The sequence below is a fragment of the Typha angustifolia genome, chromosome 11 (assembly GCF_048772165.1).
Source record: "Typha angustifolia cultivar Huaian chromosome 11, ASM4877216v1, whole genome shotgun sequence".
Taxonomy (NCBI): Eukaryota; Viridiplantae; Streptophyta; class Magnoliopsida; order Poales; family Typhaceae; genus Typha; species Typha angustifolia.
Genome location: NC_133249.1, coordinates 11,375,177 through 11,447,265, shown reverse-complemented (window position 1 = coordinate 11,447,265; position 72,089 = coordinate 11,375,177). Strand labels below are relative to the sequence as shown.

Genomic DNA, 72,089 nt, shown 5'->3' with positions numbered 1-72,089 from the left:
AAAGTTTTGGTTGTAGGTGTAAATGCTGTGGAGCCAGTCTTAACTCTTGGTTCGGAATTTAGGGTGCTGCTTGTTGCGGTTCAGGTGGCTGTAAATATGGGGGTCATTCTAGCTTCAATTAACGTCAATATTTTTGAGACAGGCTCTGTGATCTTGTCTCAATTTTTGACCAAAAGGATCTCATTCCCTAGGGTTTTTGGGACATAAGGATAGTATCATCTATAACTTGAATAGATTTAACAACACCAAAGTTAAGTACGATTTGTAGAAGGAAACTTATATTGAGAAAATTAGGAGAAACTTATTTATGGCCTTTTGGTTCTTATCACAACCGCTTATGTAAAATTTGTATCCTTTTGATGTTTCTGCTTCCCACTCTGGTCAATTTTATAATCTCAGCTCCCCATTCTGCACCAAGAACATTTCTATAGAACATAAGGAGAGTGTCCGGTTAGTTGAAAGTATGAGTAAAAAAATAGTCCCTTTTAAAAACTTTCTATAGTTTACTTGAAAATATTTTTTTTATTTTAAAATAGAACTAATTTTTATAGAATAACAACTAAATATTATAATAATTCTATTCAAAATACAAATATTATTTACAACTTATACCACACATTAACTAAGTTATTAATTTATATATAATATCTATCCCATCAATCTACTTCATATCAAATCAAATACTATTTATCATAATTTTATAAAAAATAAGAAGTATCTTTTTCTAAAAATAATTATTACATCTTTATAAGTGAACATATTAATAATATCAATAGTTATTTTTAGAATAGAGACCTTATTTTACAATAACAGATAGAAATACATATACTAAAATTGATCTTAAGTAAAATTATAGAAAATAAATTAAAGAAGTAACTTGGTACCTCTCCGATATAGAAAATTAATTATAGACCTTATTATTATTATTATTATTATTATAAAATGAAGAGAGAGTTTCCCATAGCTCTCTTCACTCCACGGCGATGCACATCATGCCATTTGTGGTCCTTAGATCATAACCTTTATCGGTCGGGCAGGTAGGTCAAATAGAACACCGTAGCTTTCTCTCGGATACAATCTGTACTTTCCCGAATTGGAAATCTGAGATAAATCCAGTGGCAGTTGCATCAAAAAGGCCCAAATCCAACAAAATTCCCGCCTGCACGAGGGCGCTGTAAAGCACGGGGGGATGACGTAGGTGCAGTAAATATGAAAGAAATAGTGGGTCGTGCCATCCACCAATCATATGCTGCCGTGGCGGCGCCACCACGAAGAAGCGGGTGGACGGCTACGATCGAGACGTCACATCAGTTTACCGTGGACTCGAACTTCGAGCCCAAACGGACGGCCGCGATGCTGTACATTTCGGCGACAAATTTACCGGTGGGCCCACACTACATTGATAGCTGCTCCGAGATTCGAGCCCACCATCCCCAACGACAACGCCTGACCCAGACCCACATGGATCTCCGCTGGGCCCGGGGTTACAAAGAGCCCCGCGATTTTCTGCAAACTACGAGAATGGCCCTACGGCGATTAGGCAACGTGTTCCGCACTCTTGTTTGTCCGTATCTACGGTCAAATGCGCATTCGCTGACTCGTTCCTCATTAGTGGCAGCAGCGTAGTAAAGGACAAAAAGGACATCTAACGGAGTGCAGGAGCGGAGCGGGGTTATTAGTTAAAAGACAGTTAGTTAATATAAGTAATCAGATTTAATCTATTTATCAATCCTCTCCAATCCTCCTCCATTTGTTTCCTTCCCCCTCCCTATGTATTTAAGTTTTGAATCTACAGCAATTTTTCGGTTTTTTTTTTCTTCTTGAAATCGAATAAACACTCTGATGAAAAATAATACGAAAATTTTTAATTATAGGACTCGTAGATACAGAAGGTGGGGAACGTGGCAGAGGGTATAGTTGGAAGGCATGGAGGAACAACGAGAGGACGGGGTCAAGGTCGAGGTGGGTCCCTATGCACGCTGTCTTGGTCGATACCAAACTCCGTCGTCATCCATTTGCCCTTCCTCTCCCTCATCCCCTCCTCCCACCCCCACCTTTGACCTGCTCTGCAACCCTAACACTTGCCCCAAAACGTGTACCTCCTTCCCAATCCCTCCACAAAGGTCCGAGAAAGGGAAGAAGAAGAAGCAAGAATGAGGAGATGGCAAGATTCAGCGGGCGGGGAGTGGGTGAGTTGAAGTTAGTAGTGCATCACGACCTGCCCATTTCTTCTGGCATAAGCGATTGAATTGAGATTGCCCTAACACTCCTATTTGAGGTTAGTAATTAACTTTAAAGGTGAATTAAGATGGATCCTTTAGCAGCGTCCTCTCATGGGCATCACTTCCCTTCTCCGTTCCACGCTCGAGACTTCCACTCCCTCCACCTCACGCCGCAATTCCAGCACCTCCAGCAATCCAAGCTGGAACAAGAGCCAAACTCTGGGAGGAAACGCGAGCTCGAGGACGACAGCAGCGGAGACAACAAGGATCTGCTCCCCGCTCAAGAAAACAACACCGGCGGTGAGAGCGAGGTCACGCGCCGGCCACGTGGCCGCCCTGCAGGGTCGAAGAACAGGCCCAAGCCACCCATCATCATCACGCAGGACAGCGCCAACGCGCTCCGGTCGCACGTGATGGAGGTGGCCACCGGGTGCGACATCGTCGACAGCGTCGCCTCCTTCGCCCACCGCCGCCAGCGCGGGATCTGCGTGCTCAGCGGCACTGGCGCCGTCAACAACGTCACAATCCGCCAGCCTGGCACGGCGAGCGGCGTGGTCAGCCTCCATGGCCGGTTCGAGATACTATCCCTCTCCGGATCCTTCCTTCCGCCTCCGGCGCCTCCCGCTGCCACCGGGCTTACGGTATATTTGGCCGGTGGGCAGGGGCAGGTGGTAGGAGGGAGCGTCGTCGGTCCCCTAATCGCTTCCGGCCCCGTGGTGATCATGGCGGCGTCGTTCGGGAACGCCGCATACGAGCGTCTCCCCGTCGAGGAAGAAGAGCCTCTTGCACCGATTCAGCATCAGCAGCAACAACTACTTCCTGAATCGAGTTCGCCACTTCTCCATGGGCTGTCTACTAATCTACTTAATAATAACGTTGCATTGCATGGAGAGCCCTACGGATGGGCAAGCAATGGAGGAAGACCGCCGTTTTGATTCTATGATTCTTTCACTTCGTTTGTTATCGTTCAAGGTAGATGAGAGACTACAGCAGTTGGAAGTATTTGTTCTCTTTAATCTTTATGTCCGTGTTGATTTAAGAAGCTTGTGTAGAGGAAGGATAGAAACCAAGAATTAATGATGAGAAAATGAGCATTTGTTTCTGTTGACCAGCCATGGAGATTGCTCGAGTACCACTTGAGATCTGGTACGATCTTATGTTGATTTGGATTAATTTCTTTGCTAATTTGGAGTTCAGGAAAGAGAAGGGGAAAAAAGGGAGTAGATAGCGGTAACTGTAAAGATAGGATTTAAACCTTGTGCTCTGAGCATTTCTTTCTTTCTTTCTTTCTATCTGTTACTTTGATTGCTCCGAAGCATGTAGCACTGTACCTGCATCAATGTCTGTACTGTTACTCCAGACCGACAACAGCTGCTCATTTTTTCTCTTTCTTTCTTCATTTTTAAACTACTTCTGGTAATATCTTTTATTTCTTCCTACCTGCTGAAAGTTTAGGGTTTCTTTCTGTCTTTTTCCTTCGAAGAAATTTAGCAGGATTTATAATATTAGTTTTTTTTATGTTTTCCCTATCTGTTCTACTGCAACAAATTATGCTACTGTTGTAAATTAAGTTAAATTGGTTGGGAATGAGTCAACAAACAGTAGAGGAGGTATTGGTAGCGTTTGTTTATAATTTATGGGCATTCTTAGTTGGAAGCCTGCGGCGTTAAAAGACTGTAACGCCATCAAAAGGTATGGGTTCTCCCTGAAAGGGGTGTGAATGACTACTCTCTAGAGTTCGCTTTGGACGAGCCCTTTCCAAGGAAAAGATTTCGAATATGCGTGCAGTGACAATTAGAAGAAGACACAATCGTTCAAGTTTGCTTTTCGCGAGCACAGGATAAGATAAAAGCATGCAGTAAAGGGCCACATGGTCGACTCCTGCGTTAGCTACTTCTCTTTTTTATCTTCTTCATCCACTCCTCAATGGACCTCGATCTCTGTGCAAATTATTTTAGGAGTATCTTCTTTATTGCGTAAGCTGGTGATCTGAGTGGAGATGATACATACATTCTTCCTTTTTAATTTTTTTATTATTAAGTTACTGTAGGTAATGATCATTGCAATTATTTTGTCATAGTAAGTTTGTAATAAAATTACTCGTACAAATTAGATTCATGCAGATCAAAACACACTGATTATAGATGATCAATTGTGCGAAGAAATCAAAGATTAGTGTGAAGAGAATTCAGATTCAATAGATGTATTAGACCCAATCCAAACAACACTATGCTGCATTCGAGCACCGGCGTATTAAAGACATACTTCACAAAAGAAAACTCAAATAACGTTCAAATGACACGCAACACTCATGGGATTCGAATGACACACGTAGAACCAGAAAAGGATAGTTCTTTCTTAAATTCAGACATGAATTTTACTTAAGGGATCACCTAACACGAATCAGAGATATCCTCACGCTCTATATAAGGATCCCAAAGATATTCACAAGGATACATTCAATCCAAGAAATCAAGGATCATTCAAGAAACAAAACTTACTACAAAATAAAATTATAGCGGCATTACTGAATGCTGCCTAATGAGTCATTTATGGTCACTAAATAATTTCCAGCATTTGTATTTATATGCCATCTATGCGTGCTTTGGCAATTCATTACCGATATTTAGACATAATGCTAGTAATATATTACTATTAGCGACAGTACGAAATGCGAACTAATGCCGATATTTATGATATCTACTAGAGGCATTTATTAATACTGGTGATTATGAAATCTTTCCTAACACTTATAAATGTTGTAAGCTAGGCACTTCTATTTACAATATTTCATGATTTTACAATCTGATTATTACAATGAAATACTATATAGAGGCCATAATACATATAGATACTACGTAGAGGTCACGTTACATATATATCAAACAAACAATGATAGATAAAAATAGCAATCTTTACATAATGATACAACTAGGAATTTAATTGGATTATTGATCACAAAAGTTGAACATCTAAGCTATAATTATTCATGGATCATCCCCTACATAGAGGCCATATATAGTGCATATCTAAGCTATTCTTATATCAAAATAAATGTAGTTTGCACATCGACAAAATCATTACAAAAATCGCTCTACAATTTTTTTCTAATGCTTGCTCTATCCTTTATAATTCTAACCATTGAGACCATACGAGCTAGTAATCATTCAGTATTGCCAACTTATATGATTAAAGTCCATGTTGGAGGAAATTTATTGGGGAGAGATAAAGAGTCCTAGACAGACTATGATATGAAAATAGAAATAGCAAATCAAAGTCAAAAGTTTATAAAACAAATTCAAATTGGTTCATGAAAAATGAATTCTATTAGGTTTAGAAAACTGATTAAGAATCAAACTTTGAATTACGGCAAACATAATAACAAATTTTTTTTTAAATGGAAATCTCTTAGAGCGTCAAGAGGAAAAAAAAAACCACGAATCTATTCAAACAGGAGCAATCTATATTGAAAAAAAAATAAACTTAGACATGCGTATGTATCTAAACTCTAAATAATGATATTAACCATTTGCTTAAATAAATACGGAATAAATATCAAAAAGTAAAGCAAAGATGAACACTAAGATTTTTATGTGGAAAAACTCAAATGGGAAAAACCCACAGATCCAAACTCAGATCAAAACCAATCACTAAACTTGTAACAGTTATAAAACTGACTCACAAAATAATTCATCGATCCCCATGACTTTGTTTTTCTCAGTATTGCTTGCTAGAACTCGTGATTCACCGCTTTCCGTGATTGATCTCTAATCTCAGTGGCCATCAAGATTGATCTTTCATCTAGATGAATCTTAAGACGAAAGCTTGGTGCATTATAGAAGAGATGGACCTTGTTGGTGGAAGAGCGTTGTAGCTCTAAGAAATTCTTTTCAAAAGCAATTATCCACCTCTCTAAAGTTATGGCATCCTGACCCTTACATAGGCTAATAAGATAAGGCTAAATCTAAGTCAAAACATAACTCTTGGAAATTCAAAAACTTACATGTTACGTGGGTACATTTGAACACAACTCGAGTGCGTTCGAACGACTAAAACACGTTCTCTATATGTGCAAACACTTAATTTTGTGTTCGAACGCAGTGTGAAAGACTACAAGGTACATTCAAATAGGACTAGAGTGCATTCGAATGGGACCATAGTGCGTTCGAATTGGACCATAGTGCGATCGAATGTTCTATTTGTTAGGTTTTTTATTTGTTGGCAATTTTGTACAAAATATTCTAAGTGTATTTTTTTCATGTATTTGAGCTTTACACAAGTCTAGAATATCACTGGTGTGAAGAATTTCAAGATCATTGGAGAAAAGCCATCGCGTTCTCACCGCGTTCACAAACGCGTTCGAACGCGAAATCTGCGTTCACACAGACAGAGAGCCACGTTCACAAGCGCGTTCGAACGCGGGCACTGCGTTCACACAGACAGAGAGCCGCGTTCATAAGCGCGTTCGAACGCAGGCACTGCGTTCACACAGACAGAGAGCCGCGTTCACAAGCGCGTTCGAACGTGGGCACTGCGTTCACACAGACAGAGAGCCGCGTTCACAAGCGCGTTCGAACGCGGGCACTGCGTTCACACAGACCGAGAGCAGCGTTCACAAACGCGTTCGAACGTAACCCGAAGAATTCAAGCTGCGCGTTTGAACGCACTTGGGCCCGTTCGAACGCACGTGAGATTAAGTTAGGTCGTTCGAACGCACTCGGGCCGCGTTCGAACGCACCTATGAAGTTTGCAATTTATTGGATTTTCGTGAGTACGAATATGACTTGGATTTGTCTCTATCTTGAAGATCATATATAAGGATAGTGTTGCCCTAACCTAGGGCAGTTGAAGAAATATTATTGAAGGAGACTTCTTGAGGCTACATCGATTCTTCAACTAACAATGTTCCACTCATCTACAAAAATTTAATTTTTCGTCTTAAGGGCGATCTAGACGAAAGATCAATCTCGAGGGCTACTGAGATTGGACTTCAATCACAAGAAGCAGTGAATCGTGGGTTCTAGCGATCAAGACTGAGAGAAACAAAGTCGTTTGGATCGACGGGGTGTTTTGTGAGTCAGTCTTGTAACTGCTACTATTATAGTGATTGGTTTTGATCCGAGTTTGGATCCGTGGTTTTTTCCCGTTTTGGGTTTTTCCACGTTAAAATCTTGGCGTTCATCTCTACTTTCGTTCTTAATATTTCTTCGGACTTTTACTTAAGCGAACGAGCGATATCATTGCCTAGTGTTTAGATACATACGTGTGTCTAGGGATATTTTTTTTTTCACTATTCAAACAGCAGACTAGACAGTTGAATGCAGAGTGCCTGTTTCTATGTCTTTAAAAAAAATTTCATACTTTTTCAACAATCATGACACCATTTATTTACTTCAATAATAATTCTAAAATTATTTCAAATACTTTGACTTTGAAATTAATCTTTTAATTTTATATTCTTCATCAAATATTTCATAGCTTGTCATAACTTATGCATATGCTCATACATAAAATCTAGATACATTACACAAATAAAATTATATTTTGAAACATAATTTGCTAATTATATTAGTGTAAATAAAATCTAACATATATCATGTTGTTCATAGAAATAAGAAGTACTTACAATCCCCTTAATTATTTGTCGAGTGTTTAAGTCAGCATCTCTTGGTCAATATCCATCTTAATTAACTACTTAATTATTAGATTGTCTCCGCATCTGGTTCCGGTACTCCGCTATGGATCGCTTCTAAAACTCTTCAATGGTAGGTGGTGATAGAATGTCAGATTGCCTAAAAAAGGTGATCGTGTTAAAAGATGGTCGTTCCAACTTAGCCTCAAATATGTGAACAAAATCTAATGGAAGATGACTTTGAAAATGTGGACCTGAACAAGCAGCCAGAGGGTCTATTGGAATCTTTTCACTCTCTTTAGTGCCCTTCATATTTATTACTGGTAGAACAAGTCATACATGTGCAAGGATAATATATAAACATCAATCATGAAAATATTAAAGAACTTTATAAAGAAAACCAACAAAAAATGTATTCCCCAAGAGAAGTATAAATGCAGAATGATTTTTCAATCAAGTCCGTAATAATGACATAGAAAGCATAGGAATACTCTCAACCTGAAAAATATCTTATATAGCTGGCTAGAGAACATCACAACCTAAACATTGAGAAATAAAGTATTTTTTTCAGAATAATGATAACAAGAACCATGTATCATCATCATGCAATATTTTTCAAAACAGTAATAATAAAAACCATGTTATTTATAATATTAATAACAAGAACTATGTTATTCAAAAACAGTAACAACAAGAACCATATTTTCTAGAACAGTAATAATAAGAACAAAATTTCTAATATTGTCAACAGTTAAATAATATCAAACAATGGGCATAATGTTATTGACGCGACATCTCGAGATTCAAAATTCTCTTCATGGTATGTTTTAGCAACTTGGGTATGTAGTAAAGGCATATCAATTGTTGTCCGACGCATACCACTTCTTATCCAATCTAAACTATTATTTTCATGTTTTTCTCGACTGTCCAACAAATCCTTATGAGAAGAAAAATCTAGCATACTGACAAACTTCCTCTTGCATGTAAAATAGGTCCCTTGATTTAGTGTTGACAACAATAAGCCAATCTTTATCAATAGGATCTTGTGCATGACCTGCATTGCTTGAGCAGTGAATATAAATGATTCAACAAACAATTGCTGCCAGTTAAAAAGAAAGCACTTGAAATATACTAGAGTGAAGCTTAAGTCATCCTTTTTAATTCCCCTACCCTGTGAATGAACATCTGCCGGTCATACTTGAACAATACAATTTTGAGGTGTTCATTACAGTCTAACTCAATAATTTCCTTCAAAATCCCATATTAAGTAACATCACCTGCAACTAGGTTAGCATCTCTGACACTTGAAAAGTTCGATGTTTTTGCAGTGACAAGAACTCTACTATTTCATGTATCTCATTTTACTTCAGAAGATTTAGCATGAAACTTAAAGCCATTAATGATAAACCCTTTGTACCTACTTGCTACCCTTAGAGGGCCACGAGCAAGTAAAATGATCTCCTCTAAGTATATGCTTATTTTATTTCTCAAGCAAGTTGTAAACCTATTTTAATAAGGTTACTAGGTTAGCTCTATAGTTTAATATGTCTATCAAAGTAATGCATTATCTTAGTATGCTTGATAAAAATCTTGATACGTACTCAAATGAGCTCTAAACCAATCAGGAAAACTTTCATTATGCATGTGTTCTACTTCCATTTGTCTTGTGCGACAGTTTCTCCTCTTAAATATACTAATATGTTTCTTGTGATGTTTTAGTAAAAGTAAATAACCTTAAATAAATTGAAATAATTTAAATTTGGGTCAACACTTTTATAAATTATATCTTACTCGAGATATGGAGCAATAACATCATAATTGAATAAAACATAATGATGAGATTGCACCTAGGAAATATTATCTAATTCAAACCCATCTGGCTCTATGCTGCCTCGACCTCTTTCTAAGAATATGAATTGCCCAATTTGTTGGTTGCTAACATCATCTTTGTAATTCTGAGTTGGCCCAATTGAGCTTTGTCTCAACAACGCCCAAGTAACATGAGCATCGAAATACACTTTTGCAATTGAACAACTCTTCGGGTGGCTTCGATTATTTATGCGTATGATTTTAGTGTTCGCAAATACCTTCTTAGCCTATAGTTTTAATGATTTACTATTTAATTTTAACAATTAATAATAAGAAAATGAATTAGTTATATTATTTTAATGATAGCAAATAAGTCATAATAAAAATTTGCAACTTATACTTTTCTTTTAATACAAAGAGCGAAATATTTTTGACGATAGTATTTTGAACATAACCTTAGTACCAATATGAATCTTTTTGATTTGGGAGGAACAATCATTTCTCTCAATTTTTACTATAGTATATAGTTCTGAATTCTCATGTTTTATTTGTCATATTTATGTCAGAGTTGAGAGAATATAAAACTGTATTTTTGGCAAATAAATTGTTGACATGTTGTGGTTCTTGATTTAGATAAAGATTAGGCTCGATCAAATTATTTCAAATTATATCATTTTTTTTGTCTTTCTTTAAAAAAAAATAAGATAATTTTTGTAAGTGCATTTAAATGCAAGTGGAGAGTGTTCGAATGCCTAATTGGCGTTGGCACATACAGAGCATGGTTTTTGGTCATTCGAACGTCTAATTCATGTTTGCACATCTAGAGCCCTATTTTTGGGCGTTTGAGCGCACGATGGATAAGTTGTTTCATAATAGGATTTGTCTAGGATATTTGGATAATTCGCTAGTTTCTAAATATGTGAAAAAATAACTGACTTAGAATTATTGATTATTGGAACTTGTTTTGCATCTAGGCTTGAGCTAACTTCTCACTCCTTCCTCCCCCTCAGAATCCAACCCAAGCTCTCATTTACGGCCAAGATCAATCCTTCGTTGTTTCTACCTTCTCACTTTAGCAACCATACCTGAAAGCTTTCTTCCCCCACCTCATCTTGTTCAAGGCACTAATCCATCCACCATGGCTATCATCATCTCCCATAATCTTAACCACATAATCCACACCAATCCCTCCACAGTTGATAAAGTGGCTTGGGAGCTCAAGTTGGATTTAGACCGCTTTTATAAATTCATACTTTGAGGACAAAGTGAGTAAATGTATGGTAGAGTAATGTGATTCAAACCTGATTGCGTCACATGGGATGATATTGGGCTCAATGAATTGAGTCTATTTATGTTAGGTTTTTATTTGTTGGCAATTGTGTACAAAATATTCTAAGTGTATTTTTTACATGTATATGAGCTTTACACAAGTCTAGAATATCTCTAGTCTGAAGAATTGCAAGGTTATTGGAGAAAAGCTGTTGAATTCACACCGCGTTCACAAACGCGTTCGAACGCGGTGCGTTCACAAACGAGTTCGAACGCGAAATCTGCGTTCACACAGATAGAGAGCAGCGTTCACAAACGCGTTCGAACGCGGGCACTGTGTTCACACAGACAGAGAGCCGCGTTCACAAACGCGTTCGAACGCAACCTGAAGAATTCAAGCTGTCGCGTTCGAACGCACTTGAGCCCGTTCGAACGCACCAACAAAGTTTAAAAATATTGGACTTTCATGAGTACGGATAAGATTCGGAGTTGGCTCTATCTTGAAGTTCATGAGTACGGATAAGACTCGAATTTGTCTCTATCTTGAAAATCATATATAAGGATTGTGAAACCCTATCTCAAGGTGAGTTGAAGAAATATTATTGAAGGAGACTTCTTGAGGCTACATCGATTCTTCAACTAACAATGTTCCACTCATCCACAAGAATTTAATCTTTCGTCTTAAGGGTGATCTAGACGAAAGATCAATCTCGAGGGCTACTGAGATTGGACTTCAATCACAAGAAGAAGTGAATCGTGGGTTCTAGCGATCAAGACTAAGAGAAACAAAGTCGTTTGGATCGACGGGGTGTTTTGTGAGTCAGTCTTGTAACTGCTACTATTATAGTGATTGGTTTTTATCCGAGTTTGGATCCGTGGTTTTTTCCCGTTTTGGGTTTTTTCACGTTAAAATCTTGGCGTTCATCTCTGCTTTCGTTCTTAATATTTCTTCGGACTTTTACTTAAGCGAACGAGAAATATCATTTGCCTAGAGGTTAGATACATACGTGTGTCTAGGGATTTGGTTTTTCAATTGGTATCAGAGCAGGTTCTCTCACTCTTTGAGAGAGATTAGATAGGCATGGATTTTCATAGAGATGGACAATCATCTATTAGACCTCCTATTCTATATGGATCAAATTATGGATATTGGAAAGCTAGGATGAGAGCTTATTTGAAATCTATAGATGAGCGAGTATGGATGGCTATTATGAACGGTTGGAGTCCACCAATGTACATGGTGAATAATAAGTTAGTTGAGAAACCGATTGAGTCATGGGATAAAACAGATTATGAAAAAGTTGGCTGGAATAGCAAAGCAATAAATGCAATTTTTAGTTGTGTTTCCTCGGAAGAATTTAGAAGAATATCTACTTGTGAAATAGCAAAACAAGCCTAGATGATCTTAGAAACAACTCATGAAGGTACTATGGCTGTAAAACTTTCGAAACTTCAGAGGTTGACTACTAATTTTGAAACCCTACGTATAAAAGAGAATGAGACATTTGATGAGTTCTATGCAAAGCTGAGTGATATAGTCAACTCTAGTTTCAACCTAGGAGAGAAACTTCCTGAAAACAGAATTGTCCGTAAGATCCTTAGGTCCCTTCCAGAAAGGTTTCAGGTAAAAGTTACAGCTATTGAGGAAAGTAAGGATATCGATTCAATGAAAGTTGAACAATTGGTAGGAAATCTACAAACATTTGAGTCCAGTCTTTCAAAACCGAGGAAGTCCAAAGGGATGGCCATATCTACAGTTGAACAAAATTTAGAGGAGTCGGATGATGAAGGTGATTTAGATGTTGACCATGTTTGTCAAAAAGTTCAATAAATTCTTTCGAAAGCCAAACATGTTAAATGCTGAAAAACTTGAGAAAAGCAAAGCCTTTGTGAAAAGGAAGAATACTGTGAGTTCAAATACAGGTGGTACCAACAACAATGTCAAACAGAAAAATAAGAATTTTGAGAATAAAGTTCAATGTTTTGAATGTTCTGGTTTTGGACACATCACACAAGAATGCCCTAATCGTCTTAAGAGGAAGGGCAAAGCTATGAAAGTTACTTGGGATGACTCAGATGAATCTATTGATGATTCTGAAAAGGACGAAGAAAACTTTGTAGCTTTTACCTCTTCTCTACTTTATACTGACTCTATTGTTGATACTGATAGTACAAATGATCAGGATATGTTACCTGCTAAGGAAGATGAATCTGAAATCCAAAAGGCATATAATGACTTATACCTAGAGTCGTTTAAATTCAAGAAAAGCAATCTTAGACTACTTCAACGACTCAAGGTAATCGAACTAGAAAGAATTCAATTTGAAGAGATGTACAAATTTGAGCTTGAACATGTCAAAGACCTTTCTGAACAACTTGACAATGCAAAAAATAAAATGAAGGCTGATGAAATTGAACTAGAGCGATTGCATAAGGAAGTTACATTTCTGAAAGGGAAGAACAAACTTGACGAAATTCTAAAAGCTCAGATCTCTGGAAAAGACAGGTATGGTGTTGGATACACTGGTAATTCAAATAATAATAAAACTGTATTTGTTTCTGCAGGTATACAAAAGGAAGAATACCTGAAGCCATCAACCGCATTTACAAAGCAATCGTGGATGAACCCTTCTAAACAGAACTTGAATATACAAACTGATGAATCTTCGACGGTATCGAAGGTAAACTCTAATCACTCTCCTCGACATAAGGTGAGTAGAAAAAGGTTTGTTCCGACATGCTATCATTGCGGCATTCTAGGGCATATTCGACCACATTGTAAATTTTTGCAAAAACCTAGAAGTGCTTTTATTTATGGGATGAAAACAAAGGCCATATGGATCAAGAAATCTGATTTGAAATGTTATGTTGTGCATGCTGCCTTGAAAGCCTTAAATTCTGAATTGTGGTATTTAGATAGTGGTTGTTCAAGACATATGTCGGGTGACAAGTCTTTATTTTCTAATCTCGAAAAACATGAAGGGGGAGTTGTGACATTCGGAGATGGTAACTCATCCAAGGTAATAGGTAAAGGAAAGGTAAGTACTCCAGGGATTCCTAGTCTCGAAAATGTTCTTTATGTTAATGGCTTGAAAGCAAATTTATTAAGCATCATTCAATTTTGTGATGAAGGTTATGAGGTAGAATTCTCTAAAAATGATTGTACTATTCTAGATCATGATGGTAATGTTATATATTTTGGATCTAGAACATCTAATAATTGCTATATTGTTAGAACTTCACATAATCTGAAATGTAACAAGACAAAACAATAGCAATAGAACATGTTGAGACGGAGAAACAGTTGGGTGATTTGTTACAAAACCTTTTGATTTACAGAGATTTCAGTATTTTCGCACTTCTTTAGGGATTTGTGTTTTGGATTGATTTGTGTTTTAGTTTGCGAGTTTCTTATTATTTTGTTTCATTTTTTTTTAGGTTTTATTTTACTCTGAAATTTTCTTTGGTTTCAGTTTTAGATTTGTCGAGAGTTTTTGTTATATAAAAAAAATTGATGCACTCCTAGATTCAATAATATACTCTTGACATAAAAATATGATTTTTCTCTTGATTATGAGTTATTATAGTCAATTTTGTCATCTTGTAGTATATTGTTTCAATTTTGATTTTGTCACTCCCTCGACTTCTATAATAATAAAATTTTAATGCACTCATAACGTATGTGTATTCTTGTGTGAGCATGATATCATGAATATTTTTTTAAATAGCTCACTATTAACTTTGATTTGCACAGTTTGACCTCATACTTAGTTATCAAATATATTTTTATAAAAGATCAATGAAAAGGGCTACAATGAGTTAGTGTGAAAGCCGTCTTGTTTCGAATCCAGTTTGACTCAGTACATTATATGCAAATTCAAAAAAAAAATGATAGATGTGAATTTCTTCTTACACTTTATTTGATTTGTACTACAAGAAAAGGGCTACCTACTCATGTGTGAAAGCCATCATTGCACATATATGTTTCAGTAAAAAAAAAATACAGAAAAAATTCCTGTTGTGTTATGGAGAATAAGTCGAAAAGTGCAAAATTTCTATACTAAGTCGGTTTTCTATGCTCATCTTGCATATGCATATCGTTATGATCAATCAAGATTAATTTAATTTTGAGTGATGCATTCGAATTGATTATAATATGCTTTTGATGATTTGATTGATCTGTGTATGACTTATTTCATTTGATTATCATATTCTATGTCTTGAATATATTTTGAAATTTTAGAAGTGCATCTCCAAAAAGATTTTTGATTTGTTTTAGTTTAAAATAAAATTAAAAAAAATAAAAAATAAAAAAACCTTCATTTTCTCCCTCCCAAATCTTCAAGATCTTCATCTTTTTCATCAAATTTTTTACTTTAAACTCTTTTAGAGGGTAGTTCTCCTTCGGATCTAGCATCTTTCTGCCGAATCTTTGAGATTTTCTTCACTTTTTGCGAGGTATGATCATTCATCAATTTTCTTATTTTTTATTCAATTAAGTCTCTTGATCTTGATTGATTTCGTGTAGTTTCAAGTTTTGATCACGTTAAAGTTAATATCTTGATGTTTTTTGTGCGATTGAACGTGATAACTTGCATTTTTAAGTGGAAGATGGATTTCACTTAGGGTCTTCATGGTTTCTAGAATTTTTGGGTTTTTTTTGTATTCTTTGGGCATATGTTGAATCTTGCGACTTTTTTCCTTCTCTAGAATGCCTAAAAAAGCTACAGTTACCAAGAAACCAAGGACGCCTTCTTCACCTACCTCGACTCTGTGTTGATGATTCTTCATTGTCAGTTTCCTCCGAGTTCCTAGTCTTTGGCATTTGTGTCAAAAAGGGGGAGAGTGTCTTAGTGTCTAGGTGTCTAGGTGTGTAGGGGGAGTATGTGTATAGGGGGAGTTTATGAGAGTCTTAAGTACTTTTGAATTTTGCTTGAAGTAACTGTGAACTTTGTCTGCTTAAGTACTTTTGAATTTATGCTACATTGATAACTTGTGTTTAGATTGTTTATTCATTTCAAGTTATTTTCACTTGATCTTGGATTCGTATATGTTTATTTGTAGGGCTTGATGTGCAAAATATTCTAGACTTGTTGATTGCTCAATTTGAAGTCTTTGTAATATCTTGTAACCTAGGTGTTTTGACACAAATTGCCAAAGGGGGAGATTGTTAGGTTTTTATTTGTTGGCAATTGTGTACAAAATATTCTAAATGTATTTTTTACATGTATATGAGCTTTACACAAGTCTAGAATATCTCTAGTCTGAAGAATTGCAAGGTTATTGGAGAAAAGCTGTTGAGTTCACACCGCGTTCACAAACGCGTTCGAACGCGGTGCGTTCACAAACGAGTTCGAACGCGAAATCTGCGTTCACACAAACAGAGAGCAGCGTTCACAAACGCGTTCGAACGCGGGCACTGCGTTCACACAGACAGAGAGCCGCGTTCACAAACGCGTTCGAACGCAACCTGAAGAATTCAAGCTGTCGCGTTCGAACGCACTCGAGCCCGTTCGAATGCACCAACAAAGTTTAAAAATATTGGACTTTCATGAGTACGGATAAGATTCGGAGTTGGCTCTATATTGAAGTTCATGAGTACGGATAAGACTCGGATTTGTCTCTATCTTGAAAATCATATATAAGGATTGTGAAACCCTATCTCAAGGTGAGTTGAAGAAATATTATTGAAGGAGACTTCTTGAGGCTACATCGATTCTTCAACTAACAATGTTCCACTCATCTACAAGAATTTAATCTTTCGTCTTAAGGGTGATCTAGACGAAAGATCAATCTCGAGGGCTATTGAGATTGGACTTCAATCACAAGAAGCAGTGAATCGTGGGTTCTAGCGATCAAGACTAAGAGAAACAAAGTCGTTTGGATCGACGGGGTGTTTTGTGAGTCAGTCTTGTAACTGCTACTATTATAGTGATTGGTTTTTATCCGAGTTTGGATCCGTGGTTTTTTCCCGTTTTGGGTTTTTTCACGTTAAAATCTTGGCGTTCATCTCTGCTTTCGTTCTTAATATTTCTTTGGACTTTTACTTAAGCGAACGAGAAATATCATTGCCTAGAGGTTAGATACATAGGTGTGTCTAGGGATTTGGTTTTTCAATTTATATTATTTATTTTATTTGCTTATATAGTTTAGCCAAAGTTCTAATTGTTTAAGCCGTTTGCATTTGCATAAGCTAGTCGGATTTCATGAGAGTTCAAGTAAGAAATTAGTTTAAATCGTAGGAAATTACAATCGGCACAATTCAAGAAAAAAATTTATAAGAAATTCATACGAGGTCCAAATAATTGAAAATTAGATAGATTAGATTGGTGATGTCATAATCTACAACTTTTGTATTAGAGTTTTTATCAATTAGGACTCTATTTAAGGCAGAATATAGTCTAAGTATTTGTTTCTTATTTGGTATATGACTCTTTCATTTTTCTTCTCTACAAATAGGATCTGATGGTTTATTTCTTGGGCATACTTTTAAATTATTGAATAGACTACTCTTTTCTTATGCACTATCATGCACCGCAATAAGTTCACATTTGTTCTTAATACAAATATATAGAGTATTTAAGCCTGTATTTGTAATAAAAAAATAGTATCATTTCCAAAAATTACTATTTACTACTATTATTTTATATATACTCAAAGATATTTTTATCATTTGGCAATACAATTTTATTATTCTTCAATATTTTAATATATTTTATGTTACATCAAATATAATTACTATACTAAATATTAGAATAACTTATACTAATATTAGCTTCTTCTTTTTTTCCTTCTTATATTAAAAATTAAAGTGGTTATACTTACTTCACCCTTATTTGACGAATAAACACAAGTTACATAAATTGAATTGCCAAATTAAGAGTCTATGGGATTTTCATTGAAAAAAGGGCTAAAATAAGTGAAGCCTATAAAAAAGAAATACTGCAGTCTAATATTTTTATGGAAACTTCTAGTAAGAAGAGATTAAGAAAACAAGAAACAAAGAAAGAAGTAAAAAGGAAGAGAGTCCAAAATGAAATTCCACAGAACATCCTTTCGTCCCGTCTATAATTATGTATGACATAAGTTTGGCATATCATTATTTCATGGTAACTGATTTATTTATACAAGCATATTAGGCAGGCCAGTGGGTATCAACATAGAGTAGAATAATTCAGTTTCCAGTGACCTGCAAGTTCTTTGATTGCAAACTATAAAATAATAAGCATCCTCACCTTTACAATATTCACATATACGATTACACGGAGGCAGCTGACAATCTCATATGGAGAATATCAGCTTCAACAAAAGAATTGAGAAACTCTGTTCTCTCTCTGTCTCTCTCTCTCTCTCTCTCTCTCTCCATTTTAGGGGTTATAAATCAATGAGTTGTCTTCACTGAATGATTCTGAAAATTAATTAATACTTGCGCCCTCATAAGATCAAGTAGACCCAAACAACTGACACGCTAAGCTGGTCAGGCAAAGCCTTGGTACATTCAATCACTAATTCTTTGCAAAGTGCCACCACCTAAAAATTAAAACTCGGTTTTTCAATACTCTATCCGTAATCTTCTCAACTCTGCTTGTAGAGTGGGACTGGAAGACAGTGTACGGTAGGCCAGCATCCTAATATCTTCTCGAGAACAATCCCGTGAAATCCGAACAAGTTCCCACAAGGCTCCCTCACTAATCATATCATCTGCATTTACCTCTGCAAGTAATAATTAAGATTATGAAACCAAAAACATGTAAAATTTCCAATAGCTAGATCCAGAGATAAAGCTAACTTACCATGTTGTGCCAAATGACACAAGGCAAGCTCAATGTGACGTCTAATTGGTGAAGCTTCATTATTGGCATTTTTTACAATCCAAGGAAGTGCGCCATCATCAATCAAAAGAGACTTCTGGACCTTATGTCCTGCATCAATCATTCCAGAGATGACATATTTTACATCAAGATGTTTGCAAGACCATTTTATGTTAACTAGCAATATTACCAATAAAAAGTAGCTTAAAATGGTGTCATTATTGTTGTCATCATTAAATCTTTCCACCAAAAGTAAACTGAGCAATCAACTCTTCAAAGGTTGTCAACAAGAATGTCCATCTAGTGAAACATTGTTCTATCGAAGGGAGCCATCCAATTCTGAATAAGCATCTATTGCCATAAGCATTAAGACGCTTAAATGATCCTAACATTAGCCAATCCCAAATTGTAGGAACTAGTCATCTAGTTGTTGTCTATCTGATATGCAAATTAAGCGAACAGACCATTATAAGAGAGGTCAATGATGAGTTACTTAAATGGAGGCTGTAGCAACTTTTGTACTCCTAAACAAATTTCAATGGATAATATGCAGGTGACATTTCAAGTAAGGGATGTCTTATGAAAGAATAATTAGGACCTAGGAGTTAAGATTCACTTAGCTAAGAATAGAAGCTTATGGAATTAAATGAATTGAGAACATGCAAGGCTCTAGTTAGAGCAAATTCTGTCCCTGTATCATTAAATGGATTTATGGACCCAACTACAACAAAGTTTGATTAGTTATAAGCTTATTGGTTTGTTTTAGGTCGATTTGATTCAAATTTAGTTTAGTTTGGTTCACTTGGTGAGCGATCTAGTAGTTTGAGCTAGTGCAGGTATGAGAATTATTCCCAATAATGAGTATGCAAGTTAGGTCACAAGTAGAACAGGAATGAAAGTAGAACCAAACTCAAACAATTACTTTCTTTTGGACTCCTAATTTGTCGAATTGAGGTTTAAATGTTTCCTAATTAAGGTAAACACTTCTGATTAAGACTCTTCATCTGTTTCCTACTAGATTACAAATAAGTAGGCTACAAAAAGAGACTCAAAGGAAGATATGGAAAGAGTGAATAAAGCATAGTGTTTGTAACCCTATTCTCCTCCTTTTCATCTGTCAAGTCATATCTCATACAAAAGATCCTCCAAGATTTCATTTTTAAAGAAGTTTCAACACCTGAAGCAAGAGATGACGACATTCAAGCAATTTGCTCCACCAATGCACCAACAAGAACACAACTTTGTTGATCATCCTTTGTTGTTAAGATAAATTGTTTCTTCCCACTAAAAGCCTTATTTTTTCTAACTTAAAACTTTTAAAATGGTTGATGAGTTAATATGGTATCATAATAGGAGATAAATTCAAATCATGCCAGGCCTACCTTGTCATGTAAATAGAAAAAAACTCCAGCCATTTAAATCATGTCCGCTTTAATAAGGTGTATTTTAACCCCCAGCCTTTTATTGGTTTCTTGACAAGCTATATCTTATATTCTTATACAGTTTAACCTCTATCGACTCAAGTAAGGGTCAGCCAAATCCCCCATCCCCATCGAACGGTTTTCTCAATAAAAGAATAAAATAAAATAAAAGAGGAAGGAAGAAAGAAAGTGCTGCCTAACAAGCAAATCTTTAGGACTTCTACAACAGAATAATAAATATATATATAGCATGATTCAAAATTGTGAAATTGTTTAGAAAACAACCCTTTCATATAATATTGTCTGTTGCACATAGATATAAAATTTGATGCGATCCGGGTCAGATCGAATTACAGTATAAGGACATTGAGCTCGATGGATCAAACCTATTTCTTTTTTAATTTGATTCATGCTTATATAAACCCTTAAGATAAATCTAGTTAAGTAATATAAGTCATTAAAGCAAGTTTAATTAAATTATGTAAATCACTAAAACAAGTTCAATTAAATTATGTAAGTCACTAAAGCAAATTTAATTAAGTCATATAAGCCCCTAAAACAAATCCTAGTTCGAGTCGTATAAGCCTTTAGGACTAAGTCCGAGTAGAGCTATCAAAATAATCGAGCCGGCTTGAGCTCAGCCGATAAGGCTCAATCAAGTTCCGCTCGAGAATAAGTTGAGCCGAGCTTGATCTTGAAGCTAGGCTCGAAATTAAATTCAAGCCAAGCTTGATCCTGAAGCCAGCTCGATCGAGTCGGCTCAATAAAGCTCGAAAAAATATATATATTAATAATTACATATATATATATATAAATATTAATATATCTATATATATATATATATTGGGTTGCTTATAGTTTTCTAACACAATTATTTTTATTGTTTGTAAGTTATATTTTGATAATATTTATATCTTTATAGTTGAATTAGGTTTTATTTTAAGCTTGATTCAAGCCTAAATCAATTCAAACTTGCTCAGGCTCGAAAATGGCTTGAATTGATAAGGCTTGAAATTGCTAATTGAGTAGCTCGTTTAAGCTCAAGTTCGAAATAAGTTCGAAATTGGCTCGAATTGAAATTATTTCAATTCAAGCTTGATCAAAGAGCCAGGCTTAAAACTAATTTCAATCCAAGCTTGATCAGAGCCGGGCTCAGTCAAGCTCGGCCCGTTTACACCTCTAAATCCGAGTATGACTCATTGTACTCGACCTCTATATTTAAAGAGGCTGGGCTTTATCCATCCAAGCATCCAAGTACATCGAAACATTGAAAATTAATTGAATCTAGTTTTCTTTGTTTTATTATCACATTTACCATTTTTATCGCAACTGTTATATTGTCTTTATCTTCGTAAGAGTAGATTGTAACCGTAGAACCCTTCCAAGTACCCAAACCCTAGCCACCACCTTTCTCTAGTAGCCACCCTACTATACAGTCATCCACAACCACCCTTGGACGTCCGCCACCCTCCAATGACCACTGCAACATCGGATATTTACTGTTCTGCCCCGTTCTGACCTTGCTCTACTGATTTAATTATATCTTTTCGTTTAGAAATTGACGTGAAACTAGAGACATTAGAACTCTTTCTCGTGAGGCTATCACCACCTAGATTTTCATAATTTTCTTACGTTCGGATCGTTTCAGATCTAATCCGTAACAAAAGTGTGTATCATTTATACTCAAAATGAAATATACCACTAATGAGAACTATCTAGTAAAAACATACGTAATTTTTACTCGAAGTATCCTTTATAACTCCTAAATAGAAAAGCATGATATTAAGACCCCTGAACTATCGTAATTTTTAAGATAAGTTAAGATCCATAATCACTTAAAACAGAATCTATATTCTTTATCACTTTAATGAGGTTCCAATAAGCTATCACTTTTAATGATTATCTTCTTCCCTAATCCTGTTATCCATGATCCACACCTCTTCCCTTCGAAAATCCTAGTGTAGAGGCAGCAGCTGTGGTTGATTTCAGATGGAGGGATGGCAGTGAATGGTTCCAAACCAATATCTTATTTTCTATGATGACCGTGCCATGTGCCAGCCTGGCAATCATTGCCCTAGATTATCAAACGTTCAAATTAACCTCCATTTACCTATTATTTGCTTTTCCATCGAAATCAGCATGTGAATCCTCTCCCTCTCTCAAAATTTCCCCTTCTAATAGCAACCTACACTGTTATATGCTGTCCAGAATTCCATTACTCTCCTTCCTCTCAAACTCCCTCAACCTCTCTCCCTCCTCTTTGTGAACCTCTCTACCTCTCCCCTTCACTCCATACGTTCTCCCGTTCACAAGCTTCATGTGATATTGCTTCCAATATGTCTTCTTGTCAATCTACCCCAATCTCTATCAACCTCTCCCTTCTCTTGTAATCCAAATATGCACAAGTACAATGGGAATTCTTGTAAAATCAACTTTTCCATCCACAATGTACCGCTACATCTAACTTATCTTCCATCATCTTCTCCATGTGATTCATAATAAGAAAAAAAAAAGAAAACCCTAGCATGGAGGCCACAGCGGCAAGCCGGTCAACTTTTCCAGCTTCTCCACCCAATTATGGAATGCCTTGATGGAATTCCATCTCCTCTGGCTTCTTTGGGTTACTGCAAATACCCTAGGCAAGTATTTTTCTCACTCATCAGAAGGTTTTAAAGCCTTTCAGAGGAGTGTTCGTCAGCACTCACTGAGCCATGTGCTAGCCTAGCCCTACATCGGCACAGTGTCGGCCAGTATAGCAATCCATAATCTAGGGGAATCTTAGTGTCAGAACAAGTGACGCTAGGTGATAATTCATGACATTTGGGTGTAATTTAGCCTAAAAGTAAATGTAACTTAATTTTTCTCTGTAATCATGGTCTCTTATTTTCTTTACCTGCCATAATCAAAAACCCCAATTCATTTCTGCATCCACAACACTAATATCTTTATATTTTTCACCAAATCCAATGCTACTGCCTACTGAAAAATCCACTCCCAAGTCCTAATACACTTTATAGGTTCAATCATATGGAATCCATGTACATACTTTTTTTTCCATAACAATTCAAACGCCTTGCAGAAAAAGATGCCTCGCTATGTAATTCTACATAACACCTACCTCCAGATAAAAATTGTAAGAAATAATATGCATCAATTTAACCTTGGAGTAGCATCTCCAGACTATTCATGAGCTTTCTTATATTACATAAATAAAATATAAGATACCAAATAAAAACACAATGCCAAATGGTAGACGTAGGTCAGAACGGTTAGATATCATTACCTTGAGTAGCAGATCTAGACTCGCATTTTGCAAAGTTTGCAATTCCCCGTGCAACTTGGGCAAGAACATCAGGGTGCCCACACTTAACCATCCCTAGCAGGGCTTTAATGCCACCTTCTCCTCTCAGCCTGGCTTGTAGCTTATCTGTGAAAAAAATAAGAAAAGGCAATTTAGCAAATATGTAGGCTAAGAAATGCAACTTCCGTAACACAATTGCATCTGCATCACATATTTTTGGAAGAAAGATCAGTGGTATTCTAACAGATAGTTTATTGGAAATAATCAAATAACACACTGATAAGCTTACAGCATTTTTCACTATCCTCTATTACCAAACTCTATGAACTCTCAAGAAAGTGCAGATCTTCTTGCAGCATTTGTAATCTCATCTTTGTATGGTAGTTCAATTTCAATATAACAATCAGGAATCACTGGAAGCAACTAAAATACATAATTTGCAGCATCATTTGAAATTGCAAAAAATGTAGGAAGAGTTACCATTGCCACAAAGATTAGCAATGGCTCCAGCAACCATCCGTAGAGTTTGAGGGTCCTCAGCATCAGCTGCAGTCATGGACAATAAACTAATACCTCCTTGAGCCATGATTAGCTCTTGATTGGTTTCTGAAAAAAAAAAGTTAAGAGAGGAAATATTAGTATGTAAACAAAATTGTCAAGATAGACTTCTACAAGTCAGAATTTGAAAGCAAGTTTTTCAATTAAAAAGCTGTTGGATACTGTCACTAATCAACTGGCAGTACTCACATACCATTCATTGCAAGGTTAGCAATTGCTCCTGCTGCTACTCTACGTATAGTTTCATCCTCCGAGTTTCTTAGAAGCATCAGCAATGAAGTGAGGCCACCAGCCTCTACAATCTTTTCCTGATTTGCTTCTGAAGAAAAGGTAATATTAAATGTACTGATTACAGAAAAGTTATAATGAATAGATGACACCATGAAAAAAATGAGACATGATACAGAGTATGATACAAGGATCCTAAGAAATGCAAGTCTTGAAGAGGTTAAGATCACTATTAGTTGGTTTTAATCATTTTAGCTTCTAAAATTGTAAAAGATGCAGTTCTATCTATTTCCTAGATGAGCCAATTCGGAAGTGAAATACGGTATCTTTCATTGACAACTTAAAGTCAACTTTCAAATCACTATGAGATACTTGCATTCATGAAGAAAGTTTACACCTGCGGTCCTTGATACAGATGAGCTCCATAAGAATGGTAATATTATTGATACTGATGTTCAGCAAATATTTTCAAGTGACAACTTAGCAGACTTATGTACCAAGTCTGCCAACGATGACATTACAAAACTAGTGCACAACATTGGAAATATGTCGTCTTGATGATTTTATTTATGCTGAACAACTGAAGTATTTACATGCTAAAGATGGAGTAAGTGATATTTGATTCTTGCACTCTTTCTTCATTACTAAGTTCTCCCACTAGGTTTTCTCAGCAAGGCTTTCAATGAGGCAACCGGATTGTACTCATGACCTAGACAAGAATTATGTGCACTTGTTTTCCTTCACGAAGTTTTTATCTCACAAGATTTTTCTTAGCAAGTTTCTTAGCAAGACATATTCCATGTACTTGCCATCCAGGGTTAAGTGTTTTAAATATGACACACGGCATAATGTGCACAGGGCGGATGATCATCACTCTAACTCCCACATATTGACAACTCACCTCTTGATACACAATGCCGGTAACCGTTGACCCCTTAGGTCACCCTACTATGGTTTGGTTGACCATTAACTCTTAAGACAACTTATTATGGTTGTAACCCACACCCTTTGAGTTACTATTTGTACATATATACAAAGGGATCTGAAGTTGAGATGAATAGACAACATGAGAAAATCAATTCTATTATCTCTCTTGTGCCTTGCAAGTTCATTCTTGTAATATCTCTTATAGTTTGTGCTCAAGTACATGACCTCTTGATTTTAACACATCCATTCCTTTTTCTTTATCTTCATTCTTTATATGCCATGGAACTGTGAGAATTGATATTCCTTTCACCAAACTTGATAGATTTCAGATATTGTATCAATCTGTGTCAGGCTGTCCTCGAGCAAGCACTTAGCTTTCACTGTGCATTCATAGAAGCATAATAGGAGGAAGAATGAAAAGAAACATTGAATCAGTTATTGCATGAAGTTTAAATTTGGGTTTTCATCACATTCATATATCATGCTCAATAAATTAGCATTTAGAGTTTACTTTTAAACACAGAACCATCTTGACCTTGTAGGAAATCTTTATTTTAACGTACCATTGAAGTCTGAACCCTCGAATATATCCAAGGGGTATCCCAAATCTAGGACTATTTGTTTTCTATTTTTACTTTGAAAAAATCTAATACAAAAGCAGGTATCTGATACTAGTCCACAAACTGCTAGAAACAATGCTATTGAATCAGCAAGTTAGAAATTGATGCCTTAGAATCTTCAAATTCTGTGGGAATACTGATATACTTAGATACATTTGGCCAGATCCGCCTATAAAATAATGAGTTAAATGTTAGCAGTAACCATCAATACCTTCAAATTGGTATTCTGGAGGTTCATAAATGCATCACAGAAAAAAAGAAAATTAAAAGCATGAGAAGAAAATCATTATTGTAGCTTTGTAGTTCATTAGGTAACTACAGCATGCTTGTATAATATATTCAATTTCGTGAAAGACTCCCTTACAAGTGGAACTGATTACTAGAAAGTACACTTGGAAGCTACTCAATCATATAGTATATATCGCATAGAAGTTCTTTCAACTGTTTGAATAAAGGAAACCAGAATTTTGAATTGAGTATGAACAATGTCAAACACACCTTCAGCTGCTAAATTTGCAACCACTTTTACAGCATGAACACGAACATCAGCATCTTCTGATTCAAGCAATGACAATATCTTCTGCAACCCCACTGCATATTAAAGGACCACTCAATGAAAATACATTTATATGGTTGGTTCTAATAGCTCAGTCTAAAGGCTTGATTGCTTCTGTCTCTCACAGCAATATATAGAATAGTAAATAGATTGCACTTTCCAGAAAATAATTAAGTTCTCGAGGAACACAGTAAAAATTCACTCAAGTACCTTGCTCAAAAAGTTTAGCAATAGGTGCCTTAGGTCCATTTCCTTGCTCTCTAAGCTGTGAATTCTTAGCTTGAGACAGAAGGGAGTCTAATCCAGGAAAGATTTTTCCAGACCCGCCTCTATCAAGGCTCCTCCGCGTCTATCAGAGATTCAAAAAATTATTGTTATGCTATGATCACATAAATTTATTATAGAACAAGACACATCAATAATAGGTAATGCAGATATATAAAAGTATGAACCATAAGAATGATTACAAGCATGCCCAAGAAAACATAATATTTGCTTGAATGAAAAAAAACAGGAAAATGAACATTGTTCTATTAAATTGACACCATACATCATATGAAGGACAAACTGATTTGTGCATTTAGTACCATACCAAAGCAAAAATGGATGTTCACAGACATGGTCCAACACTAATGGAGTATATAGCAACACATAATCACTGAACCTACCTCATCAGCCTCAACACTCAACTGCAACAACTGACTCTTCAAACCTGCTATCTCTTCTTCTAGCTTATCTTTCTGATTGGCTTCATTTTCTAGCATCTTGTGGAGCTTTATGATCTCAGCATTTCCAGCTGCCTGACAAAATGGAAGTGCAGAACAATATGCTATAAAGACAGTCAAAGTCTTGGTGTGAGGTGATTATATTAATCCAACAGAAAGTATTGGTTGTTGATCATACCTCCAACTTTTTCCAGTGCAATACTTGATTTTTGAGGTCGATAACCTCATCTTCAGTGGATTCTCGCAAGATCTTTTCATTCTGGAGTAATTTTCTTACTTCAGTGAGTTCATCTGAGGCAGATGCACTTGGAACCTATGCAACACAGAATGATAATGAACATATTGAGGACAAAAATGAGAAGAAAATCATGCACTTATCAGATAAAAATCATGAATCCTTGTAAATAGATTCTTTGCAAATTGCATTAATCAAGTAGCTATAAGCGAGAAGCGAGATGCAATTATCGACATCATCATGCAAATCCTTTCCTATTAGATATAGAGCGGACCACAACTTGAAGCTTCATTGAGATACTGTGCAATTTTAAGGCTAGCAGAATACTATCATAATTCACAAAGGATTTAAAAATTGTTATCAAGATCCTAAAAGGACAAATTCAGACAACCAACTTGGTTATACTCAAATATGGGGAGTGACTATTGGGCATGAAGCCATGGACACCTTTATTTATGTTTAGTTTAATCTCATGTAAAGATGTAGGACAGTGGGAGAGAATATAAAATGTGGATCGACATAATTCACTGAAAGTACCTATTGTACATATTTATTTGGCACAATTATGAGAGGGCAGTCAACAAGTACCTCATCACTGCATGCTTTCTCCAAACATTGGCAATTGTGCTCAGATCTAGGCTTATCATTGCCATTGGATTGTTGGCTCACCATCCACTTCTCCTCAAGCTTCTTAATTGAATCCATATAATCTTGTTGGTACTTTAACCTCTCATTCTAGATGAAAGAAAAGAAAAGAACAATAATGCGAAAATGTCAGCAAAAAATGTACTTTAAGGATGGGCCATAATATGATGGGCAGAATATAACATTAAAACTGACAATTTGCTGATAAGATTTACAAAAGATGGTTCCTCAAAATTCGCAATAATGGCCGTGCCAACAGCATACTGGGTGGCATGAGGGGTGTGGCACGACACCCCTCTTCTCACCTCCTAGCAGACACCCAAGTTGTTGCGGTTCTCCGCTTGCCGTCACCTTCACAGCTCGTTGTTGCCATTGCCATCTTCCTCACCCTCTCGTGCCCTAACCAGAGGAGGAAGAAGACGACAAAGGCCAGATCGGGTCAGTAAAACAATCCGCTTTGCGGATCTAAATTAAGTTTCAGCTGATCCTCTCTCTCGCTCTCTCATGGGGTTGGGGTTGGGGTTGGGGTTGGTAGAGCCTCTACTTTTATGGCATGGCCGACGAGTGCCGCAGCACATTATGAATGGTAGTAGGTGTTATAGTTAAGACTTAAGAATGAACTTCACAAAAGAAAAGGAGGAAAAACATAACTAGATTATAATCTTATACAGCATATGAGAAACTTCTCCAACAGAAAACCAGTAGTCATTTCAACAAAATGTAGGAAATTCTAAATTTCGATCACTTTATTGGTATATGTGGGAGAAAATAATCTATTGTTTACTGTACAAAGCAAACCCATAAACTAATCCCAGGCCTCACAAGCAAACCATCATAGTTCCAAGGAAGAAACCAAGAATGGTAATGCCATTTCATGTAGATCAATGTCAGCAGCACCAGGCAGGCAGGAAGCCAGTGGACGTGCCATGTAGCAACTCTCACCCCTTCCACTTTGCACCAGGTTGTAAAAGAAGATGAAGGAAGAAATTAGTTAGTCTCTTTTCCCTTCTTCACAAATGTGCCTGATGATGGTTAACAGAAAACTTCCATGGCAAAAGTGAAGTTGCCACTCATAGTGAGAACAGCCCATAAAATCTGACAACAAGTACCTTATTATTGATGGGAATTACTTGAGAATAATGGCTCATAAATGAGTAATCTATACAATCATTTTATCTCCTAAATTCTAATTATTCAGAAAGCAATTTTTTGTAATTCAAACCTGACCTATTGTGAGAAAAATTTGAAGCATTGTCAACTATAGTTCCAAAAAATGTAGGACAAATGCAGCTACCTTGAAGCTAATATCAAAAGCAAATTGCCAAAATTAGATCCTGACCTATTAAGACTAGCAGCTAAAATAAGATAACACAACATAGTACAAACAAGGACATAGACATAATCAGAACATATCAAATCCCTGATCATATCAGATCAGAAATTCCAGTCAAAAGAGGGCATATTAATTTGGTAGGAACAAAATTGTCTTGTTCAATAGATGTTTTACACTTTCTCGTAAAAATCTCAAAACAGGAGTCCGATGGAGCACCAGTACTATGTGATCAATCCATTCATTTCCTAAAAGTAGTAACACTAAAATTATGTTTTCAATCAAGGCCAATAAGAGATTTTAGAAGATTGTAAACCATGTTCTACCTTAAATTCAAAAGTGCCATACATCAATTTGGCTATCTCAGAGCTCATCCTGCATACAAAATTAATTTATTCTTTTCCAGACTACCAACAGATAATAAGATTGACTTAGAACAAATACTTCTACAACTAACTCAGAGAGAGATTATTTCTTCCAAAGTCAACACAATCATTAAAACTGAAGCCGTGATTACTAGAATTAAGCTTAGAACATTTCTAACTTTTGCACTTAATATCCATTTATTTATATCATATACAACCTACAGCAATTATCACTAATATCAACAATTGACTCATCTGCATGACAATATATAATTGGTTTGACACAACAAAGACTCGAGAAGGCACTGAGAAGTTGTAAGATTGGGTTGTTCTTAAGAATGGCAGTCAAATTCAGCAATCCTCTAGAAAAGGACACCACATATTGATGATCGTGAAAGCAAGCAATAGAGGCAGCCATCCAACATCACTCCAACAAACTGGCAACATAAATGCAATGAATACATCCAAGCAAAAGAGAAGTCTCCAAGAATAAAGGAAAAGTCATTCAAGATTCCAAGGAAAGATAAGGAAAAATGGTGCTACAGCAAGTCCAGAAGATAACTTACAGGTAATAAAACAATATACTCCAAAGAAGGATAAATCAAATTATCATAATGCAAAAAACAATAACATTTCGGAGAGCATATAATTGTGAAGTAAATCATGACAAATTTGATGAATGAAAGATGTGATTATTAGCCAAGAGAGAACCAGACCTCCAGAGAATTCCTATAGTTTCTTTCAGCCTCTGTAATGCAACTTTGAGCTTCTGCTCTTATCCTTTCAACCTCGTCTTCAAAAACTTTTCTTTGCCTCTCATTTTCTGTGATCAACTTATCTAACTCAATATCAAGCCTCCTGCACAAACTTTTGTAGTCAAATTCCTCCTTCAATTTTACCATGTTCTCCACCTTCATTGCCTACATGCATGACAACATGGAAAGGAAATCAGGCACTCATAAAAGAAGAATTAGTTGTACCTCATTTGACCAGATATTATAAGATTCTTCTGCATTATTAAGATATATAGAAAATAGAGGCCTTACTAAAAGTAGTATGAATTGTAATGTGGTAAACTTTTTAGTCCCTTCTCTCAGAATACAAAATGGCTCTATTAATTAACCAATTACTTTAAAAGCTTAAGCTATTAGAGAATGATACTTCTAATCTTTTATATTCTTAACATTCCTCCTTGCTTATAGGCTCAGGACATCTTAATATGCCAAAGAACCAAAGAAGTGAATTTGAATTAAATGAGTAGAGGTTTCATATTTTAAATGAAAGATAGGCTTGGCGAAATTTGAATTTAGGACATCTTGCTATGATACATCATACAAAGTTTTCTATCCCTTAGACACAATATAAGAAATGCATGAAAATACATCAACAGGCCCAAATAAAACAAAACTCAAATTAAAATAGCACAATCAGAAGCAATTATGACTAATACTCTGATATAAAAAAATGTTGTTACTCTTGTGGTGAACCTTCATATTGAATAGGTAATTGTTTGATCTCTCCTCCATACAGTGATTTTCTTTGTGTTTTTTGTCACTTAGGATTTAAAGAGGTAAATATCCAAGGATTGTTTGCCAATTGCAGGCCCTGTAACAACAAGGGATCTCTACTACATGTGTGCTGCCAACAGAAAGGCAAGATACACAGCATGACACAACCATGGCACGCCTTTCCACTTTTTTCTATTTATTAGAGCTCTATGCTAATTATAAAGTATATTTATAGATTGCTACTTTTCAACTACTAAAGTGGCAACAATATTTGGGGTTAGGGATATTCAAAAAAAGACTATCATATAACAAAAGAAGTAAAGAACTACATTAAAGTTCATTAGCATAAGATAAGTACAAACTACAACTTGAGGTACATTTACCAAAGATCTACATTGTAGATCTACCTCAATCATGGTACATCTACTCCAATATAGTTACTGACTCAATTAGAACTATCTTATTAGTTGACCTAATTATTTAACATTCCATGATAAAGGTATGATTACCTAAATAGGTACCTAATATCTAAATGATTCAAAACACAACCATTTGGGGTTTTAGTACAATTCAACAATCATGAGGTGCTTAATTGCAAATATTTACAAAGTGACACTACTATTTATAAAATATGACACCTCATGTTAGTTTGCTGGGGAAGGCAAGTTTTCAATGGCGGACTCTGCTATTTTTTCCCTAGAGCTAGAGAGAAGAACAAGAAGGGAGAAGTATAAGAACTGGAAAAGTAATAAATAAATAATTGAGAGAGAGGAAGGCAGAGGAAGGCGCACGTGCAACCTCTCTCCCTTCTCCTTCTTCGTCATGCAACGAAAGGGATGGCTACGGGATTTTCAGCCACTCCGAATCAAATCTAGATTAAATTTTAAATTAAAACCTAACATATAAAAACCCTAAATCCTCTCTTATCCACCCACCTGAGCCCTTCTTTTCTCTTTTCATCTTCTTCTTCTTTCTTAGAGTTATCATCATGGAATCGGACCGCCGAAACACTGCTAGAGCAATTGGAGACCACCACGCGACTCGTCAATAAGCTCTCTCCCACCCGTCAAATTTAATTTAAGTTTAATGAGTTAAAATAGAAATACCTAATTTTGGTGTTTCAACTTCGTCGACAAAGTGCTCAGGAGTCTTGTTTCGTGGGCCTTGTGCCATGATCGCCTTCAGGAAGAGCCCTCGTGGCTCGGGTCACCTTCAATGAAGGGAAAGGGGTCGTTGGGCATTGTCAACAACTTCTCCACCTCGCATAGTCTGCGAAGTGGTGAGAGTGTCAGGGAGCTAGGGGTGTGCCCGATGAACTGTCAATGGCGATGGTCACTGATGGACTCCCCCTCTTTTTACTCTTCCTCGCGTCGATCATCACGGGGAGAAGCTTTGGTTGGGCTCGGGTTAAACCCGAGCCAACCCTTTTATTTATTTTTGCAGGTTCGGGTTTGGATTTCAAATCCAAAGACCTGACCAGAACTACTTTAATGGAGAGTAGGTTGCGGGTTAGCCCGCAGCCCAGTCCATTATGTTTTGATTAGGGCTTGTCCCAACCCAATTAATAGATTGGTGTGGGCTGCGAGCCAGCCACAGCCCAGTAGAACTACTTTAATAGAGGGTGGGCTGCGGGTCAGCCCAGTCCATTATGTTTTGGTTAGGCCTTGACCCAACCCGATTAATCAAATTGGTGTGGGCTACGGGATAGCCATAGCCCAGTACAATCTAATGAGTTTAAATCAATTCATGTTAGCTATTTCTTTAGTTTTAAATTTTAGAAATCTTGATATTATTTAATTTAAAATTTTATTGTTATTTATTATTAAATGTGGTGACTTTTAGCATGTGAACTAAAGATTAGATATTTTAGTTATTTTATCTGAACTCAAATGAGTTCACTCACGTTTTTATCTGTTTTGTATTTCATATTTAGTTACATGAACATCTATTTTTCTATGTGCAAATTGAACATCATATTTCTGCGTGCAAATTTAACATGATAATTCTATGAGCATAATATAAGACGCATTGCATTGCTATGCTATATGCAAAATAATAATTCTTGATGTTCAGGAATATTAGTGGAAAAATATAATTAATATTGGATATTGACTTAGATAACTTTTGTGGTGAAAGTTTACTTGGAAGTCTATGGGAAAATCATATTTTACATCACCACAATGACTTTCTTAGGTAACTCTGTAGAGGTTAGATAACAGTCCCAGATTAAATTGAAAGACTTTTTAAGATGACTTTGATCTCTTTCAACGGTTAATATCACTACAATGACTTTCTTAAGTAACTCTGGCGAGGTTAGAGAACAATCCCAGATTAAATTGAAAGACTTTCTAAAATGACTATAATCTCTTTCAACGGTTAATAGAAGAGATAGGGTGGATTTATCACATAGTGACACCTCCCGGTGACCCTAACTGGATTAGTTATGAGAAAAAGATTCGAACGCTATCTCAAGTTGACCTCTAGTTGATGTGGATCTATATGGTATAGACCCAATTGAGACAAATGATATTATTATAAGTAAGAAAAATTTCAGTATGTTGGAACCAAGCATGTTATGAGATGACTTTCTGTTATTATTATTGTTGTTATTATTATTATTATTACTTAAGATCATGCTTAGTGGAATAGTCATTTTATATCACTAGAATTGAATTTTATTGGCTCATAGAATTTCTCATTCTAATATTTCAAATAATGATCAGCGTGGTAATTAAGCGAGATGCATCGAGACCCTATCTTCACTTAAAATCTATCACTTTTACCTTTCCATTCTTTTGGTCTTTATGTTTTAGATTATTTGTTAATTTAATTTGTTTAGAGATACATTAGTGATGACTTTGGTTATTTTCATATTGGGTTAAATTATATAATCAAATTCTTGTTTTTTATTAATTCTTGTCATTGTGTACTTAGAAAGTATTAGTAAAGCTTCATGTATCTTAAGCGTATTAAGATACATGGCCCATCATGATTTCGATTTCCGATCGTAACAAAAAAAAACAAAAAGAAAAGGTATACCCAAGAAAGATATCTTGAAGGATTCTTTTTCCAATAAATGATGTCTAAAGAGGCTAATTCTACCTACTGTGAGTTTTGTCGCCCAAGTCTATTGTTCAAACAATACTAATAAGTGTCACTGCTTTTGAAAAGTGGCTTCATAGGCTACATATGCAGCCACATAGGTAGTGGTAATAGGCCAACCAACCCGTATATGCATTATGCAACCCTCATATGTGGTCCGATCACATATAGTCCGCATCCGCATTTGCAAACCGCATACGCATATATACCCGCATATTGACTGCCAACAACCATATATTATATGAAAGCACTTTATCATAATAGTGAGATATTCATAATAATGTTTCATTAATTAATTTTGTTGGTGTAGCTTATCAAACTTGAAAATACATACTGAAAAATAATATGATCAGAAAGTAACATCCGTAATGGATAGAATATTATGAAATTATTCTCCATATATTACTTTGCAATATTTATTAACTAGATAGGTATATTATATATAATTTATTACATTTTTATTGTTAGACCACATTTGTGCTCACATATGCACCCACATACCACATAGGTGCTATGTGGTCACCTGACCACCCATATATTGCAAACGCTTTACACAACATTGGTAAGTGTACAATTCTAAGGAAAGAGTTGGGAATGTATTAGGAAAAAACAATACCTTGTGTAATTAAGCTAGAATTAGCTAATAACATTGTACGGATAATTTCCTTTAGACCCCTTGAACAGTTGAATTATTATTATTTTACACATACACTCCCTGAACTTTTTTATTATCTGCATAAACACCCTAAATTAAGAAAAATATTCATATATACCCCCATGAACTAAAAAAAAAAAGGAAACCATATATACCCTAATACCCCTTAGACCCTTTGAACTATCACTATTTTACATTAAGTCATATACATTCTCTGTACTTCTTTATCACTCACATACACCTCTTAAACTAAAAAAAATATTCATATATACCCCTTGAACTAAGAAAAAAAGATTTAAGCTAAAGAACTTTTTAGATCAGAGGGTGTATGTGGTAAAAATAAAGTTAAAAAAGTAGTGATAGTTCAAGAGGTCTAAGCGAAATTATCTCTAACATTGTATTAGATCACCTAGAAGTAGTAGGGGCTTCTGATGACATTAGTAAAGCTTTTACATTGATCAAATTGGAAGCTTAAAATAAAGACTCCCAAATGTAGAAATGGGGAAGTTTAATTTATGTTTTCTGCAATTTTTTGGTTAAGAACGAAAGTCTCTTTAAGAATAGTTTTAGTGAGAGGTTGATTTTCTTAAGATGACTGGAATTCTTCTTCTTGCTATTAAAGTATAAGTCAGTAGGACTGACTGCGGTGACCTGATTGAGTTGTATGATGACTGTAGAAGGATTGATTCTAATTACAATAAATGTATTGTTATCTTCAATTTGTATACCCAGTTCGAAAAATTATTTGCTTACTCTTATGTGATAGCTTCTTTGGTTTTTAAAATGGTTTTACTTACTAAGCAACGATGTTAGTTCATTATCTTATGTCACTTTATTTCAAATGACTCTTAAAGGCTTATAAAGTGTCCAGATAACCAGAATCTCGATAAAGTCACTTTTGATAGCATACTAGTAAACTAGTGGTGGTTTTGTATTGTATCCCACCCTAGTACCCTACCAAATAGATAGTAGACTCCCAAGGTTTGTTGTTCTATGTTAGAGCTTCCTATGGGATGTGAAGGGATTGGTAAACTAATTCCATCCTACATATTGCCTAAACAAACCCAACCTATGAGCCACAATTTCAGACTATTAGATAACTTCTCTTCTCAAAGAATTCAGGTAAAATGGAATAGAACAAAGCAGAAACATATGGACAAGATGCAAATATAGCATAGATGTAAAATTACATCCTTACAATAGATTGAGAATTCAATTTCAACTTTATTCACAAAGGATATATTTAAGAGTGAACTGTTCATATAGTGCATAAGGTCTTAATTGTTGAACATGCCATTCAAAAGACAAGAAATAAGAAACTTAAACTGTAGTACCTTTCTATGTTGAAAAGTTCAATATGTCAACAAGTACAAAGACAACCTAGATAATTTAATGTAAAGCATGACAAAGAAGAAGTTTGTCGAAAGACAGCACAGCCAACTGAACTTACAAACAGACTGGTATCAAATTACAGGGTTATTGTAACAGAAGTTTAGGATAGAGGACCTAAATTAACCTCTAAAAATAACAAGTGTGAAAACATAAAATCCATTAACGAGTAATAACATAAATGATTAAAGGCATTATCTTCTATAAACAATTAGATAATAGCACAACATAAGAAACTTACTCTTTGTCCAAACATTATTGTACTTGCAGTCTCTCCTCGATGACGTGGAGATGGGCCAATTGTCACAACCAAGGAAGTTCTTGCAGTGCCTGTGATATTTTAAAATTTGTTATAAAAGCATTTCAGCATATCTAAATAAATCAACCTAGTATCCTAATTTACACATAATAAGAAATACAAACCTCGTTGGAACTCTGAAAGCACAAAAGCATCAATGTATCTACTAATAACCAAAATAAAATTGACTACCCAAAGAACGACATTTGTAGTAATAGAGAAGAATCGCTTAAAAAAATCAATAATGTTTCAAGTTCTAGGTTCATTAAAAAAAACAAGAAAGCATTCCCAATGACAATCATCTTCATCCTACAGAATATTTTTTTTCACATCGTAAATAATGTTCTATCTTTGTTAGACAATAAAGGAAGCATTTAATAGAATCTTCAAGGGATTGACATATGGTGGTACAAGAGATTTATGGTGTTCATTATATCATACTCTATTATACACCTGAGAAGTGCAGATTAAGCAGCAGGTTAGGCAAAACCTCAACTAACATCCATAGATGGTTAAGAATCTTACCTCCAAATGAATCTTTAAGTAATCTTGTAAGCTTTGAATCACGGACAGGAACATGCGGACTATTTTCAGCAAGAGCATTGATGCATTTCCCCAATGCACTCAATGATAGGTTAATAGACTTCGCTTCTTCCAACATATGCCCCTCACTTCCTGCAAAGATCAATAGCATTCGTAACAGATAATATCACCATTATTAACAAGCTTACGTTTACCTATAGGAATCATATCCAATGATGTCCTGTACTTTAAAAACGATTTGGTGCATCTTACGATGAAATTGCAAACATCAAGGAAAATTTTGAAAGGTCAAATTTGAATCCATCTTTGAGAATGTAAATCATACATTCAGATAGAAAGGCTATTCGCAGGCATGAGGTCCCACTGACCTGGGGGCTGCAAAGGCGAAGATGACACAGTGTTTCCATGACTTAGACGACAACAATAGTTCATGGTGGCAAGCCTCCAATTAATTTAAGGAATGCCATTTAAGGTCCAAAATAAAAATGATAATGACTAAATCATTTTTTTACTCGTAATAAATGGATAAAAATATCAGTTAAAAGATGATTTTTCATGTTCTACTTGAATAAAATTAAATCTTGGTGACAATGCATTTGCATTTATGTGAGGCCTCATTCAGACTCGTATAAGATATAATAGTTCCATAATTTGTCTTTTCTACTAATATTACATTATTACTAATCTATCTCAATATAAACCATTTGCTAGTCTTACAGGCCCCTATCAAGCATCAAGCAACAGATTTGTCTGTGATATACTCATTCCATATTTTGTCTTTTCTACTAATATTACTAATCTATCTCGATATAAACCATCGGCTAGTCTTATAAGCCCCTATCAAGTCATCAAGCAACATGTATTTATCATAACCATCCTGTTTCAACTTTATGTGCAATATCCTCATTAATTTCCTCTTCTAATGAACAATAATAGATCCAAGATAACTGAACACCTCCTTCCTAGGTTCTTATCCATCAATTGCAATCCTTTCACCAACTTGATATTTTGAAGTAATATAATTCGAGGCATATGCTCTTTTTCTAAAATCTTTACATTCTAAGTTTCTTATCTATACTACTAGCTTAATAACTAATTCAATCATCAATCAATCAATTAAAATGATATCATTAGGAATATGCACAAGAGAACCTCATCTTGAAGATTAGACATTCACAATACATCTATAACAATGCAAAGAGATTAATTTGTGCAATATTAAGCTAACAGAAAAAAAATCATAGGCAAACTTCTTTTGCCTACACTTCTTCATCAGTCACCTTATCAAATAGTTAACTTACATAATCAGTCTAATTCACATTAAACCAAACTGGTTTTAGAAACAATAGTTTTGCATATTTTGTTCAGTTCCTTGCTACCTACATTTAGTAGGGCAACTCAGATGTTTACTTTCATGATAATTCGTGCAACCTTGTGTATGCCTTTCATTCGTATGTATTGCCATTAGAGTACTACTACACTCATTTGGTATATTTCTAGTCCTTAATTTTTGTCATATTGTTAAACAAACTAGTCAACTAAATTTAACTTGTCGCGTAAACATCTCTAAACCTTTATAGGACTACTACCATCAAGAGAGGTAGGAAGAGGGGGGTAGGAGAAAGCAGTGACCAAGAGGAGAGAGAAAGAAGATTTGGTTTTTTTATCAGGTTTGGCCCTAACAATGCTAAAACCTAAATCTCCTAGTAGTTATGGGTTAATAATCTATAGGACTTTAAGTCCGTACAGGAACCTAACCAACAGAGGATAAACATTTACTGATCTACCTTTGAACAACTTCTTTCGAGAACAAAATCACATCTTCTACCAAATTCCTTTCCCATCATGGTGGGTGTCATCACTTGATCAAGGTATTTAAGATTCATAAGACATGAACATCTGTCCAAGGTATTTCCAGTTTTATAATTGAAGATCTATTCAATGCAAATATGCTAGCTTATATAAATGACAACAATATGCAACAAGGACAAGTATTACTTGCAAAAGATGATTTTTTTTTATAAGATATTTCATATACAGTTTGATGATCACCAACCTGACTTATCTATTCGCTCTGATCCAGCTAGGTCTACAACAACAAGCTTACTTTTCCTGACAATCGGTGGTCTGAAAGATGTCACCATTGGAGTTGCATGGCCATTTTCACCAGAAAAGCTTAGCTCAATGTCGTGCTTTCCCTTAATGGCCCTCCTAACATGTACCTACATAAGAAGTGGGTAAAGATACAGGAATGCATTAAAATCATAAAAACTGCCGACAGCCACCAAAAGTTGGAGAAACATTCACCATGAGGATGGCATGGCTGCGAGATGACTCTGTATTTAACTTTGTGTTTGCAGCAAAACGTTGAGCCTCTCCTAATCTTAGAAGCTCCAAAAAGCTACTCTGATCTCTAATTTCTACAATGGTGGCCCCAGGCACTGAAACATCCCCTGTCTTTGGATCTTCTACAATTGCGATGTTGTCATTTCCAGGATCAAGGAGGTCCTGGATTGTTTCCATATATAGCTGTAACAAGTAATAAAATTCAAGAGATGTCTCAGTGCCTTATGCACACTTAGTATACTGTAACTAAAATTGTTAATGATATTAGTCTATTATAATTAATCATGTATTTCTTATAGAAGATTAGTAATGATAAATGATAGGATATTGATCTAAGTGCACGGGATACCTGCAGATAGGATACAGATATGCAATCAACATCTGGTGATGTATCTGCAAGAATATCTTCCATTGCACGGACCATTATTCCCCGGGCAGCAGTGTCTTCCTCTCCAAGCCTTCCAAGAGTGAAAGTTTTCCCAGTACCTGTCTGTCCATAAGCCATAACTGTGCCGTTGTATCCCTCTAGAATGCTCTGAAAAAAAATATCATGATCAGCCAGATATTGCAAGATAGAAAATACAACAAAAGATCACACTGAAAGGAAACAAACAGATAACATACAGCGATCAAAATGACATCGTCCAGTGAAAACAGGGCAAATTAATCAAATAGCACCAAATATTCAGAAAATAAACATAGACGAATAAGTCTACCCTGCAGTAGGCGTTGCAGGGTAGACTTATTCTTTCTTTTTCCCCCTTTTCTTCAAATCCCATCAGAAAGTATGATTTGCCTTCATTCTCTTAGGTATTTCCATCTTTTTGCACTTTAGAAAACAATTTAGGTTATACAATCATAGATCTAGCTTAATTTTGCATGAGATGCAGCCTGGTTATCACTTAGTGACATGTTGCCACCAAAAGTAGAAACACACATTAGAATTTCTATCATTTTGACTTTTCTAGTTTACAGTGCAATAGGGACAAGCATATTCCCGGATATCGCAATGGGGCAATTTCGAGGCAATTGCAAATATGCAACTTCATTTCTTCCTTTCAATGAATACTCAAGGAACAACTTAAAATAATGAACCAGCCAAACATATATGCCATGACTCCTTACTGAACACAATGCAAATATCTAAAGTATTATGCATTTGTATATGCAAACATGTTGGAATTAGTATTACTGACATGACATGACATGCAATGAGCTGTAAATTCTTTGATCTTCCAATTCCTAAGTTAATAATGTCCCACTATGATTACCAACATGATTTATGCGGACATCAATAACATATTACACGGGCACATGTATCAAGGCAATTCCTTCTTTAGAGAAAATAGTCTTAGGTCAATTATTTTTATTCTATATTTGCTATTTATAGCGTTTAGGGTTATATTTACATTTTGTACAGTTGCTTAGAGTGTTATTTACTTATTATAAATTTTAAGGTCTATATATATACTAACTTTTTACTCAATCGAAGTTAATGAAGAAATGAAATTTTTTAAATTTATCTCCAATGTGAGTTTTGATATAAAATCTTAGTTGAGAATGGAGATGTAACACTCTATTCCTTTCCTCTTTCTAACCATCATCTTTTCTAGAATTCTAATGATTCCATCGTTTCACTTCATTTTGATATTAGAGCAATGATTTTTTAAGATTCAAATCTTCTCAAACCATATTTTCTCTCTCCGTCGCCAATTAATTTACTAGTGCTACCCATTTTCCCCAACCTTTATCATCATTTCCATCAGTATAGACAGCTCGCCTTTCAAGTTCTATGTCGCTCTACACTTGTCCTTTGTTCGACACTGCATCACGAATGCCGAATCATCAGGAATTCTACCACATTCATATGAGATCACCATTGTGGAGGAACGAGAAGAACAAATCATCATTACGAAATCGTGAAGTCATGAAGTAAGATCCAACCAGACATGGAGTGTTAGTACATTATCCAATAATCCATCAACACCTAGATCAACCTTCTTATCTGTCATAGATTTCAACGAATCATTTTTTCCCTAACCTTCCAAACAAATCCTAACTATCCAAAAACTACCCAAGCCTATCCTAAAGTTCGAATTTAAAATTCCTCCCAAAATATCAAAATTCCCTTTCTTTTCTTCATTGCCATATCTACCAAAAATTCAAATTTTAAGTTTCCCCAAAAATACCAAAATTCCCTTACCTTCTCCAACTTATTAAACTCAACTCACCTAAAAACGGAACCAATTCAGTTCACCAACTCAATCTTCAAATCTATTAACACCCAACTCAATCCAACCCATTAGCCTTAACCCCAATCCATTCCCATATATTAGCCTTAAGTTATTTTCGAAACTCAACATATCTAAACTTACCCTAACCCAACCCAATTCATTCCTTCACAAGACTCCCTAGAGCTAGCAATTTTTCTACCGACGTTGCTACAAACAATGCTCCCCATTAATAATATCACCGCCAGTGTTGCTCTCCACCAACACCGACACAGCCAGAGTCACTCTCCGCCACCGCTAATGCCATCTTCTCTAAACCCCAATACCTATCGTCATCTGCTTGTAACCACCAATTCCCATCTACAACTGCTACATCCCTCTCCATCAACTTCTTCTCTTGTCTCCATGACCAGTGTCTTTTCTAAAACTAATAACAAGTCTTGACATTAGAAAGATTTGAGTGTGAAACCCTAGCTTGATGGTGAAGATGTGAAATTTATCCTAAGCATAATGATACTTGGTTTAACTAGAGTAACTTGGAATGGTAAGAGCCCGACAAACTAAAACAGCACGAGAAAAATCTTAATTCACTGCTCAAAATCACTTGGATGTGAAACCCTTGTTTATGAGTAGAGGTGTGAAACCTATCCCTAAATCTAATGATATTAGGCTTAAACAAAGTGGATTGGAGTGCTAGGAAATTGTGGGACTAGAGCAACATAAATGTTGTAGATGACACTTGACATAGTCGAGTTCTCTCCCGCTTGGGAGAATTATGAGAATATCAATGACATATTACACAAGCACATGTATCAGCGTAGTTTCTCCTTTAGAGACATTAGTCTTAAGTCAATTATTTTATTATATATTTGCTATTTATAGTGTTTAGGGTTATATTTACTTTTTTATAATTGTTTAGGTGTTATTTTCTTATTGTCATATGTAAGGTCAATATATATGTTAACTTTTTACTCAATCGACATTAATAAAGATATGAAATTTGTTTTTAGATTTATCTCCACTGTGAGTTTTGGATATGAAACCTTGGTTGAGGATAGAAATGTGAAACCACATTCCTTTTCTCTTTCTAATCGTCATCTTTCCTAAAATCCTAACGATCCTGTTGTTTCAAATTAGCGATACATGAGAATGTAAATTATACTCCAACACTAAGACTCCCACCTTATATCTTCAAATCCACTATATTGTTTGGCCCACAAAGAAAGATAATTTTATTATGCTAGTGATTGGGTGAAGATCCTTAGTGAGTTAGTGGACACCAACACGTTAGATATGAAATGTAAATGTATATAGCAGAAATCTTCTATTTGTGGGGAACTCTAGGGCTTGAGGACAACCAAATATTACCTGAGGTCAATAGACAGTGGCCTAATTTTGGACTCTATGCAATAAATATAAATGATTTAAGATTTGGCGATGCACATGCATATTTTGGTGGGAGGAGCAGATCATTTGTGTCCATTGGCAGGAAAAATTAAATTGGTAACAAAAGTTTGCACAGTGAAAATATGCTCAAGGTCCATATCAGTTTGTGGAGATACAAAAGTAGATACTTAAAGTCAGCACTTTTGCTATGGCAGACAGGACTTAGGACTTAGCAAAGAGAATGAAGCCAACAAAGCGAATGTCTCCGAACATTTAACAAGTTATGAAGCTAATAAGAAAGCTTACCTTCTATATTAAGAGAAGACCACTATACCATATCCTAATTGTCACAGTCTGACATATTTCAGCGTAGAAATAATAGTAAAAAGGGTACTGAATAAAGCGAATTCTTTGACACTATTACCTCAACAACTGGTTTTGCAACAACTTCATAAACTCGTTTTTGTGAAGCAAATTCTGTGAGCACCTCATCAAATTCATAAGTTTCTGATTCCCAATTGTTCTTCCGAAGCTTCAATCTTTTCATCTGCATCATGTAAAAGAAATTTCCATCACTAAGGCCCAAGTCTCCAGATGGTTATAAGCATGAAACTTCTGCTGATTCTCTGTAAATCTCATGTGAAGGGTGTTCAAACCTCTGGCTGTAACTCAACGCAATCACCAAAGTCAGCATCTGCTACTAACTCCTCTGCATTTCGAGGGCGCAGTCTTACAGCTACTCGAACTCTGCCTGGAACTGCTATGATAGAGGACTTATGAGTTAGAAGCCTCAACAAAGATCTAGACATAATTATCCATGTCTCAAATTTGCAACAATACAATGAAAGGTGCAATCTTCCCTAGATTTCTCATTTCAATCAAATATAGCAATGGCCTTTCCAAAACTTAGTTGAATAAGTTTCTACTGTTTTCATACTTAAAAAGATATAAAGCATCAATGGGAATATCAAATTGATATTCACTACCTATTGGTGTAACCAGACATGAGTAACATGGTAATGGCATATGTTGTGACATGTGTATTATGTAGATAAAATTAAACTCTTATTTCAGTAGTACTATCTCAATATCCTGATATCCATATGCCCTATCTGGTGCAATAACTTTTTACAGTTGGTCAAATAATGTAGTTGCTCTCATCATATATCAATCATTGAACTAATGAGGACAAAGTTACTATTAGATCAATCTATGTGTGTTCTAATTCTTTACCAACTATTTCAAGGAAACTACTACCAGAAAGAGGCCATTCTTGATTCAAGTGGAGCATCTTGGTGGAATGGCCAAAGGGAATAACCTCACTCTACACACCTTCAAAAGCAAGAATATGTGTTGTCAAGTCTCGTTATCTCTCACTACAATTACAGAAATTCCTAAAACCTACTATTTTGGTGATCCACTCTAAATTAAATGCAAGTTCTTAGGTGTTCCTCAGTTCTTATTCCCTTCTATGATAAAAGGACTTTGTATATACGTGGATCTCATATTATTTCATCCGATTAAATGTCTGTACAGCATAAAAGAAGAAAATATAAAATAACACGGTGGCTAAAATAGGAACAGGTATAAAGAGAAAATATTGAAAGATTAGATTTTATGCGTGGAAGAAACGAGCTAGGAGAGGTGCAATTGGCATTTTTTTTCCTAAGGAGACTAGCAGTGCTATAAAGAATTAAAAAGATAGCCTTAATTGGTTCCAAGGATAAAAATACAGTGGCGGTACAGATATTAACTAATAAAGAGTATCATTTAGGAGGATTTAAAACAAGCGCAATTGGATGCCTGCAAAAATACCCTAATGATACTCTACAATGCATCATCTCAGATTGCTACAGGGGAGCCACTAAGAACTCTATCGGCAGCAAAATGGACACCCAAAATGATAACAATGCTGAAGCCAGACAGGCTTTAGGTTCAGAAGATCTGAAGGAAGTGTACGGAGAGCATCAATTCAAAATAAAGTGGTCAAGAAGCCCCAAAGGATTCATAGGAGGCAGTCAACATTTCATCAAGAGCACCAAAGTACGGAACAATGCACCTCGGCACGACATCAGATCTAACAATCGCAACCACGAAAACACTAATTTCCCCTTCCGTCCAAACATCAGATCTCTCAATCTTTAAAGACAAATAAAAGACAAAACCGAACCTCCGGAATCGCCTTTTCCCGCTGCTGACGAGGAAGGAAGAGGCCCGGAGCTACTCCGGCGGAATCCTCCAGCGGGAGGCTTCGATTTGGCGGAGGACCTGGGAGTGGCGTTGGCGCCGGAGTTCTGCCGGTCGAGTTTCGCGCTGAGCCGCGGGGCTGCGCCACCTCCGATTCCTCCGTTTCTGTAGCTTCCGGAAGCCATGGCCGTCCTTCTTCGTCAACCTGATCGCGGAGGAAGAGAAGAGAAAGAGGGATTTGGGAAGGATCGGAGGTCACGAGGAGAGGGAGGAATGCAATTAAAATGGTGGGGCTTCACAAGGAGGAGTCTTGACTCCTGAGAGAGGGAGAGAGAGGAGAGGTGGGGGCCCGCAAGGAGTGGGATGAGGTAGCTGCCGGTGTACAAGGGGAATACCTGAAGAGGAGGGAAGGAGGGATGAGATGGGAAGGAGAGAGAGAGAGAGAGGAGGAGGTAGGGAGATTTGGTCTCGTGGGAGTTTTTTCTTTGCCTTGCTTGCTTTGTGAGATATTACCGGAAGGTGTCTTGGTCTGTCGCTTTTTTTCGTCTATTTGGGTTTGAAATTTTTCGTTCTTTTTTGGGGTTTCGGTTTTACTCTTTTTATTGGGTTCTGGTTTGATGTCTTTTTCGTCCCTAAAGAATGAAACTGTTCGAATTGCTGGATTCTAAAATACACGTAATAACGTAATAAAAGGACAGCGACATTGACACACACAAAAAAAGAAAAAACATGTTTTATTAATATATATATATATATAATCTTTTTTGTGTTTTACTCCCTATAAGCTTCATATTTGCATATGAATCCCTTAAAATATTTGGATATCACACAACCACAAGCTTTCCCTTAGGTAGGAGAGTAACCGAATAGGACTATTTGGTGGTACATGTACAAAGATCGGATCTATATTTATTATATTTTATTCCTGATTTATTTACTATTAGATCACATCAGACTCGAATCAAAATCAAATTCAATAGGATAGTGGATCAGATTTGAATTCCTCACAAATAATCAGTATACTATATAATAAATAAATAAAATCTTATTTGAAAACAACAATTGATAATTATTAGCAAAATTTTGAGCATTATATTTTAATCATCTCACATAAAATGACATAAGCTTAACATATGTTTTTAAAATAGACACAAGCTTAATAAATTAAGCAAACATAATAGTAGTATGATACACTTAGTTAGGATTTTTTTCTTATTGCATTAGGTGTTTATTTTTACTAAAATAAAATTTCTAAAGGTCGCGTTCGAATGCAGGTGGGGTTACGTTTGAACGCCCTTGTGAACGCCTGCATCAGGTTTGCAAATACAAATAACGCATATTATGCGTTCGAACACGGTCGGGCAAGTTCAAACGCTTGTATTGCATTTGCACATCCAGAAATGGGGTTTTTTTAGTACGTTCGAACGTGATCGACAGAAATCCTCTAGAATTAGGGTTTCATATTGTTTTATGACTTGTTGGCTAGCCTCTATAAATATGTGGATAGCAGCCAACTTCTTTATGCTATTGGATTATTGATCTCTAGACTTCTCTCTCCTCCTTCTTCACCATCCTTCCACATCTACTATTGGCAAAGTTTCTCCTTACTTCTAATCTTCCTTGACTGTCGAGCCACCCCTCTTCTTTGGAATCACGATTACTTCGTTCCCCTCATCTACTTTCCTTAATCACTTCCACAATCCACCCTCATCTCCATACCCATCCATAACCCTAACATCCACTTCACCCGTCACCACCACCATCACCCACGTTATTTCGTATTTTCATCACTACTACAGTTTGAATGTGCAAAGGGCGTAAATTCAAAAGTTGTAGATAAAGAAGTTACGGATCCAACACAATTAGTTTCGTAATTTTCTAATTATCGGAGAATATCTGACGAATACTTTCCCACGGTTGCACGGACTGCTTCCTATAATAAATTCAGATCTTAAGGAATTGTTCCGTAACCGAACTTTTTAAAATTCCAAGACAGTGATCCAACGAATTAAGTATTTCAAGTTGAACAATATTTTGATTATCAAGTTACAGCAGAAGGTGTAAAAGTCCAGATGGCAAGCTTTCACCTCCAAGGAACGACATTGCATTGATATAGATCAGTTATTCGTGGTGATAGATTTACTAGATATATTGATTTTTATAGGAGGATTACACACAGATTTGGGCTAGTGCCATATGAAGATTTTGCTGCCACATTAAGCAAAATGGTTCAGAGGACTACCGTATTGGAGTACCAAGCTGAGTTTGAAAAAGTTAGTAATCATTGTGAGCCATCGTGGTCCGAATGTATATTAATGAGTACATTTATTTCATGACTGTGAGAGGAGATACAAGCAGATGTTCGTGCTCTATGTCTTACTACTCTTGAGGAGGCCTTTGAGAAGGCCGTGAGTATAGAACAAAAGCATAGGGCTTTAAGGATGGTAGTGAAAAATAATTGGGGCAACCGAGATAGGCAGTTTTTACTTAGAACGCCGGCTGAAAATTCTGCAGTTTTAAAAACAACGGCTGCAAGTACTAGACCACGACCACCTTTGAAACCTTCTTCTGATGTTAGAAAAGGCATAAGACCCCCCGTTCGAACTCACACACCTACCCAAGTGGAGGAGCGAAGAGCGAAAGACCTTTTCTTTCGATGTGATAAGCGTTTCACCCTCGATCATCGGTGTTCTAAACCGATCGGGAGTGTGATGCTTATTGATGGTCCTGAGGAGAATAATGAGATTGTTGATGATGGAGGGTGTCCAGAAGAGACCCATGAGGAGGCCGTTGTGGAGGGCGTTGAGGAAGATATCCAAGCTAAAATATCGATGTATGTATATTCGGGTACTTCCGCACCGATGACGTTACAGGTAGACGGACTCGTTAGAAAGCATTGTGTGCACATCCTCATCGATTCGATGAGTACACATAATTTTCTAGACGAGAGGTTAGTGAGGAGATTGGGTTTGGATGCTGAACCGACTACGAAGTTTGACGTTGCTATTGGAGACGGCACGAAGCTTAGGGCGAAAAGCTTGTGTCGCCGAGTTGGTATACGGGTGCAAGGACACAACATCATTGTGGACTTATATCCATTAGTGCTGCAAGGAGAGGACATTGTCTTCGGTGCTCGGTGGTTACATTAGATAACTTTTCTGGACTATTTGAGGAGCCGCAAGAGTTGCCACCAACGAGAGCGGCGGACCATCGCATAGAGATTGTACCTGGGGCTACACCGGCGAACATGAGGCCGTATCGGTATCCACATGTGCAAAAAAAAGTTATCTCAAAGGTAGTAGCTGAGATATTGTAGCAAGACTTCATACAACCAAGTCATAGCTCATACTCATTCTCCGTGCTTTTGGTGCGAAAAAAGGACGGGACATGACATTTTTGTGTCGACTATCGAGCACTAAATGCTATTACCATTAAGGACCGGTATTTCATTATGGTTATCGAGGAGCTGCTGGATGAGCTTGTAGGGGTGACTATATTTAGTAAGCTTGACTTGAGGGCTGGGTATCATTAAATTAGAGTTTACCCGGCGGATGTGCACAAAACTGTATTTCAGACTCTAGACGAGCATTACGAGTTCCAAGTGATACCTTTTGGTCTCACCAATAGTCCAGCTACCTTTCAAGGCCTCATGAATGATATATTTCAGCCTCTATTGCGAAGGAATGTCTTGATATTTTTTGATGATATTTTGGTGTATAGCAGGATTGAATTGGAGCATTGGCGGCATTTAGAGGACATGCTGAATTTGTTTAAGCAAAACCAATTAAAGATCAAGAAGTCCAAGTGCTTATGAGGAGTACCAAAAGTGGAGTATTTAGGCCATATCATTTCAGCGGATGGTGAAGCGGAGGATCCTCAAAAAGTGCATACATGACCACTTGGCTTTTTCCTACTACTACCACTTAGAGGATTTTTGGGGGGCTGACCGGATATTATTGATGCTTCATCGTCGGATATGGTAAGATCGCTGCTCCTCTCACTCCTTTGTTGAAAAAGAATTCTTTTAGATAGACGGATGAAGCCACTTCAACTTTTGAAAAATTGAAAAACAGCAATGACAACGGCACCCGTTTTAGCGCTACCAGACTTCACCAAAGAATTCATTATTGGATGTGATACATCAGGTGTTGGCATAGAAGTTGTATTAATGCAAGAAGGACGTCTCATTGCCTATCTTAGCAAGGCTTTATTATAAAAATCTCAGCAAGTATCGACTTATGAGAGAGAGATGTTGGCAATTCTGTATGCGGTGACAAAGTGGAGATCAAAGGAGCCTTCCATACTTTATGGGACAGCACATACACACTCTGGCACAGCAGTGATGGATCACAAAATTACTAGAGTATGATTATAAAATTCAATACAAGAAGAGAACGAAAAATAGAGCGATGGATGCACTATCGCGCAAATCCGATACCGCTGAGCTTACAACCTATTCATCTCCTACCTTTTCCTTCCTTGACGAGCTAAGGTATGCATGTACTTCTGACCCAAATGTTTTGAGATTATTGTAGGAGATGTTGGATGATCTGGAGCGCTATCCAGAGTTGGAGAATCGAGGCGGTTTGCTATTGGACCGCGGATGCATTCGGGTGTTGGAGCGTATTAGTCCGGTTGCATATCGTTTGGAGTTACCGGAGGGGTCGAGAGTGCATCATGTCTTCCATGATTTATTATTGAGGGAGCACATTGAAGATCATTAGATCGTTGGATCAGTTCTATCGGAGCTATTGGAGGAGATAGAGATCGTAGAGTCAGACGCTGACGACGACATGGTACTAGATTGGAGATGGAGATTCTAGTTAAGTGGCTCGGCAAGCCATCTGATGAAGCGACATAGGAGTTAGAGGCTGATATCTAAGAGCGTTTCCCTGACTTTTCATCTTGAGGGTAAGGTAGGGGAAGCGTGGTGGGTACACTTAGTTATGATCTTTTCTTATTGCATTAGGTGCTTATTTTTATTAAAATAAAATTCATGTAGATCACGTTTGAACGTAGGTGGGGTCACGTTCGAACGCCCTTGTGAATGCCTGCATTAGATTCGCAAATACAAAAAATGCATATTATGCATTCAAAGGCCTGTATCGCGTTCGCACATTCAGAGATAGGGCTTTTTTAGTCCGTTTGAACGTGATCGGGCGCGTTTGAACGCGATCGACAGAAATCCTCTAGAATTAGGGTTTCATATTGTTTTACGACTTGTTGGCTAGCCTCTATAAATATGTGGATGGCAGCCAACTTCACTATGTTATTGGATTATTGATCTTTTGCCTCCTATCTTCTCTTTAGACTTCTCCCTCCTCCCTTTACACCATCCTTCTACATCTACCATTGGCAAGATTTCTCCTCACTTGTAATCTTCCTTGACTGTTGAGCCACCCCTCTTCTTTGGGATCTCGACCATTTTGTTTCCCGCATCTACTTTCCTTAATCACTTTCATAATCCACCGTTATCTCCATACCCATCCATAACCCTAACATCCACTTCACCTGTCACCACCACTATCACCCACGTTATTCTATATTTTCGTCCCTGCTACAGTTTGAATGTGTGAAGGATGTAAATTTGAAAGTTGTAGATCAGGAAGTTACGGATCCAACCCAATTAGTTTCGTAATTTTCTAATTATCAGAAAATATCTGACAAATATTTTTCCACGGTTGCATGGACTGCTTCCTACAATAAATTTAGATCTGAAGGAATTGTTCCGTAGCCGATCTTTTAGTTCCAGGTCTCATCAATTGGTATCAAAGCTTATCAATTGGTATCAGAGCTCATCATAGTACAAATATTTTTCAAGAGATTCGAGATTATTCATATTATATAGAAATTAGAGTAATTCAAAACTTCTATATTTATAGTTTAAGTATTGGACTATATATTCACTATCTATGGACTTTAGAGAAAACATAACATAAAATACTATATATTCATTAGAGCTTCAATACTCGTCTTTATCTTTTATAACCATTAGATCGTCATTATCTCAAAAGAGTATGTCGTAATCCTAAATTCATTTAAAGCACTCAAATTCTAATCACTATCTTTTTCCATGAGTCACCATACCTTACAGTCACCCATCATCACCTTTGGTAGTCTGCCACTCTCTGATAAATTTACCATTATGTCCAGATTCGACATTCACTCATTGTTTTATTTTAAAAATTTTACCTCAATCTCAGATTCATGTGAAACCAAAGTTGTTAAATTTGTACTCATGAGGTTACTACCTATAAAAATCTCATAATTTTCTTATGCCCAAATTGATCGAGATCTAATTCATAACAATTCAGCTTGAAAGAGATTGATTATTTGGTTTCTATCCTTTAGGTAAGCCTCCACTAAGGCCATGAATGAGACATGTTCAATTTAATGCTAGCTAGGGAGGAGCATAACAGTAGAGAGCTTGGAAAGAAGTAAGATTGAGGCTATTGTAAAAATTCATATCGTGCCACCATTCAACCAAGGAAAGCCAACTTTCCCAATTTTTCAGTTTTGAACTTGTCATGCAACAAAAGTAGGACTTTAAGCAACAATTCATGCTCTCCATTTGGCCATCAAATTGGGGATGATGTTGTGTTGAAATGGAGAGTGATACCTAATCGACCAAATAACTCCTTCCAGAACTTATTGAGAAAAATTAACTTACGGTCACTAACAATAGTGGATGGTAAGCCGTATAACTTGTGAACATGATCTATAAAAAGATTGGCTACTTGTGGAACTATAAATGGGTGAGCTAAGACTATAAAATGATCGTACTTGCTCAATTTGCCAACAACCACCCATATCACATCGTTACCCTCTAACTTGCATAATCTTTCTATAAGATCCATTGAAATATTAGTCCATAATTATTCCGGAATAGGTAAAGGCTATAGGAGACCTACTAGATAGATGTTGGCATGCTTGTTCATTTGACAAATATCACATTACTGAATGAAGTCCACACTTTGATGTTTCAACTTGAGTCAATTAAAGAATTGCTCGACCTGTTTGTATGTGACTAAACTTCGGAATGACCTACGAGAAATGCGTAGAGAGCTGAAATAATATAATCTATACCCACATAAATCCTGTTATGGTATCAAATAATTTCCTTATGTAAAGAATAAGCGTCAGCCAGCTCCTTGATAGCTAACCGAGATAACTACTCTAGTGCAAGAGCATATGAATGATAGAAATTAAAACCTCAACTAGACAAGCTATGGTAATAGTAGAGATAGTAGTTAAGGATGAATGCACTTCTAGTGATCTAGATAAAACATCTGCTACCTTGTTCAACTTCTCTTGTTTGTAATGCAATTCATAATAAAAGCCTAATAATTTGGAAAGTCGCTTCTATTATAGGGATGTGTGTTATTTCTTCTGTAAAAAAGTCTTCTACCGAGTGATAACCATCATAATGATGAGTAACTCCTCATAAATAGAATAAGATTTAATTTTGGGACTCAAAGCTCGGCTGAAATATGCAATAGGTGTCCAACCTAATGCAAAAATTACTCCTATACCAACCTTACTTGCATTAGTCTGAATTTCAAATTGCTTGGAGAAGTCGGACAATGCTAGAACTGGTGTGGTTGTTATGGCCTTCTTGAGGGCTAAAAAAGGCCTTTTCCGCCTTAACATTCCAATGAAAAGCGTCCTTCTTTATTTGTATCACTGTGACTTGATCATTGTGACTTGATTTTGTATGTCAAGTAAATATACTTATGATTATTGATACTGTGTGATCATTGAAACTATCATGTCAATCATTGGAACACATATCTTATTATAATATAGATGTATGACAAAGCAAGTATGCTTTTCGTAATAATTGAGACATGGATGTATATTGTGGTAAATATAATCATTGTGATCATTGATAGAAAGTCATTTTATGATTACTACTTCTATTCGACGAAATATCTATCTAAACATTTTGAACTAACGATATATATAAATTAAATAATAGATATACATGAAATTGATTTTTTAATAGAGAACTAAGTGATATTTTCAAGTTGATCCACATATTATGAAAAATAATATATGGCTTTTCAACAAACGGAGCACACAAATGGAATAAGAGATACATATTAAAATTGATACTTTAATAGTGGATTGACTAACATATTTTTTAAATTACTGCATATATTCTACAAATCGATGCACATTTCTTTAATATATGGTGCACACAAATTAAATAAAAGATGCACACTAAAACTAATATTTTAATAGAGATTAATGCATAATTTTAAGTCGATGCACATACTCCAAACATTTATATACACCTTATGAACAATAGTTCACAAAAAAATGAATAAGTGATGCACATTTAAACAAACACTTTAACAAAGAATTTTTGACATATATTTACGAGTCCATGTGCATATTTTGAAAATCGATGCACATCTTTTCAACAAAGCATATTTTCGGATCAAATATACATATATATCTTTTGAACAAATGGTACACACTGATTGAAAAGGAGATGCACACTAAAATAAAATTTTAGTAGATGATTGGTTAACATATTTTTAAGTCGATTCACAAATTTTGAAAACTGGCCAACCTATTTTAAATAGAAAATGTATAAAGATTATATAAAAGATACACACCAATGTTAAAACTTTTATAGAAGAATAATTATAAAACTGAACTTACATGAATCCTTAGGTATGCTATAATGCTAATTGGAAAAACGTAATTAACGTCGTACGAGATGAGATTTATAACACGCTATCAACAATAATTGTGGAAAATAAAGCGTGAAAAAGATAATTGCAAATACAAAACTTTTTATGTAAAAAAACCCTAAACCGGGTAAAAAACCAACGATCTAAACTCGAATTAAAATCAATTACTAAAATCTATAGCAGTTAATAAAAAGCTTACAGTTCACCCGTCGATATCCATGACTCAATTTGTACCAACCTTGATGTCCCTTGAAGTTGATTCTTCTATCTCAATGACCCTCGAGACATAGTTTTTTCAAATTTGATGTATATGTGTTGAGATGAAAATAATTTAGTATATCTCGTCTAAATCAAAGATGTGATATCTAATGGCTTCCAAAAGATGATCTCAAAATATTGATCGACGATTTATCTAAATGATGATATCTAATTTAACACTATACGACACTCACTCCTAGAGTTAGATTAAACTTCTTTATATACTTCTTAGAGATAAGATAAATATCTCTTTAAAGATTCACAACAGATTCTTTTAGAAATAAGATAAATACCTATAAACCAAATCTAAGTCAAATTAGATCTCACAAAATATAACATTTGCAAGTCATGTAGGGGTGTTTGAACGCAGCCCAAGTGCATTCGAATGTGGTGACTTAAAGTGTGAACATGTTGCGAGATTAAATATGAACCTTTATATGTGTGAACCCCTACAGGGTGTGTTCAAATGACCAAAACAAACTCTCCGTATGTGTGAACGCAATATGAATGACTGTAGGGTACGTTCGGACAGCCATAGAGTGCATTCGAATGGCCATAAAGTACGTTCAGACGCCTTATTCGAATGTAGACTAGATAGTGAATATAGAGTGGTCGTTTTTATACCTTTGAGTATTCTTTTTATACTACTCTAATCTTCATAATACAGTTTAAGTACTTTAATAACACTTTGACTTCAAAATCATTTTTTACTTGAATATTATTCATCAAATATTTTTTAACTTGCGCATATGCTCATACATAAAATCTAGATATATTATATGAATATAAATTATATTTTAAAATATAATTTGCCAATTCCATAAGTACAAAAAAAAAACAAAAAATAATGAATATTTTTAGCCCGATGCATATATTTGAAAAATGGATGCACACATTCTAAACTATCATGACATAGAATTTGAATAAGCAGTGCACACTAACTTTAAAACTAAACAAATAAATAACACATACTTTTAAGTCGATGTACATATTTAAAAATCAATATAAATATTATGAACTACCACTGCATATAATTTGAATAAGTGATACACACTAACGTTTAAACTTTAATAGAAGAATAATAATGCATATTTTTAGGCTGATGCACATATACTAAAAATTGATGCATATCTTTTAAACTATGGATGAATACTACTTGAATATGCAATGCATTCTGGTGCTATAACTTTAATAGGAGAATGATTTCTTTTAGGTTATCTTGACAAATGCATATATTGGGAAATAAATACACATCTTTAGAACGGGCAATGCACATAAAATAAAATAGGTGATACACACCAGAAAAAAATTCCTAGAAGTTAAAGGCTTTTGTCAAAGCTATGTTGCTTTTCCTATAAATATAGTTAATACACTTTTATACAAAATTATCATTTTACTACTTTAGTTACTACAGTAACTTACAAAAGTTATAATTAAACCTATATAATATTTTTATTATCATTGTACTACTTCAGTAACTATAGCAATACAAGTTATAACTTTACAATATGTTTTATTTTATTCTACTATTTCAATAGCTATAGTTATATAAGATAGAATTTCTTTACATAAAAAATTTCATTATAATATATTACTTCAGTAGCTACAATGTAAGTTCCAATTTATTTAAATAATAAATTTTATTATTATTTTGTTATTTTATTACTAGTGATGCAACTCTTTTTCGGCATTATTCGGATGCAACCTCTTCTATTATTGCCCAAAACTATGACAAATTGTACACCTCTTCTAGCTCCAAGTACTCTCTTTACCGACTAAGGCTCGTCTCTTCTTTTTTTAGGCTCAAATATTTGCATTGGAAGTGTCAAATAGTCAAAGTTAGCAATAAATTCATCATTAAAGTCCTCGAAAGTTTTCTCAAAGAGTGTCTCAAGTGCATTTACAAAAGTGTCTTTATATAAACCCATATTGAAATCTTTTGATCTATAGTTGTAGTTAGTAAATAAAAAAGTGCCAAGTCCAGAACCAATGCTTTACAAATAATTCCCTCTATTATACCATAATGATGTGAACCGAATTACCATAATGATGTGAACCGAATTAGATCGGATTGCATCATGAGGATAATTAGGCTCTATGAGTCGAGTCTATTTATCTTTTAATTGATTTATATTTATTTTTTAATTGATTCATATTTATCTCTTATGTAAGCCCTTAAGGCTGATCTAGTTAAGTCATGTAAGCCACTAAGGCAAGATTAATTAAGTCACATAAGCCATTAAGATAAGTTTAATTAAGTCATGTAAGCCTCTAAGGTAAATCCTACTTCGAGTCGTATAAATCTTTATGGCTAAGTACGAGTAGGTCTCATTATACCCGATCTATATATATAGAGGGGCTGAGCTTCTTTATTTATTCATCCAAGAGCATTGAGAAATTATTTTGGTCTTGAGTTTATCTTAGGAGTAAAAGAAAGATAATCTAAGAGTAGAAGTAAATTAATCATAGCCGTTTATTTTCCTCTAAGTTAGAAACTTTAATTTTACCTCCAACCCATAGCCACCATCACCTCCATGAGCTACCCTATCTTACTGCCATCTATCACCACCCTCGACTATCCGCCACCCTCTGATGACCACCATAATGTCGAATATTTACCATTCTGACATTGCTCTACTATATTAATTATATATTTTCATCTAGATACTCGATTGACGTGAAACTAAAGCTATTAGAACCTTATCTCGTGAGCCTACCACCACCTTAATTTTCATAATTTTTTTACATCCGGATCAATCTAGATCTAGTTCATAACACACAATTATTAATAAAAAGTTCATGGAACATAAGCACAACTAGGAGTTGTGTTTCTATAGTTGAGAAAAAAATAAAATAAGCAACATCTCTCATTTCCTCTAACATGTTTTTGAAAATCTTAATTTTAAAGACAAAAGAAGAAATAGAGTGTAACATTAATTTTACTTTACATAGAAGTTGTACATCAATAAAAGTATACAAATGTGCATTGTCAAATTAAACTATGTAAAAGTATGCAAATTATAATTTTCCATTCAGAAAGATGAAAATGTGCGTTAATACTATTAAATGTGTATTGTCACAATAGAATATGTGCATACCTATCCTAAATATGCATCACAAAAAAAAAAGCATGAAAAAATGATTGATTACCTTACAAATGACTTAAAAGTTTCTCATTAAAAATATGTGTAACACATGGCGTCAAAAAGAGTGTAGAGAAAACATGACTTCAAAGTCTTTATTATCTTAATCATTAACAAATGAGTGAAATATATCAATTGGATAGAGATATCTCATTTAAATATCAAAATCATCAAAAGATATACATATTTTTAACCTGCTCATACTTTGTTTCCTAGCAATTTACAACACCTTACAATTGTTTCCATTGCATGTGTTTTCTTTTCTTTCTTTTTTCTAAATCTTGAGATGATACATTTCCATCATAATATATGACAATATTCACCATAGTAATTGATTGAAAAAGTTTTACATGGTAATGGAGGAGAAAAAAAAAATTTTAGAAGAGGTTTGGTGGAGTAAATTTAGTTAGTTGGGGTTAAAGTTGATGCAATGGAAGAGAGCAAGAGAGAAATATTGTTTTGGTGGGATGATGTGAGTGAGGAGGAAAGATACATAAGGTAATTCAACATATGTTTGGGATGATAAACTGATCTTTGTTGCCAATCTAATAACTTTAAACTCAAAGGTACAAATTCATAAAAGAATTGCAATTAAGTTGCTAATAAAGTCTACGGTACCAAATTAATAGGTTCTGATATCAATGATAAAGTTTACGATACCAAATTGATAGGCTCTGATATCAATGATAGGGCTACGGAATGATTCCTTCAAGATCTGGATCCATTGTATGAAGCAATCCACGCAACTGAGGAAAAATATTCACCAAATATTCTCCAGTAGTTAGAAAATTACGAAACCAAGTGGAATCAATTTGTAACTCTCTGATCTATGATTTTTGTATTTACGCCTTCTGTAGAATTGCAACTGGGATGAAAACACAATATAGTGTGGGTGATAGTGGTGGTGATAGGTGGAGCAGATATTAGGATTATGAATAATAATGGAGATGAGGGTAGATGGGTGATGTTGTTTAAGTGATTAAGATGAAGGGGAAGAAGTGGTTGAGATCCCAAAGAAGAGGAAGGACTCGACAGACGAGGGAGATTAGAAGTTATGAGAGAACTTGCCAATGGTAGATGTGGTAGGTTGGTGAAGAGGGAGGAGGGAGATTATGGTAGAGAGAATAGAGAGAAGATAAGAGACAAAAAATCAATAATCTAATAGCATAATGATTTTGGCTGCCATCCACACTTTTATAGAGGCTAGCCAACAAGCAAAAATATAATCATTAACCTTAATTCTAGAAGATTCCCGTCGATTGCGTTCAAACGCTTTCGATAGCATTTGAATACGTTCGATCGTGTTTGAACGCATAAAAGACATTATCTATCAATGTAAACGCAATGCAGGCGTTCATAAATGTGTTTGAACGGTCCTCTACTATGTTCAAACGCGACCTACATAAAATTTATTTTAATAAAAATAAATAACTAATGTAATAAGAAAAGATCCTAACTAAATGTATTAGTTGCAAATCGCCCTTTTAGTAAATGGTCCTTATTTTTTTTTTAATTTTGTGCTTTCATTTATATAGCTGGTCTGCACAAAAGTTCAAAAAAATTCTGAAAAAAAAAAACTCAAAATTTGTTGTTGTTTTTAGTGCATTGATGTTCATGCTTATTGGTGGTCTCTTGATTTCTGATCTTCTGTGTATTTCTTGAGTCACCATATATATCCTTTTTGTCGTTGACCTATGTACACCTTATTTAGTTTGGGATATTAGACATTGATTGAGGTGTGTACAGTTTTTAAATCATTGGCATTGCACATGAAAGTTACACCTGAGTGAGTTCAATCATTAGTAGACTAGATTGCTCGAGTTATGCTTCATTTGTCCAGTTGAGTACTCTAGGAGTACTCTTTTTGTTCATGCTAGTTTGACCTTTGTCCTAAGTTCACTCACTTTGTATCAATACTGGGAGAGTTTATAGCAATTGTGAGTATAATGGGGGAGTTGTTCTACTTGTTTCTCCGAATGAGTATTTCATTGCTACTACTTCTCATTATTGGATTTTTAAGTTTGTCTCTTAATGAGTCCAAGTTGCTAATTTTGTATCAAATTGAATTACTCACTTAAATTAATTTCTCATGGTTTCTAATATATACCATCTTCGGCAGAAGCCATATAACAAGTGTAGCAATATACTAATTTATATTCCACACTATTCAACTCTTCCATAATATTAATGGATATATCTGCTCAAATATCATCATCAAACTTTACGAATTCGAATTACCCTCGAGTGAAGTGGAGTAGCTTCATTCCAAAGTTTCATTGGCTGCTCTTCCAGTTTACACTTTGCATGCAACTCATTGGCTACTGGAGAGGGGAACATGGGCGCATAACCTCCTCTAGATTTAATTTTTAATTTTATTTATTTTATATTTTAATAAATTTGTATATTCTCCCATACATTCTTTTGTTTCTAAAGATATATATATATATATATATAAATATATTTTAGTATTAGATTATTATGGTAGATAATATTTTCATAGATATTTAAAGGTGATTAGAAATATTGACTCTTCAATTAAAATACTTAGATTTCACAAGTACACTTTAAAATTTAAATAAGAGAGAATGTGTTTAGAAACTGCTGATTGAAAATTTCAAGTTCTAAATAAAAATAATAATAATAAATTGCCAAATGAGATTAGATTTAAACTAATCAGAAAGGGCATATTTAGTTTGCCCTTGCACAATAAAGTGTGGACCAATCTACCAGAAAGGGCTACGCTTTCCGAAATTTTTCCGTAGCATTATTTGGGAGATTACTTTTGTGAGACACTGCTTTCCACGTCCCCCAGAAGGCATGGTATGTCGGAGAGATCTGCAATTATTGACCAACCCACCATTACTATCACTTTCGTTTTGTATCATATCTATCAATTCTTGTAAGGTCGTCTGTCCTAGATGTTTCAACTATTTTTGCTCTTCATAGTTAGAGATAAGTAGTCATTTAGTTTGAATCCTTTGGCGTCCAACTTATATATATATATATATATATATATATAGTTTTGAAAGTAACTTCTTTAATCTTCATTACTTTTAGGATATAAAGCAGCCGAGTTTGATTATTTATCAGTCACAGAGTAAAACATAAAATAGTTTATCTATCTTGATATCTAGTTATCTTTATATATATATATATGACAGAAAGAGGATGACAAAAAGCGGCAGTGATCCTTAAAAAAAAGTGGATGCCATGCATGCAGACTGCTAAGAGACGGATCAAGCCGCCACCTTTTGCGTCAATGCATGTGCAATGTCCGAGAAAAGCTAGTTGCTGCGTACGTAGGTCTTGCTGCCAAAGATGGCGAGGATTCTCTGGAAATGGAAGGTGGAAGAGAGTGTTAGTTGGAGGAAGTTAGGGCACGAGGAGGTGAACCCTACTTGGCTCGGTCAATATGCGGTCCTGTCCTCTTAAGATTTAATAGAATTGTACGGTTTTAATTGTTAACATGCATGACATATTTTCATTAAAAAAAAGGCATGATATATACTTAATGGTGTGGGATTTATACCCTTTCAGCATGAGTCCTTTTAGAGCGCTATTATATTGGCTAAAAGAGAATATATATTATGATGCAAACGAAATAAAGTTGAATCACATCGTGAGGATATTGGACTCAATAAATTGAGTCTATTTATCTTTTAATTGATTCATGCTTATTTCTTATATATGCCCTTAAGATAAGTCTAATTACGTTAGGTAAGCTCTTAACACAAATTTCGTTATATCATATAAGCCTTTAAGGCAAGTCCATATAAGTCACTAAGACTATTATAAATCAGATCTAAATCGATCTACATGAAAGAAAATTATAAAAATTATGTGGTGGTAGCGTCATGAATTAGGATTCCAATAGTTTTAGTTTCACATGAATTCAAAGTCAAGATAAAAAGTTATAAATGAAACCACGAAGGAAGGTTGAAACAGGGTAAAATAATAAATCTCCGACGTTGCGATGGTCGTCGGAGGATGGCGGGCGGCCAAGAGTGTTGGTGGATGGCCGTAAAGTAGGGTGGCTGTTGGTGGAGAAAGGTGGCTAGAATTTGAAAGACGACCTAATGGCTACGGTAGAAGATAAAGACAAAACAAATAATTTGGTTAATTTCAGATTCATTCAATGATAATTTATTAACACATGACCACTCATAATTACAGAAATAAAAATCCTAGCGAATAGGATCCATATGCGGATTATCCGATGTATTTAAAATTTAAAACAATAAGATAAAAGCTAACTAAATATCTTGACTCTACTCAACTTAACCCATATGGTCGGATCGTAACAATGACAAGTCCAACTACATTATGTAGACCTCCAAGGAAAGTCATTATTCGAGTCGTATAAGCATTTCGAGCTAGTCCTAGAGGGATTAGGATGTTTTGTTTAATCATTAATGTATCCAATGAAGAATTAAAAATTATATTTTAGCCTTATAGTACCTTATGAGTAAGAGTAAGATAATATAGGAGCAGAAGTAAATTACTCATAGCCGTTTACTTTTCTAGGATTAAATCTAACTTACAACCATAATTCTACACCTATAGCCACCATCATCTCCACAAGCCACCCTACCTTATAGTCGTCCAGCACCACCTTTGGTCGTCCACCACCCTTCGATGACCTCTACAATATCGGATAATTACCAACATGTCCAATTTTGACCTTACTTAACTTTATCTTTTTTGTTCTAACCCTAGAATCATGTGAAACAAAAGCCACTAGATCCCTAATTTTAGAGGCTTCCTTTCATTAAAATATCATAATATTTTTACGTCCAAATTATACTAAATCTGGTTCGTAATAGTAGTATCAGAGCCAACATTCTTCAGATGATGGTGAACATGTGACCCAAAGCTAACCTAGAGGAGATCACGATCAAGGAGGACTAAGAACTCGTTGCCATCCTTTTGGAGGTTTCCTCGCCACTACCAGCAACTGTCGACGATAAGTTGCTGGCATGCATGAAGGTGTTTTTTAAAGAATTTTCTAAGGAGGTTGCTAGATCCACCGCAAAGAGCACCAAGAGGATGAAAAGACTATTCAAACCTTAATGAAAGCCTTCTTGACCCAGCACCACCTTACGTGCATTGGCCATTATAGAATAGTCGCCAGCTCCACCTTCAAGCACTAACAATTGTGAAACCGTAGAGACCATCCAAATTGTGATAACTATCCCTCCTCTAGTTGTGGTGGAGCACCCTCCATCCCTGCATACCAAGCCCCCTGCTGTAGCAACACCAGAGTAGTCCCTAACGATGATGCCCTCTTCCCCACCATAGATAAAAGCGAGGCACGAAAACCTTAGCTTTCCACCGATGGCGATCCAAGCACTTTCGGTCCAAGCCACCACTGTAAGCACATTCCTTGGAATAACCACACCCAAACCATTATCTGAACTGCAAACACTAAAACCTTGGCTCAAACCACCCATGGCTAAGATTTGGCCTAAGCCTTTTACGGCTAGAGCAAACTATGGCTCGAACAAGTGGGCTCTCGAGCAAAATCCACCATAGGACCCTTTTCCATAGGGTAGACGAGACCCACACGAAGATTGATGACATATAGGTTGAGAGAAACGAAAGGTATGGAAACCATTAAAGACACTTTGAGAATAAGGTGGTCGAAAGTGTGTTGGATTAATGCGAACTAGGTCAAGTCAGATCACATCATGAGGACATTAGCTCGATGGATCGTTTCTATTTATCTTTTAATTGATATCATGTATGCCCTTATGGTAAGTCTACTTTTTTATTTAAGCTATTAAGATAAGTCCAATTAAGTCATATAAGCCTATAAGACAAGTTTTAATTTGAGTCGTGTAAATATTTATTGCTAATTTTAATAGAACTCACTATACTCGATCTCTATATATATAGGGGTTGGGCCACTTTGTTTAATCACTCAAGTATTTAATGAAAAATTAAAAATTATGTTCTAATCTTAGACTCTTTAAAGAATAATAGTAAAATAATTTAGGAGTAGAAGTAAATTAATCATAGTCGTTTATTTTCCTAAGAATAGATTTAACTTAGAACCTTAATTCTACCTTCAACCTATAGTCATCATCACCTCCATGAGCCACCCAACTTTACGGTCATCCACCACCCTCTGACAACCGTCGCAATGTTAGATTATTACCAATTTGTCCAATTTTTAGCATTCCTCTATGATTTTAGTTTTATGTTTTCACCCTCGCTCTCTGATCTTCCACCTAGGCTTGAGTGAGACATCGTATAGGAGCCCTCAAAGGCCCTCTATCCTCTAGAAATGACCGTGGAACAAGGTGAACCCTAGCTGTCTGCAGTAGCCGCTAGCGGGACGGATGGCCGGTAGGTGTCCTTCACCTCCAGTTTTGTCTAGCCAAATCATGTCACATTCTGAAGCTCTCTTAGCTTCTCCTCTGTCAGGAGGGCTATAGAGAAAGCCTTGAGCAAGGTATGTGGTCGAGCGACTTTTACTTCCGTTTGGATGTCGCCTCAAAAGCCGCTAATGAATGTACTCTTCAATATCAAGACTAACCAATTCCGTACTCTATTGCTATTGCACTCGAATTCTTCTTGGTAGGCCTTCACCGTAGTCGCCTTAAATTCTTTCTGGATGGCTTAGAAGTCCTTATAATCGGAAGGAGCAAATCAAACACATATGGCCTTTGCAAACTCATCCCATGATTGGAACAAATGAGTTTGCTAGGTGGCTTGGTACCGCCATATGACAACTCCATCTAAATGGAATGATGCCAAGAGTACCTTGTGGTCCTCCATTGTCTCTTAATAGGAGAAGAATTACTCAGCACAATAGATCCACTTGAGATGATCCTCACCGTCGAACTTGGAAAATTCAAGCCGTACCCTTAGGCCTTGAAATCTCACATCTTGGTGTTCTTCCCACCTTGGTTTTTTTTGAACTTGTCATGTGGTAGCAATGGCCCTTTGGTAAGGTCGATGAGGCACGAGATCTTCGCAATAAGGTCATCTAGGTGCCGGATCATTAGAGTACTCCCACTTTTCAAAATTGTCTATCAGTAGCTCAGGTGCAGGCTAGTGTGGTTTGCCGCCCATCTCAGGGCAACTTATTACTAGAGTGGACAGTCACAGTTCTCTTAGCAATGGGGTTTGCCTGAAAAGTCCTCCCCCTTGTGTCGAAGGAATAGAGTAGTCTAGTTGTGATGAGGAGGCTCTGCTACCATTGGTTGCCACTATAAGATGATAATGGCTTGAGTTAATGCCTCAATAGATGCTTGCATGATTCTCATCATCTAGATTAGATTTGCATGTCCAAGCTTCGTAGAGGGTGAGGCGACTGTCTGTGAGTTGAGGATCATGCTAGTCTCATCAAAGACTACATTTTCATCTCTGTCGATGTGCCTTTGTGTGGGCGCATCACTATATATCGGGTTGTAGGCATTTTGTCCAAGAAAAGGTGGCTCTAATACCAATATTCTGAACTGACCTAAGGTGAGTTTATTTGAGGTGATGTGATACACTTAATTAGGATATTTTCTTATTGCATTAGGTATTTATTTTCATTAAAATAAAATTCCTGTAGGTTGCGTTCAAACGCAGGTGGAGTCGCATTCGAACACCCTTATGAACGCCTTGTGAATGCTTGTGAACACCTTGTGAGCGCCCGTGTTTGTGAATGCCCGCATTCGAACGCCTTGTGAATGCCTGTGTCGCATTCACAAGTCCAGAGAAGGAGCTTTTTGAGTGCGTTCGAACGCGATTGGGCGCGTTCGAACGCAATTGGGCGCGTTCGAACGCGATCGACGGAAATCCTCTAGAATTAGGATTTCATATTATTTTAGGACTTGTTGGCTAGCCTCTATAAATATGTGGATGGCAACCAACTTTGTAATGATATTGGATTCTTGATTTCTTGCTTCCTATCTTCTCTCTAGACTCCTCCCTCCTCCATCTTCACTATCTTTCCACCTTTACCGTTGGCAAGGTTTCTCCTCACTTCTAATCTCCCTCGTCTGTTGAGTCATCCATTTTCTTTGGGATCTCAACCACTTCGTTCCCCTCGTCTACTTTCCTTAATCACTTCCACAATTCACCCTCATCTCCATACCCATCTATAAACCTAACATTCAATTCACCCGTCATCACCACCATCACCCACATTATTCTGTATTTTTGTCCCTTCTACAGTTCTAATCTGCGAAGGGCGTAAATACTAAAATTGTAGATTAGGAAGTTACGGATCCAACCCAATTAGTTTTATAATTTTTTGACTACTAGAGAATATCTGAAAAATATTTTACCACGATTGCGCAGACTGCTTTCTGCAATAAATTCAGATCTTAAGAAATTGTTCTCTAGCCGATCTTTTAGTTCAAGATCTTATTAATTGGTATCAGGGCCTATCAAATTAGTATCAGAGGCTAACATGATGGTGGTGGGTGGTGGAATCGATGGAAATAATGAGATCTAGATGATGGAAACGGAAGGGATATAATAGAGATGATGGCTCAAGGTAGATGCGTGATTTAGAAAGAAAGAAGGGGGAGAAGATGGTTAGCCCTCAAGAAGAAGGGAAGTCGATGAATAAGGAGGGAGGAGCTAGGGTTTAAGGGACTAGGGATAAGATGGCCAGGTCTACTAGAGTAGGGCGATCGAACAGTCATGGAAGGAATCGGTGTTAATTTGATGACGTTTGCCTTGGATCGAAGGAGAAGATTAAGAGAGATGAGAAGAAGGAGACAAAAAATGATCAATATTCTTCAACGCTTAAACCATGATTGCTCTCCATATTTATCTAAAGGCTACCCTAATGACTTAGAATAATTATCCTTAACCCCAATATATAATTTAAATAACCTTAGTTGGACTAATCAGCATTCGAGCGTTCGAACGCCATTGCTTGGCCATTCGAATGCCTCAACAAAGGCTGTCCTTGGATTGGGGCATTTGAATGCTGTTGATTGGGTGTACAAATGTTCAATGAAGTTTGTTCTTAAATATGAATATTCAAACGCTGATAGCTATGCGTTTGAATGCCTTGACATTCTCTATTCTTAAGTATGAATATTCAAATGCTGATAGCTATACGTTTGAATGCCTTGACATTCTATTGCTCTCGGATTAGGCGTTTGAATGTCGTTGTCCGAGTATTCAAACACTTTAACATTTTGTTGCTCTCGAATTGGGGTGTTCGAATGCCGTTAGTTGGGCATTCTGAATGCTTTGAATAAGTCTACTCTCATGTTCTATCATCTGAACGTTATTGGCTAGGCGTTAGACTACTTGAGCCCAAAATCCTCCAAAAAATAGTAACAACTAATCCTAGATAAGCATATTTGACCCAACGAACCCAATATCCCCTATGAAGTGACCTGTTGAGTCTAGATCACATCATTAACTTTATCCCAACATCTCGGTCAAGAGTATCACATCTAAATATAAGACTAATACATATATATAGCAAACCTCTAGATGTTACCAATTTTAAACCAACTTAAAAAAAAAACTTAGATTATAAAACAATTCTAAAAGATAAAATTCTAATTTCAAAATAATTCTTAACATAAGTTTAATTAGGAATATGAGACATAAACTTGACATAGGCTCTAAAAATAAATCCAAACCCAATCTCATCATAATCTATGTTGATAATTGAATGATGGAACTCAGCAAATTTTTTGGGTCAATACTCCACATAAAAATTCTAAAATTCTATAAGTATTTCAAAAATAGTTTTGAAAGAAAACATTAAAACATTTATTATGTTTTATTAAGATTGTCATACAACCGCTACATTAATTGTACTCTCTCCTATGTGATTAGAGAAAAATTTAAATTTATAAGTATTTTATACATTCTATCAAAATAATTTTTATAAAAAGATATCATTAAATAAAGAAGAGGTCTGAAAAGCAACAGCATCGAATTTAACTGTGTAAACCTAATAAAGGAATTTGGTGGATCGAGAGTCCTTGATTTGAGAACAAAAGTATTACTTACTAGCAGCTAAGTGGTGGTGGAATGTTTCATCTACTGAAAATGACCAGCTTTGGAAATTTTCTTCTCTATGTTATCATTTTATTGTCAGAAGAGGATTCCTTTGAAGATAAATCTTTCAAGTCAGCATATCTTTGGAGTGGTGTTTTAAAAGTCAAGCAATCTTTCAAATGTAGGGCTACTTATGTTGTTGGTAATTAATAGTGAAATTATCCATAACACTTTACTAATTTGGTTGCACAATCTTGCATGGCTATCGTATTCCTTTCTCGCTGGAGCTAAGAAGAAGATAGACAGACTTCAAGTTTGCTTCTCGATCTATATAGCTATCAAGAGTATAATGTGACGTTGACTCAAAGAAGTTTGGGTCCGACTATGGACTCCGACTTATAAACTCTTTACTTCTAAACGATATAAATATCTTTCATCTTTTTAAAAATATTACATCATCATAAAAGAGGAGATATTATTCATTTTCATATATATGTGCAGCCAAATATTATTCATTTTCTATTTTTCTTAACGTTACGTTACGGGATGTATAAAAAAATATCAAATGGTTATTTTACTCTTAGTTTCTTTTTTTTTTCTCTAATATGAGAACAAAATAGACCTCAAAGAGTATAAATTTGATCACATAACAATTACATGAGCTTTTTTTAATGAAAATAATCAAATGGAAAACTAATGGAGGGGATCAATGTGCCACGAGAAACAAAATAAATAAAAATAAAAATAAAAATTGTTTTCATTAAAATAAAAATAAAAATAAAATGTGAGAATGAGTAATACTTCTATGAATCTTGGTAGGTGTGTACTTATCCCTTTAACCTGTCACGTTCCGAGATAGTTTGTTTTCATTAAATCAAATTTATCAATCCATCCACTCCTCCAAGCTCCTCACGCTAGTCAGAAGCAAAAACATTCTCTATGCTTCTTTGAGAGGGCTCTTTAAAATGGACCCTATTATATGCTATGTTTTCTTTTTTAATGTGATTTGGACTGGGCCAATAGTTTTGCCCTATATATCTTGTTTAGTGTCTAGGTCCAATATCGAGACATCATTTATATCAATAGATTGCATTTGCTGCGGCTGATTTTGATTGGCTTCATATTCTTTCAGATCTTCATGTTTAAGCCCCCATTTTTTATCTCCCTAGTCAGACAATATAGGAAACATTTGCTCACGGTCATCCTTATTGATACAAAGAATAAGAGGTTCTAGGGTTGTCAAGATGTGAGAAGGACAAATAGGAGAGCCACGTTTTTAGTGACACTTCTAAATGCCGCTAAACTGTAACAACTAAATCCTAAACACGTGCATGGCACGAGCCCACACGGCACATGCGTGACACTTGACCATTTAGTTAGTTACTGAAAATTAAATAAACATGTATTAACATCATAAGTTTATCTACAACATCTAAACTAAAAATAACTCAAATCTGACTATCAATAGCATACAGATAACTCTATTTAGGCCCCACACAGGCCACAACACATCATCAAGAGTTTTTTACAACTACATATACACAACGGAGGTATATGCATAATTATACAAGTACAAAGTCACCTACTAAAGTATAAGACAAATATAAAGACACACTTTAAAAGATGCCAACTGATACATCAAATAACATAACTCATCTAGCGCATAACACTAACCACACTCTACTCTTCACCCTTTGGCAAAACCTTTAAGGGAGTATCCTACTCCACTCGTTCACCTGAGTTTTCGGAAAGGAGAAAATAAAGAAAGTCATGAGCTAAAAGCTCAGTGAATAGATCTTACCCTGAATCGGTGAAGCCAAATAGATAATATGAATCAGAAAGGATCATCATGCTATGAATGAACATATAAGTAAGTCCGTAATAATCCCAGATTTATAGTAAATGACATGTTATAACTGATCAAGAACACTAACTCTTGACAATGTATAAATAACCTCTATGTCATACTATCATCGTATCACTCTCAAATATAACACACATGATGCATGCCGACCATATCATGAAGTCAAATGCAATGATATATATATTGCGATAATTACTCAATAATCATATGAAATTCTTAGTATCATAATCATCACCGATATCTCGGTATAACACCATTATACTAGACGACTATGCACAATCAACACCTAGTACCCGGTCACGACATCATGTCCGAAGACTCAAAGCATACTCTGCCAATCGCAAAAAGTATCTCAAATATAACCATACTCCGCCACTCGCTAGGGTATCAACATTCATTCATTCAGATTGGGCACCCCATAGCTGATAGAAATCTCTTGAGGATAACTCGCCACATATGCCCTAACGAATGGCATGTGTCCGAATGTCTGCTGTACACACAGACTAACGACCTCGAACGTAAGGCCAATAGGATCACGACTATGTCGAGCGATCAATCATCTCTAGGCACGCCCTAACCCTCGCGCCCGCTCGGGTATCCTTACGCTTTCTATCAATTATCCTATCAATCATATTTCATGCTTTCTTTCTAAATAATAATTCAGATGCAAATATCTAGTACGATAACAAGTCAATGCATAACAGAAATTTAGGTGGAATAGGAATTAAGAGAAAAATGATGCAATGTAGTTTCCATCCATGTAATCAACACATGCATACCCATGCTAATTTATTATATGTATACTCATGCTACAGATCAACTAGATATAAAATTATAACAATATAATCATCTCTCATCATCTCTATTTATCATCATTATACTCATATCCAAGATTAGCCTAATTATATGCATGATAAAAATATGCTCAACCGTAATCATCTCTAGATAAAATCATATAATCATGCTGGAGGCCAAAACATGCATGTACATAATATATAATATAACGTAATTTGATAAAGGCATCTAGGGGATAAGACTACTCACCACCACTGCAATTACTAAATAGCCACTTGTTCACGCTGCTACGACAACGATCAAGACTCGATAGCTAAGTCCATGGGGTCTTGAATAGGGGGGTCGAAATCTGAAATTATTTATAACATGTAATGTCAGTCTTTCTATTAATTAAAATTTACCCGGCTAAAAGATAAATTCTTGTTGTAATCATAGATTCTTCATTCCTATATTTGTTTTGTTATTTAGTAACCATAATTATATTATCTAATAGTGTATTTAAAACATAATTATCTGCCTATTATTCTCTTTGATAATTAAGAAAATAAGAATCAAGTTACTGCAAATAATTACGCAAGAATATACGTACCTAACCCTAATAATTACTATATGTAGCTAGGATTAATATAGTAATTTATGTTGTACGTATTTTGCTAAACAAGATATAATTAGATTTATTTATTAACTATGATATAAGTATATTTAATTAATATAAATTAAATACATTAGATTAACTAAAATAATTAAATAACTAATAACATAATCAAATATAATTTAAATAGTAATCAATAATATGCATATATATATATATATATTTATATATTTACATTTTTTTAATAGAAACTTTACACAGTGCTGGGCTCAGCCCAGCACCTTAACATAGCAGGTGCTAGGCCGAGCCCAGCACCTTGTTGCAGGGTGCTATCCGAGAGAAGGAAAGAAGGGAAGGAGTTGGAGGAGGAGAAGAAGAAGAAGAAGAGGAAGAAGAAAAATGGGAAGAGGGCTGGGCCGCATGGGAGGGGTACAGCTGCTGGTGGCCACTCAACGGTCGGCCTCTCGCCGGCGGCTCAAACCTTCGGCCGTCCCGAGAGGAAACTGAGAGAGAGAGAGAGAGAGAGAGAGAGAGAGAGAGAGAGAGAGAGAGAGAGAGAGAGAGAGAGAGAGAGAGAGAGAGAGAGAGAGAAATATTCGTTACCAAATACACGTGCCTCCCACGTGGGTAGAACCCACATGGTTTCCACATGACCTGTTGGTTAAGTTTTTACAGAATAACAAGATAAAGACCCCACATTTCTACAAATAATTCAATAAAAGAGAGCCAAAAATACCACAAGCCGCAACAAGCCCCCAAAATACATATCCATAGATATTAAATAGGACAAATACCTGCATACCGCAATGAAATAGAAAAAAAAAATGCTATGAGCAACTTTTCATCAGCTCCTTCGCAGACTCAGGGTTCACCACTAATCTAAAAAATATTTCTACCAAAGGTGATGAGCACAAAGCCTAACAAGTATACTCCTTTACAGTCTAAAAGTAGTATAAGGGAGGATGTCACCAAAATATGCATGTATAACATCATGATCATGATAATGCATCCATGTAACATCTCATGTCGATATCTACAACTCACATATAATAATAAAGGAATACATGATATGCATCGTTTAAACCATTAAATCTTTGCCCACATATCCCACAGAGCCATAGCCATAAATCATCATGATATGCTCATCAAGCTATTCACCACATCATAAATACATGCTCACCAATCATCTCATACATCGAGGAGGGATAAACATCTAGTGGTACTATCGCTCGTACATGCCTAGCGATGCTGCATATGACTGTTGTCTGTGACCAATAGAGTAAGGACCTCTTTCGTAAGTCCATATCTCCCTCTCCACAATCATCACCGCTCGCATCGGTGAGATCCCCAACTTGGCCTAGTCCATGGCGACATAGAAGGTCAAGGGGAGGATTAGGGCAAAATCCATAGTGCTTGGCTTCAATAATGGTGATGCGGCCAACAAATGAGGGAGCCAGGGGTGACATA

General features: G+C 35.7%; 2 protein-coding genes across 2 annotated transcripts; one reads left to right on the top strand and one right to left on the bottom strand.

Annotated features, from left to right (window-relative positions):
* Positions 1–2,039: 2,039 nt before the first annotated feature.
* Positions 2,040–3,333, top strand: LOC140770573 (AT-hook motif nuclear-localized protein 24-like). The gene has a single exon (XM_073111824.1). It carries the CDS (start codon positions 2,309–2,311, stop codon positions 3,155–3,157), a length of 849 nt encoding a protein of 282 aa, XP_072967925.1. The 5' UTR covers positions 2,040–2,308; the 3' UTR covers positions 3,158–3,333.
* Positions 3,334–18,003: 14,670 nt separating this feature from the next.
* On the bottom strand, positions 18,004–45,835 carry LOC140770409 (kinesin-like protein KIN-UB). Its single transcript, XM_073111598.1, has 19 exons — positions 45,283–45,835; positions 43,769–43,869; positions 43,537–43,659; positions 39,845–40,030; positions 39,457–39,678; positions 39,206–39,371; positions 37,132–37,281; positions 36,550–36,638; positions 30,371–30,574; positions 27,903–28,049; positions 27,258–27,392; positions 27,023–27,154; positions 26,565–26,703; positions 26,297–26,389; positions 24,217–24,342; positions 23,946–24,071; positions 23,448–23,591; positions 18,726–18,854; positions 18,004–18,645 (listed from the first exon to the last, which is right to left on the bottom strand). Exons 1-19 carry the CDS (start codon positions 45,482–45,484, stop codon positions 18,485–18,487), a joined length of 2,775 nt encoding a protein of 924 aa, XP_072967699.1. The 5' UTR covers positions 45,485–45,835; the 3' UTR covers positions 18,004–18,484.
* Between the last annotated feature and the right edge of the window lie 26,254 nt (positions 45,836–72,089).

Excerpts from the sequence above, each read along its gene's own strand:
- LOC140770409 (XM_073111598.1), bottom strand. The coding sequence starts at position 45,484 with ATGGCTTCCGGAAGCTACAGAAACGGAGGAATCGGAGGTGGCGCAGCC. Across the intron at positions 37,282-39,205 it reads AGAGCGAATAGATAAGTCAG|GAAGTGAGGGGCATATGTTG; the intron begins GTTGGTGATCAT and ends TGATCTTTGCAG. Across the intron at positions 27,155-27,257 it reads TGCACTGGAAAAAGTTGGAG|GCAGCTGGAAATGCTGAGAT; the intron begins GTATGATCAACA and ends CCATTTTGTCAG.
- LOC140770573 (XM_073111824.1), top strand. The coding sequence starts at position 2,309 with ATGGATCCTTTAGCAGCGTCCTCTCATGGGCATCACTTCCCTTCTCCG.